General features: G+C 40.5%; 6 protein-coding genes across 10 annotated transcripts in view; 3 read left to right on the forward strand and 3 right to left on the reverse strand.

The window, feature by feature from the left end:
- Positions 1–812: 812 nt before the first annotated feature.
- cnih4 (cornichon family AMPA receptor auxiliary protein 4) lies at positions 813–6,611 on the reverse strand. The gene is made up of 5 exons (XM_044017758.1): positions 6,518–6,611; positions 5,269–5,337; positions 4,503–4,615; positions 4,277–4,417; positions 813–3,149 (listed from the first exon to the last, which is right to left on the reverse strand). Exons 1-5 carry the CDS (start codon positions 6,584–6,586, stop codon positions 3,122–3,124), a joined length of 420 nt encoding a protein of 139 aa, XP_043873693.1. The 5' UTR covers positions 6,587–6,611; the 3' UTR covers positions 813–3,121.
- A 2,815-nt stretch (positions 6,612–9,426) lies between these two features.
- On the forward strand, positions 9,427–17,456 carry gprc6a (G protein-coupled receptor, class C, group 6, member A). Its single transcript, XM_044017744.1, has 6 exons — positions 9,427–9,718; positions 11,544–11,838; positions 13,332–14,132; positions 15,096–15,311; positions 15,473–15,596; positions 15,747–17,456. The coding sequence occupies exons 1-6, from the start codon at positions 9,516–9,518 to the stop codon at positions 16,853–16,855; spliced, it is 2,748 nt and encodes a 915-aa protein (XP_043873679.1). The 5' UTR covers positions 9,427–9,515; the 3' UTR covers positions 16,856–17,456.
- A 5,832-nt stretch (positions 17,457–23,288) lies between these two features.
- Positions 23,289–34,304, reverse strand: kpna5 (karyopherin alpha 5 (importin alpha 6)). Its single transcript, XM_044017757.1, has 14 exons — positions 34,221–34,304; positions 32,974–33,107; positions 32,588–32,689; positions 32,329–32,428; positions 32,056–32,150; positions 30,167–30,298; positions 29,251–29,339; positions 29,063–29,162; positions 28,759–28,922; positions 28,178–28,256; positions 27,935–28,060; positions 27,724–27,851; positions 26,848–27,026; positions 23,289–25,536 (listed from the first exon to the last, which is right to left on the reverse strand). Exons 2-14 carry the CDS (start codon positions 33,100–33,102, stop codon positions 25,349–25,351), a joined length of 1,611 nt encoding a protein of 536 aa, XP_043873692.1. The 5' UTR covers positions 33,103–33,107; positions 34,221–34,304; the 3' UTR covers positions 23,289–25,348.
- LOC122762545 (zinc finger containing ubiquitin peptidase 1) lies at positions 33,871–50,722 on the forward strand. 5 transcript variants are annotated; one of them, XM_044017753.1, is made up of 11 exons: positions 33,871–34,226; positions 36,862–37,384; positions 37,537–37,638; positions 39,272–39,382; positions 39,466–39,575; positions 40,900–41,068; positions 43,066–43,254; positions 45,227–45,392; positions 47,620–47,780; positions 49,666–49,886; positions 50,558–50,722. In XM_044017753.1, exons 2-11 carry the CDS (start codon positions 36,871–36,873, stop codon positions 50,603–50,605), a joined length of 1,791 nt encoding a protein of 596 aa, XP_043873688.1. In that variant the 5' UTR covers positions 33,871–34,226; positions 36,862–36,870; the 3' UTR covers positions 50,606–50,722. The 5 variants fall into 5 exon arrangements, with proteins under 5 accessions (XP_043873688.1, XP_043873689.1, XP_043873691.1 ...); XM_044017754.1 differs by lacking the exon at positions 33,871–34,226 and adding an exon at positions 34,326–34,373; XM_044017756.1 differs by lacking the exon at positions 33,871–34,226 and adding an exon at positions 34,890–34,914.
- Positions 50,723–57,589: 6,867 nt separating this feature from the next.
- LOC122762549 (amine sulfotransferase-like) lies at positions 57,590–64,787 on the forward strand. Its single transcript, XM_044017759.1, has 7 exons — positions 57,590–57,808; positions 60,472–60,648; positions 61,661–61,875; positions 62,498–62,624; positions 62,741–62,835; positions 62,944–63,124; positions 63,971–64,787. Exons 2-7 carry the CDS (start codon positions 60,483–60,485, stop codon positions 64,093–64,095), a joined length of 909 nt encoding a protein of 302 aa, XP_043873694.1. The 5' UTR covers positions 57,590–57,808; positions 60,472–60,482; the 3' UTR covers positions 64,096–64,787.
- Positions 64,788–68,281: 3,494 nt separating this feature from the next.
- Positions 68,282–70,539, reverse strand: part of rwdd1 (RWD domain containing 1) — a 3,723-nt gene continuing 1,465 nt past the window's right edge. Inside the window, exons 4-7 of the mRNA XM_044017751.1 lie at positions 70,426–70,539; positions 69,821–69,953; positions 69,623–69,685; positions 68,282–68,814 (exon numbers count right to left, since the gene is read on the reverse strand). The exon at positions 70,426–70,539 is cut by the window's right edge and continues 30 nt beyond it. Of these exons, the coding sequence (XP_043873686.1) occupies positions 68,702–68,814; positions 69,623–69,685; positions 69,821–69,953; positions 70,426–70,539 (423 nt within the window). The 3' untranslated portion in view covers positions 68,282–68,701. The remainder of the gene's footprint in view (positions 68,815–69,622; positions 69,686–69,820; positions 69,954–70,425) is intronic.

The following is a 70,539-nucleotide window of genomic DNA, read 5'->3' on the forward strand; positions in this document are numbered from 1 at the left end:
ACTACATACTAACCTATGACATTTTTGACACATTTTGGATGACATACTAACCTATGACATTTTTGTCAAATTTTGGACGACATACTGAACTTTGTCTTTTTTGACTGATTTGGAACGTCATACTATACTATGACTTTTTTGACAGATTTTGGACGACATACTAACAAATTACGTTTTTGTCACATTTTGAACGACATTCTAAAGCATGACTTTTTTTGGTGATTTTGGACCACATACTAACCTATGACTTTTTTGTCACATTTTGAACGACATACTAAAGTATGACTTTTTTGTCACATTTTGGACGACATACTAACCTATGACTTTTTTGTCATGTTTTGGACGACGTACTAAAGAATGATTTTTTTGTCACAATTTGGACGACATACTTAAGTATGACTTTTTTGTCGAATTCTGGAGAAAAAACTGACCTATGACATTTTTGTCACATTTTGGACGACATACTAAAGTATGACATTTTTGTCACATTTTTTTCAGGTCTTCATAATAAATCTTGGAAATTCAGACCTGAAAAAAAAGTCGAAATGTTATTGCAAATGAAGAGCCAGAATTTAAGTGAATGCAATGCACATACCATACTTAACAGAGACACAAGAAACCCATTCCTTTTCTGACCATACTCATTCTTAATTTTCTTTACCTTTAATTTCATGATAGAAGTAAATACACTAATTCATAAAAATCTGATTTGTATTGAATCAGAATTTGATTGACACCTTTAGCCACTAGTTGTCGTCAACAGTGAAGGTCCAACCTTCAGCTGACTTCACAATAATAAAGTATGCACAGTATGCAGCCATAGTACACCACTTGCCTTTAATGTTTATTTATCAAACACATTTTTCCCTCCCAAAAAAAGACACAAACTCATTCACCAGCATTTTTTCACATGATGTGACTGACACTGCAGCCAAAGCAGCCATGATTCTAAAAGAGGAGTGCACACACACACCCGTCATCATCATCCCAGTGAGGAGCCCACCTGCTCACACTGTCTGCCAGTGGAAATACTACAGCGGTACATGACGGAGGTTCACTCCCAACTGTCACCAATACTGCGACGGCTGGTGCCTTAAGACTACATTTACATCACACACATACAGTTTCTTTTTGCAGAAGAATGGTAAAGGGGTAGTTCAGGATTCTTGAAGTGAGGATGTATAAGGTACTGTAGAGTCAGGGTTATACAGACAGCACAGTGACTGAAATGTTGCAGAACAGAACCAAATTTCTACTTTGTTTTGATATGAATGGGAACAGCACAGAAAATGTGATTATAGCCTTGTAAAGAAAGACCCAGATCAAGTACCTTATATCATCCCTACTTAAAATGAAAAAACTGAACTGTCCTCCTATATTGTAAATTTTGCCCCCCCACCATTCCTTGCATTAAACGTCTGCGTCCTTTTGTAGCACAAGAGCAACACACTCACGACTTCTCTATCTGAATGTAAAAAGAAAGTATATCGTCTTTACAATTTCCCATGCTTCACAAACACGGGATCACAAGGCACCAAAAATTCACACAGAGTATTAAGATCAGCTCCAGAGATTCCCACGCTAATCTCCAACGCGTGTGAAAACTTTTGATAGTTTGACCACGTTTCTTGTAAAGGTTTTAGGCGTCCTCCGTTACAGTCAAGAGTGCGGGGATATGAGGAAAATAAATGAGCGACAACAGTGTTGGGAGTAGAAATTTAAAAAATGGGATTTGCTGAAACTTGTCTTCACATCCAGATTAAAAATCAATAAAGTTGTCTGTGGGGGAAAACACAGCAGCGTTGTAGTTTGAGTCTGTATCTCGCTCTGTGCTGTCAAAACTCTCACTGTCTGGTACAGAAGAGGATTGGGGCCAATTGTGAGGTTTTTTTGGAAAACACAGAATTCTGAGATTAAATAATTCTGACTTTAATCTAAGAATTCAGGCTGTTTATTTACTTCAGCCCACTGAGTGGGAGTGAAGCATTGTTTTTGGTGGCTCTGTGTGTGTCGGCACTTGCTGTATGAGGCTCAAGAATTTTGACCCTGACGTGGATTTCAACATGCAACCTTTTGATCTGAAGTCAGGTGCTCAACTGTTGCGCCACAGAGTCTGTTACACATATAGGCCAACAGAGGCTTGTTGCATGAATGGGGTGAAATCTGTCATCCCCAATTGCCTTGTTTGGCCCTAATCCTCTTCCGTAGCATGAAGCCGAGTGGAACAGAGCACAATAGGATGACAACATGATGTTTGAATCACGAACCACGCAGATCAATAAGTGACAGGTTTATAAGCCAATAAATGTGGATTTTTCTCTTATCGTCCCTAAGTTTATTTATTTATTTATTTGTAACCAACGCAAATGCAATCTTAAGACGAAGCCTACCTACACAAGGCAAGAGCTGTGCTGAGTGCAATGGCAAAGAGGGTGTAGCGTAGGGACGAACTGATCTGACGCTCAGAGATCCATAAACCCTCATTGTCAAGTAAATGCTTTAGACCAAGTACCACCTGAGAAAATATTGCACTCTCAAAGTAACATAAAAATACAGTAGGGCTGCAAATATCAATTATTTTCATAATCAATTAATCCGTACATGTTTGGTCCATAAAATGTAGATCAGTGTGTGGAAATTATGACGTTCTTGAATGTCTTGTTTTTGCCAACAAGCCAAAATGATTCAGTTTTAATAGATTCTTATTCTTATATATGGAGCAAATAAACCAGAACATATTCACATTTAAGAAGCTGAAGAATGAGAAAACCTTCTCAATTATCAAAACAGTTGGCGATTAATTAAAAGTAATCAAATAATAATCGAGGAATGGAATAATCGTCACGGCCCTAGACTGCTGCAGGACGTCTTCTGCGAACACAGCAGTCTAACAGGTCTTTGCGCAGAGACGGGTGCCGTCACAACATGCGTTTGTCACGGGTATTAAATGCGTAAGTATCAACAGACGCGACCAAATGTGAGAGTGAACTTGTTCTCCCCGCTGTTCTGACAGAGTTGACGCATACACAGGAGAGGAGCAGTGAGTGAGGAGGAAACAGAAAACCCTGGAGATTGGAATTTGATGATTTTTGGAAGATGTTGGAGAGAGATGTCAGGCGCTTCAGTCGTTGATCAGAGCCAAGATCATGCTGGGAAAACAAGGTGGGAAAGAAATGTGTTAATATACACACCTGAGTGTGACAGAAGCACAATATTACTGTTTTCAGATATGAACAGTGCAGTGGAGAATGCGAAGAGAACTGGGTCCAATCATTATCTGAATGCAGCAGGGTCATTTTATTGTTCGCTAAATTCACACACAGCAATAAGAAGCAACGTGGAGTGGAGTGTCTTGCCAAATGATACATTGGCATGTAGACTAGGGGAGTCTGGAATCAAACCCACAACCTTGGAGTTAAAAGACGACTTGCTCTACCACCGAGCTAATGTCGCCCTGTGGAGCAACACAGGAAACGCACTGTGGATTATCTGAAGTGTACATGAACATAATCCAGAGATTACACTCAGGAACTGGCAGGAGAATCTCCAGAGAACATCTAAAATACTGGACATTTTCACAGACACAGCCTCTGGAGAATGTTCTGACCTGAGCAAGTAATATATGATGTAAAAGGAAGCAGGTGTGTTCTTCTACAGGTGTTTGTTTAATACTACCTAAGGGTGAAAAGTAGTGAAAAGCAGGGATTTCTTTTATTTGACTGCTTTTCAAACCTGTAATGAAGTCAGGACATTTTCTGTAGATTGTCCAGAGGGGCTGAATGTGAGGATGTACGTCTCTGCAAAGGTGTTCAAAACATTCTCTGGAGATTCACGTGTTGGCTCCCTAGTCAAATCTCCTGGCATTATAAATGTATTTGATACAGACAATTCGTCACTGGACCCAGTTTGCCAGACATTGTCCAGCGTTTGTGAAAATGGCGTCAGTGATTACAGGACTTTCTGCTCACAGCTAACAAGAGCAAATATGGAAATGAGAACAGCAGCATTTTCAAACTTCTTCATTTTATGTGCTCCAACTGGAAGGCATGCCTGTGGTAGCTCTGTCACATTTCCCAAAAATCATGCTGGAGCAAACATAATCTGACATGGTATCCCTTACAAGATATACGTAATTACATTAGACGGTGTGATGCACTTCTTGGCTTTATATTTTGAACTTGAACAGGCTTTGAAGGTTCAAACTAATTTCAGATTTAAAAAAAAAGTGATGAAACACAGTAGCATGGATGTTTGCATCAGATGTGGTTGCTCTCACCTGTACAGATAAATGAAAAAGCAGAGCAGGTGGTAACCCAGTTTGATCATAGCCTCCTTCATGTGGGACTTGAGCTGACCACGGTTGTGGATCTCAGTCGGGTCAAACACGCCCATGTTTCCCATCGGAACCTTCAAGTGCCTGCAGGGACAAGAACAGAGAGCGTGAACCCGGGAGCCTATAACGCAGTTTTAGACTTAAGTCTGTTTTGTTAGAGAAAACACACCTGTAAATGTTCCAGGCTGCTACAGGCAGGTTGAGGAGGAAGATGAACCAGTGCATGGAGACTAACATGAGCACAGTGGAGAGACACTGGCCTATCATCTCTGGGATTACCCACTGGGGAAAAAAAAAAATCACAATCAGAAATAATGTATCACAATATACGAATACACAAAACACAGCCTGATCAAACAATTAATATACTGTATATATATATATTTTTTGTCTTTGGTTGCTCCCTCTCTAGTGGCCACAGTGGATCATCTGCCGCCATCTTGTCCTTTCCCTTGTGTCCTTTTCTGTTACACCAACTGTCCTCTTCCTCAATGTCCTCTGTCCAATACTGTATAATTACTATCCCTCCTCTGCATGTGACCAAACCATCTCAACTGTGACTCTCTCCAAACTGTTTAACCTGACCAATCCATCATGCATGCTCATGTCTACGTAATCCTGTCCATCCTGGTCACTCCCAATGAAAATCTCAGCATCTTCAGCTCTGCCACCTCCAGCTCCGCCTCCTGTCCTTTGGACAGTACTACTGTCTCCAAGTCATACATCAAAGTAGGTCTCACTACTGTTAGGAAGACACTTTCACGTTTGCTACTTTTGATCTCTATCAAATAAATTAAAACACAGACATTGCATTGTATGTAAAGATAATAGATCAGTGATATCCTTTTTGAGCAAATGTAACTTCCTGAGAAGACTTTGCCTTTGTTCTGCCACAACATTTAAACTGATAGCTGACTGGTGAGTGTGTGACTTACTTTGTTCAGTTTGGAGCAGCACGCTCTGGCGTTGATGTAGTCACATTCTAGATCAGATAAGGTGATAATCTGAGCTTCAAGTCAAGGTAATAAACACAGACACATGATAACAGTGAGTGCACACACATTCGGTTCCTACACACTGGAGTGAGACAGGTGTGTGTGTGTATGCTTCCATACCTTTGACTAAAATGGTTGAGAAGGAACTCGATACGACAATTAAATTTAAACTAAGAGTAAACGATGTAAGTCTCACAATATTAACAATCAGAATTCAAGAGGCTGATGAGCAGCTGTAAAAGATAAATGCATGTGTTAGCTTACACACATGATATAAAACATTTACTGTCACAATTATCATACTAAAAATATATATATTATTGGAATTATTGTAAAAATTTGCAACACCTTCAGTCAGGGGCAGTCGGTATCAGTCCAATACTGGTCAAAATCACCAGGTTGGATATCATGAAGATGAAAATGTGAAATCCGTCACAATCCAAAAAATCCAAAAAAAAATTAAATAAAAATCTACAGCAGCATTTTAGCTGAGTCATGTTGTGGGCTATTTATTTCTTCTTTATGGGCAAAGAATATTTGTTTTTTAAATAGCTCAAAATGGTTAGCATGTTAAGTTAGTAATGTAACAAAAACATGTCAGAGAGCTAAAGACTAAGTCTTGCTTCCAAGTCAATCAAAAGATCTGACAAAACTGACAAAAGATCCTTGACTGACAGGAAAGGCAAGGCCCCCCCTTGTGGCACTTGAAACTGAATCCCCAAGACTGTATGTATGTCAGCGAGCATTTTCAAGTCACTTGTGTGAAATATTAACAATCTCCTCCGTTCACACTTATCACGATAATGTTATTGTGTGATAATATCGTATTATTAACTTTAACTGAACTTAAAAAAAACAACCACCAGCAGCAGCAGTGAGAGAGGAGCGGGTTCACCGTGAGCCTGTATCTTATGCCGCTTTACTACTAAATGTTCCCAGCGCGACCCAACTCGCCTCGGCACGGCATGGTTATTTTGCTGTTATAACCGTTTGCTTTTTAACCATGACCAACCTCTTAGTCGGACTGCAGGCTCACGGTTGTTATGAACGCCCCTCTTCACACCGGCCTCACTGACACTTGGAAGTCGGCGGACCACCGCTCAGGGAGCTCGCCTCACTACAACCCAAGACTCCATAGCGATGACGCCCTTCAACAACAGCCACAGTAACATACGGGTCGAAAGGATACGAAGTAAACGGAGAGAAAAATCAGTGCGCAGCAGTCCACCAGCGAGAGAATGAACACTGCCGCCTCCATTTTCTTCTTCCGTCACTGACATACAGTCATTTCCGGCCAAGGCTCAGCGCTTAGGAGGAGCGAGCGACTTCATGAGCGCGGTGCTGCACCCTGGCGGACGGGGAGAGAAACTTTTTTTTAAATAAACACACACACAGTTACGTCGAAACTGGGAATTACGTCACACTACATGTGCCAGTTTCCACAGAATACAAGCCAGATGTATTACATATTGAATAACAGGTGACTTACTAAAGGCTCCAAAGTATACTTTGTCTGACTTATTGTGATCATTTGGTATGAACTACAATCCATTAATTTTTTAACATCAAAGGAATAAAAAAAAATTGGGCACAGCATGGATGGTAAAAGAGATCACAGACGATTAAAGGATCACAATGTCTCCATCTATTTGTTCGAGGTCTGTCTGTTAATCACATACATGTCCCCACAAAGCCTTATGTCCCTCATCTGTACACACTGGACCTTTAACTTTCTGAGTCAGAAAACAAACATCAACTTCTTGGCAGAAGTATTGCAAATTAAACATTACAGTGCACCTCCCTCTTGTCCAATCATCAGATATAGGAGTGTGTTATCAAAGTAAATTCAGACTTTATTGGTTATTTCCTGCTGATTTAGAATGTAATCATCAAAAAGTGTGGTTACTATCAGTCACTCTTTTGCTTACTTTAATATGGAGTTCCCCCTTTTGCAGCTATAATTGCTTCCACACTTCTTGGAAGAAGTGTTTCTATGTGAATTTGTGTCCATTTATTCTGTGGAGCAGTGACAAGGTCAGGCACTGATGTTGGACGAGAAGACCTGGCTCACAATCTCTGTTCCTGTTCATTCCAAAGTTGCTCAATGGGGTTGAGGTTTTTCTTTGTTCCCTACGTACTCACGTGTATACAGTAGAATATTTTACAATATTTCAGATATTTCTGCAAGTACCACGAGTGCAAGGTTATAATAGTTTGGGTTTGGGTTTTAATACATTTTTAGAACAGGTTTGCTAGGTTTTATTAGGTTTTATTTTTTTGTAAACGCTTATGGCATGTTTCCACCGGCAAAGGACAGTGCAGCATGGCGCAGCACGGCATGAAACGGCACAGTTAAGTTGCTGAGGCGATACTTTGCATGACGTCACAGGAAGAGACGTCCGACACAAGAATTAAGCCGAACAATGCCGATCTGTAGATCAGTTAAAAAATACTTAACAAGCCTAATTTTTAACGTTTTGTTTTTTGTTTTTTTTATTATTGTTCTATTTATATTTTAAACTATATTCCTGGTGGTTAATTAATTGGTGGTCACTGTGCATATGGACAAAACTTTGGACAGTTTTGCAAGACAAATGTGAACAATTCAGGGGGAAAAAATTAATAAAAAGGCATTCATATACAATGCTCAACAAATGTATTAGACCACAACCCTGCCCAAAATGAACAGCATTTTTAATTATCAAAATCATTGTTTATGTTTCTGTAATTGGTTCATACACCAGTATGTAGGGGCCACATGGTGGTATAGTGGTTATAAGGGCCTTTCCTTGGAACGAGGGCCTTTCTGCATCGAGTTTGCATGTTCTCCCTGTGTGTGCGTGGGTTCTCTCCGGGTTCTCCGGCTTCCTCCCACAGTCCAAAAACATGTAATGTGGGGATTAGGTGAATTGGACACTCTAAATTGACCGTAGGAATGAGTGTGAGAGTGAATGGTTGTTTGTCTCTAGTTGTGTGTGGCCCTGCGATGGACTGGCGAACTGTCCAGGGTGTACCCCGCCTATCGCCCAATGTAGCTGAGATTGGCACAGCACCCCCGCGACCCTCTGGTGGAGGATAAAGCGGTAGATGATGACTGACTGACCAGTATGTAGAAGCTCTTTAACCGAAATCATATTTTTAATTCTAAAATGTAATTGTAATTGTTATCCATAAATTTTTAAATTTACTAAATTACTACTACTAAATTAAACTGAATAAATAGTCAGTCATCATCTAACCGCTTTATCCTCCACCAGAGGGTCGCGGGGGGTGCTGTGCCAATCTCAGCTACATCGGGCGATAGGCGGGGATAGGGGCCACACACAACTAGAGACAAACAACCATTCACTCTCACACTCACTCCTATGGTCAATTTAGAGTGTCCAATTCACCTAATCCCCACATTGCATGTTTTTGGACTGTGGGAGGAAGCCGGAGAACCCGGAGAGAACCCACGCACACACGGGGAGAACATGCAAACTCCATGCAGAAAGGCCCTTGTTCCAACCGGGGCTCGAACGCGGGTCTTCTCGCTGCAAGGCGAGAGTGCTAACCACTACACCACCGTGTGGCCCTGAATAAATAGTAAAGCATGTTATTATTTCTTGATTAAAATGTCAAATTATAGTTGTTTACCTGCATTCCTGAACAGAAAATTGGGTTTCTTATTAGTTAGCCCGGTGAGCTGGCTCAAATTTGGGTATAAAAAGGTGAGTTCAGTTTGCCAAATAAACAACAATAACAGGTTTTTGAAAGAGTTCTAAAATGTTGTTATTACAGGTGGTGTAATACATTTGTTAAGCACTGTATTTGTAAAAAGTCTTGATTCAGACCTTTTAAGTGTGAAGGGTATTTAATTGTTTGTTTGTTACCCCTGCTTTGTTTTATCTGATCATAACTGCATAAATGGGATGTTTGAAGATGACACTTAGCGTTGAAAACACAACACCATGTGATGACAGCTGCCTCTACAGAGCAGTGACTCACCTGCTGTCAGTCATGAAGAAGTGGGCAGGGCTGCAGGGGAGAATGTGAACGGAGTAAGGTGTGAATGAGGAAGGAGGAGATGATTTTTTTTCTTAGCCTTGGGAGGATGCTTAAAAGGGAGAGTATCACTGAGCAAGTGGAGAAACACCAATGAGAGGGGAAAGACAGCGGGGAGATTGAAACACAGTGAGGACAGTGATATGGCTGCATTTACTCCCATTCTTTATTTTCACATCATCGTTTTCCTAATTCTTGTGGAAATAGGACATGCCAGTGAAGAGGACGTCCAAGTCATGGAAATTACAGCCCCGGGAGATTTCATCATCAGTGGACTCATGCCCATTCATGAAGATGTGGAGAAAAGGGAGCACAGTTTTAAACCCCACCGCCGGGAATGTATCAGGTGAGAACATCATTATCAAATACTGAACAAGAAACATGTGTAAAAAACCTGGCACTCAGAATAATATTACAAATATTGTTAATTTATAAGAGGAGTAAAACCATCCCTGTGCTTTTTATATTATTGTACATATTACCAAAAAGAAAAAAAAAATTAATATCATGATATCGTCCATGATCAAAATACAGAAAATTAGGGAATTAAAATGAATGGAGTTTAGAACCATGATAAGAAGGAAGAGAATGAAATGAAATCAAATGAAATATTAATAAAGATGTCAAAGTCCTATGGTTATGGTCTTGTTTTCTAGGTGTTCACAAGAACTGTTAAGACAAAAACAAAAAGAGATGGGGAAAAACAAAACGCAAACACAGATCTTTCACCCAGAAGTTGAGGATAAAAATTTATGTGAGGTTATTCTCATCTTTAAGATATTAACTGGATATTACTTTGGAAACAGCATGGTATTACTTTTAACCACACTATTACTGTTTTACCCAAGCTATTACTTGGATATTACATTATAAATAAAATGGTATTGCTATGATATTAATAGTATCCTGTTATTAGGTTATTGTTATTTATTAACTATTATGTTATAGCCAGGGTTACTGGTTCTTAATGAGTCATTACATACAAATAACTGACATTACATTATGGTATATTTAGTCTTTATTACTGATGAATATTCATCATCAATAATCACACGCTCCACATTGTCCATAACAGAGAAGCCCTAGGTTGCATGTGCAGATGTATACTGTTTGAATAACAAAATGGGACATCATGTTTGATCAGACATATTTACAATAACTTAGATCATTTTCCTACAACAAGGAATATAGGATTTGATAAATGGAAGTTATTTTATAGCCCAGTCTGCAATGTCCAGGCCCCACCATTGGGTCACAGCCCAGTTTTTTGAAGCAGTTTGTTTAAGATTCTGCTGCTTTAACATTATTGTAAAAATGTACATTACAATGTTACATCAGCTTTCACCTCTTTCACAAGCCTTTAACGGCATCGTACGCCCTTTCATCAAGGGCTGGAATTTGCTCCGAGCAGAAAAAAAGAACGGGAAATGCAAGCTTTGGAGAATGCTGCAAAGTGGGGTACAATGTTAACAACCATAGGAGTCATTCACCAATATCTGTTTCTGTTTTTTGTTACATAAGTTGACACTTATTCAGCTGATAGGTCCAATTAACTAACTGCCAGTAAACTATAAGTTGTGCTTCAAGTGTTTCCAACTTTAGGCCTACACGAAACACAATTTTTTTAGTGTGTTTACATGCATGTTAAAAAGTCTGATTTCAGTCAGATTAGAATATAATTCAGTTTTCTTAATGTCATACCTGGATATTGCAATTCATAGTCCGATTACTCCTGCATGTATGCGCTTAGTCGGACAGGAGTCAGACTCGGTGTTCCTCCCCGGTCTTTGACCTGTAAGAAGAAGGAGGCGACATATAAACTGCAGTGCTGTTGCCGGAGATCATACACCGGCAGCATCTTTCTGCAGACAACAAAGCAACCACAAGAGCCATGCTCGATCAGTCAGGCCTTTGTAGTTCTCGCTCTCATGTCGGAATAGAAAAGGGCCTTCCTCAAACTGTTGCATAGCATTGTCCAAAATTGGTGTGCTGAAACAGTAAGTTTGCCATTCATTGGAGATAAGGGACCTAGCCCAAAGCCTAATTGAAACACCTGAGGTCAGTACTTAACAGGTGTGGCCAAATACTTTTGTCTATATAGTGTATCTTATGCTGTATGCCCTGAATCTATTATTTGAAAAACATGTGGTGATGCTGCATTGTTCCCACAGGTTTGAAGAAAGAGGCTTGGCAAAGTCTCTGATAATGATCAATGCTATTGAGGTGATGAACAGATCCCCAGTGCTCACTGCTGTGAACGTCACTCTGGGCTACAAGATCCTTGACTCCTGCTCTGATGTCAACACAGCTCTGAGAGCCACAGAATTGGTCATTTATGAGGACCATCACAATACAGACAATGTCTCCTCCGCCTTTATCCAGCCAGTCATGGCTGTTGTAGGTGCCACTTTCTCTGAAATATCCATCGCCATCGCCAGACTACTGACGCTCCAAATGATTCCCCAGGTAAGTTCCTGGGAAGAGCAAGGATAATGCCGCTAAAGCCCTGTGGCAGCACTGACGGACAAAGCTGTTACCTGCTGGCAACTGAAGCAACAGAACTGGCTTGTAGTGGTAGATGATAAACATCAGCAGCTGTCAGCTGAGGCATGTAGAACACCAAAGATGGCCAGGAGCATTACAGCTACAATAGGCACGATTGTTTGGCATAATTGTTCAATGATCTCATGCTAGCATTTACGCAACATGTTCATCAAATGATCCAAGAGAGAAGTAGACTTCTGCACCACTAGTAGTTAGTTAGTTTACTTAGTTTACAGTGACCAAGCACAAGACAGCTCAGAGAGAGAGGGTGCTTCTATTGAAGGTGAAAAAGTCAAACAGTAAACACAATAAAACTTGTGTCACTATCATCAGAGTTTCAGAGATGGAGAAATACCCTCATCATCTGCCACCAAGTAGTAACAAATAGTCATGTCACCCATTAGAATCTGAACAGCCACTTGGAAGTGGCAAAATTTGCAATTTGGCCAGTGTTATGTCAGAATACATGTCGGGTGTGGTGGGATTTCTTTTCCAGTATCCCACAACACTTGCCCCAGTCAGAAGCCAGAACTCCAGAAAGAGACAGTCCTGATCATGAGGTTAGGTCTTGTTGTCGGTGAATAATGACTACTGTCCGAGCGCGACTCGGTTCACCACTGCTCGACTCTACTCACTTTCTTTTGCTTTTCCATTAGGGATGGTACATGGTACTTTTTAGTACTTGCTCTGGTGAGGTTCCAAGCAAGCACAGCTGATACTAATGGCGTATTTCCACTGGCTCTACTCGCCTCGCCTCGGCATGACACGGCACGGTTAGGTTGCATCTCCACTACTATAAACTCCTGGTAGTTGTTGGAGATCAACCCACGTTTTTAGGATTGTTAAGTAGTTTTAACTTATCTATTGTTCAGCACTGTTCAGCTTGATTTCTGTCCACACATCTCCGGAGTACAGTACAGACTCCACAGACAACAGCAACAGGGTCTGTGATGCTGTTTGCGATCGACGGTGCTGTCCCTAAATACACAAGACTCCTCCACCTACTCAGCACACGCTACTTAAACCGTGCCGTGCTGTGGCGAGGTGAAGCGAAGCGAGTAGAGCCGGTGGAAATATGTCAGCACTAGAAGAGTCATGAGAGACTTAAAAATCCTGAACATACAGCAAGGACATTTAGCAACCGCGCTGCCAAAAGCCGGCAATTGCAAGCTGCATTACAAGCTATTCCACCGTATTTCAGTTAAGTGACTGTGTCTATGCTCAGGTCATGCAGGAAGTACTGAACTAATCTTTTTACTTGACTGATTCTAATGATTCAGTACACCCAAAATAAGTGGTCAGGCGCTTGCACCTGGCATTTTAAGGCCAAGTGTAAAGGCGACCAGACAGGAAGTACAACAAAAGATGATTGTTGATAGCAGCTTTAAATTTATCAATGGTTTTCTTCTCTCCAGATCAGTTATTCATCAAGTGCCGTCATTCTGAGTGATAAGAACCGCTTCCCTGCCTTCATGAGGACCATTCCTAATGATTTTTATCAGACAGCTGCCATGACCACACTGTTCAACATCAACAACTGGAACTGGGTGGGAATAGTGATCACAGATGGCGATTATGGCCGATCAGCTTCAGAACAATTTTTAATCCAGGCTCTTGGAAAGGGCATCTGTGTGGCCTTCTCATTAATTATACCTCAGTCTGTGATTGGTGAATATACCCACTATGCAATTGAGATTGCTGCCGCCATGATCCTCAACAATACCAAGGTACAGGTCATTGTGTCCTTTGCCAGGTCAACTCATGTTAAGCTTCTTTTCGAGGAGCTGAAGAATCAGGTGCTGAGAAGAGGACTTAACAGAGAGTCAATGAGAAGAGTGTGGGTGGCCAGTGATAGCTGGTCCTCTTCCCCCTCTGTGACAAGAAATGTATCTCTGAGGGACATAGGTCACATTGTGGGCTTCACCCACAAACATGGAGATTCATCATCATACAACCAATACTTAAGCAGGCTGGAGAAAGCTGGACATGAATATGCAAAGAATAACCCCTTCCTGCAAAAGTTATTCATGCTGCTTAGTGCTGCAGGACATAAAGACACGGAAGTGGTGTCTGAAGCTGTGAAAATCCTTAGAAAACACATTGGTGTTGACACCATCTTAAGTATTGAGATGGCGATTAGTGCCATTGCTCAGGCTGTGGCATCCATCTGCAAGAGCAAAGACTGCAAAGGACCAGGCGCAGTGCAACCCTGGGAGGTAATTATGCATGAGGAGTCTGTGTGTGTGGTACCCAGCCAGCATGTCAATGTGGGCCCCAAAACAATTATATTTGGACTGACAATATGGGTCCCAAGTGGGTTTTGCCCACTTCAAGCTCATGCCCACTCTTGGCTACTTGGGTAATAAGTGGGCAAATTATACAGGTCCCATATGGTCCACACGGACACACCCGCTGTGGACCCATATTGTCAGCTCGAATATAACCCTTATGGAGCCCATACATTATTATATACACATATAATACATTTCAATACTAACCACACTAACTATATATACAGGGTTGAGTGAATGTGATGTCTGTTTCTCACACGTGTAGAACTGTTGGTAAAGGTTGTTTTCCTTTCGGTTTTTCACATTTCCCACAAACCACTTCCTCACTGCCTGCTGGACTTGATAAATATAAACAATGAACAAAAGCTTCATCCAAATAATGTACAAAAAGCTGTATAATGTACAATGCATGAATTAAGTTTCCTAGATGTCTCTCAGTTCATCAGCCTAGCAAAACTAGGCAATGGGTAACATTTTTATCGCTGACAATACTGATACCAATACAATATTGATATTTTTATTGATACTTTAACGCAGAGTTGTGGTGGAGAGTGTACATCACTCACCACAGGCAACTTCACTGTGACAATATTTTACAATAAACATGCCGACATCCCTGTGGCAACATCTTTTTTCTCTTAGTCATGCTGTGTTGTTGCTAAGATTTTCAAATGTTTTATACATGCTATAAATAGTGGTACCTTTGTCCAGATCATATTGATATTCCTTGATGCTTATTCCTTATCCTTGAACCTTAACCTTAACCTTAACCTTTACCCTTAACCTTTTCAGTACCTATTTGTTTCTGCAACAGGCTGCCATGTAAACTGTGACTTATGTAAAGTCAAGATAAAGTGGTTTAAAAATGAAATCTGAAATGTCATGCAGTTGCTGGATGCTCTGTGGATGGAAGAGTTTCAGCTCAATGGAGAGACCTATCATTTTGACGACAATGGTGACATCAACCTGGGCTATGATTTGACAATGTGGTGGTCAGATGGCAACAAAGTACATGAGGACGATATTGTAGCCGAGTACCACCCACAAACCGACAGCTTCACCTACACCTCCAACAGCATGACTCAGCAGTTCATAGACCTGAAGGTAAGCTGTCATTTTACTGCAATTACACACACATACACAGAACAACTAAATGTATATATATATATATATATATATATATATATATATATATATATATGTATATACACACATGAGTAGTTAAGAAGAGTTTTATAGTCACAGTGTTTCGCTGCTTCCCTCAGCACATCATCTCAAAATGCACCAACAGCTGTGTTCCTGGAGAGTTCAAGAAAACGGCAGAGGGTCAGCACACCTGTTGTTATGAGTGCATCAACTGTACTGAGAACTACTACTCTAATATGACTGGTAAGATGTGTTACTTTATTTTAAGTTGAGTATATACTTCTGGGTAGTATAATCAGTTACTGACAATAAACCCTCCTAAACGTTACACAGCTGACCTTTAAACCAGGTTGGATTAAGTTAGCCCTAACCTGTGCTCCATCATATCTGCAGATATGGATCAGTGTCTGAGCTGCGACACAAGCAAAGAGTGGTCAGCCGTGGGCAGCTCCAACTGCACCCCCAAAGTCCTACTCTTCTTCTCCTGGGACGACAGCTTTGCCATTGCTCTTCTGTTCTTTTCTGCCCTGGGCATCCTCCTGGTTGTACTGGTTTCCGCTCTGTTCCTACATCAGCGCGACACTCCTGTGGTGAAGGCTGCCGGAGGGCCACTGAGCCAGGTCATCCTGTTCTCGCTGGTCGCTAGTTACGTTAGTGCCATACTTTTCGTAGGTAAGCCCAACAAACTCCAGTGTAAGGCTCGACAGGTGGTCTTTGGGATCAGCTTCACTCTGTGTGTCTCCTGCATCCTGGTCAAGACCCTGCAGATCCTGCTGGCCTTCCAGTTCAACCCTGCGGTGCAGCAGGCTCTGCGGAAGGTCTTTCAGCCTTACGTCATCGTCAGTCTCTGTGTGTCCATGCAGATATGTCTCTGCATCTCCTGGCTGGTCCTCAGAAGCCCGTATGCTCACTTCATCATGAATCCAACCACTCTGCTGGAGGAATGTCATGAGGGCTCCTACTTGGCCTTTGGGGTGATGTTAGGCTACATAGCTCTACTAGCTTTTGTGTGTTTCATCTGTGCCTACAAAGGACGAAAACTTCCACAGAACTACAATGAATCTAAGTTCATCACCTTCAGTATGCTGCTCTACCTCATCGCCTGGACGCTCTTTGTCCCCGTCTATGTCACCACTTCAGGGGTGTACCTGCCAGCTGTGGAGATGGGGATCATTCTCATGTCTAACTATGGCATTCTCTGTTGTCATTTCTTCCCAAAGTGCTATGTAATCCTTTTTAAGAAGGAACAAAACACTAGGTCTGCTTTCAGAAAAAATTTGTATGAATATTCCAGCAAAACCTCAATTTCTGCCTCAGAGTCTGAAAGTCCGGTGACGGACAAACAGTCCACTGATTTGTCTTTCATCAGTGTTTCATCACTCTCTGTATATGCAGTTAGCCCCGACAAAGCTGAAGACGGGAAAAAGTGCTGCGACATGACCAGCTGCACAAGTCTGTGCAGAGACTCGATGCGACGCCGTTCCAGAAGAAGCAGCATATAACTCTCATCATTTAAAAATGGGTTCTCTGAGGGATGTTTGGTGTGGTTGTATGTGGGACTGAAACTAAACATAGTTTCCACCAAGCAGCACAGTGCACTGAAGTTCAGCTTGACATGAAATGGTACGTCCTGATCTGGCTTGCATTTCCACTGCAGGGTGTGTGGGCCTCATGGTGATACACTATACGGACAAAAGGAGTCAGACATCTGACCATTATACCAACATGGACTTTAATGACATAATCAAATAGATATACAGGAGTTATAGCAACTACCCCTGGCATGTTTAGGGGTAGTTGCTGGTCATATGCTTGAGATGTGTAGATATCGTATATTAGGTAAGACTATTGTTAAGTGGCAAGTGGTTAACTGCCAGTGCAGAAACACACTACTACAACTGTTGTTTTGCTTAATTTATAATGTAACCTATAAATACATATCTACTGTATACATGTACTGAGATTGCCCCACAGTGGGAAATGAAGCTACACTCTTTTTGTGAAGAATTATTACCTTACTTTTTCTCAGGCTTTTAAATGTGTGGTGTGGTCAAAATTGACTGTATCAGCAGTGCCTATCCAGTATTAATAATATAATGTATTGTTTTATGTTATGTAAGATCAGGAACTACATTGTATTACGCATTTTGCCTGCAATGTTAGTGCTAGATTGAAGGAGTGATATGAAGTCAGATGTGTGATGAGGACTCACTTTTGTGGTCCTTAAGAGGACCAAGCTGCACTGATGTAACTGCCCCCTGTTGAAATACCATACAACTGTGCCTGAAAAGGGATGCACAATATTGGACTTTTTGCCTACATGCAATATGCCAATATATTGGTAGGGCTTGGGCTGATAACCAGTACCAACATATATATAGATTAGGTCTGCAGATTTTGGTGTGTTTGCTGATATTCGATAATACATTTAAAGCCAATACCTGCTGATACAGATATACTGCAGATAATATTGTGCATCCCTAGATTTTGGCCACATAGCAAAAGGCCTACCTAAGAAAATCTACACCACCTTAAATGTAAGCTATCTTTACAATGTTATCTTACTCCTCCTGCAACTAATTCTTTAGAGTTGTTCTCAAACTTTTTATACTGAGTACCACCCGAGAAAATATTGAGCTCTCGGAGAAACACCATTATCGTCAATGTTGAAAATACAGTTGTGTAAAGAGGTCGACCTTGTTACACAACTCAACAAAAGTCGGCTACAGACTTTTCACAAGAGGCAGATTGATTCCCAGTAAAATCATTTGCTCACATATACTTCAGACTCTGGTATAGTGAAATTAGATTAAGATGGAGCAAGCGACAAGGTGACTCTAATTATTATTATTTAATTTATTATAATTTCTTTTGTTATTTGTTTCATTTTCTACACACTCCAGTCAAAATTCCTCAGCGCCACCCCAATAAAATACCCTGGTATATACAGTACAGTAACGGTATATCTGATTTTAGTACCACCAGAGGAAGCTCGCCTGCCACTGGTTGTACACGTACCACAGTTTGAGAACCATGGCTCTAGACTAAAGTTAGCTCTCCGAACATAGAGCCATTTAACACAGATTTTAAAGGTGCCGTGTGACTTTGTTGGTTCTGACTATGATACTATATAAGTGTTTTTCAAATGACTTTGATACATGATATACTATATGTGAATTATATATATGTAAAGTCATGAATGTAAACAGTGTCTGAGGGTCTTTGTTTCTGAGGGACAGAAGGAGTCCCCCTCTGTAACAGTGTAAACGTTTTACCAGCACAAAATAAGCTGTGACATTGCATCTTCAGTCGCTTACACTTATGCTCAAACAATAAAAGAAACAAAACGAAGTGCAACAATAACAACATTTGCGTGTTTGTGAGTCAAAACGGTTGAACTGAACCTTCTTTTTGATTTTGCGTGACAAAGTTGTCTGAGGACGTTTTAGGAATGAGGAAGACAGAACAAAAGTGACACAGTAGACAATCGTTATTGGGCAAGACACTCCACTTCAACTAGCCCCTGATGGCTATGTTGTCAGTGTGTGAATAGATGATTGATAAAAGCGAGTGTGTGGGCGTGTGTGTGTGTGAAGTGAATGGGTGAAATGAGGTTTAAGTGACTCTTGGTTTAAAGTGCTTTATGTGGCCATTCAAACAAGAAAGTCTCCGTGGATGCAGCAGACGAAGGTGCTTGTCACTGTTACATCACTTTTCAAAGGATCGGTTCTGATCATTTACTAAAACGTTTCCTCAGCTTGTATATTCCTCCACCATGTAAGGCAGGGCAGTTTTGTTTGTAAAGCTTATAAAACACTAGATTTTACTTTTGTTACAGCATTTGACGAGGACTTTTGCTATTGTATATTATAGACACGCCTGAAAATCCTGAACATAAGACTGGAGGGACATTCTTTTCAGCCTTAACACCATAATTCTTTACTCCACAGTGGTAATTAATTTCACATGTTCTCAGCCACTTTTCTTAACATATAGAATGTGTGAAGACGGAAAAATGTATTTGCTTTACACAGACAAAACTAGGGAAGAGTAAAATGTAGGGTAAGTATAACTGCTTTCCTCATACGTTAGCTACTTTATTCAAAGTTATTTAATTTCAAAGGGACAATCGATGGCAACTGTCCAGCTCCTAACCAAGGACCAATTGTCTGCAGATGTAAAAACATTCCTATGAGCACCTGCAAAGAGAAACATGAAAGGAAGGAAGAGTAAATGAACCAAAAAAACTGGCAGAGAGCCAAATTGAATCAAGTTACATTCAAGTTAACTTCACCAGTTGCCAGCTAACTCGAACCAACATTGGGTCTGTTAGGAGATGAGCATCCGAGACAACGCCCTTCTTCAATAAAACAAAATATACAACAGTTAATCCCGAACAGTTGTGAGCAAGTACGTTGAAAGTACGTTGATTGGATGAGAGGCATTCCATGAGTGATGCCGATATTGACAAAACTACTACAAAAATAAAAGGTCTTCCCACACCCAACCTCATTGAACTTAATAACAAGGCCATTATACCTTAATTTCAATAGAACAGGACTTCAGGCACACACTCATCTAGCCCTACTGCCCTGGTGTGTAGGTACTGTACATGTAACTTTGAGGTTACATGAGGGCCCGCTTTGGACGAAGCCCAATTCCCTCAGTCATCACATTCCTCAACAACCCACCCCACTGAGTGTAATCAGAACTGCTTTATGTGTAAGGGTGGATGGGTGGTGGTAAAGTCTGTTACATTTATTATTTGAAGTATTGTTAGTCTTTTGCTGTTGTGTTTGTTAAACAAGTGCAGTACTGTGAAAAAGAACAATAAAGGACAATAAAGTCAAAGTCAAGTATGCTGAAGAGACATTTTTCCAGGATTAACACTGGAATATGCTCCCAATGTCCCACTGGAGATCATGATATGAGGGGGCAATTTTCATGTGCCGGGAACTCGTATTTGCCATTATTTCAATAGCAAGTGAAGGCACCTGCATAATTTGTCCACTTCAAGCCCATGCTGGCTTTGTACCCTTCCGGGCTATGTGGGTGCTAAGTTTCAGTTGCATGGACCTCACATTGGAATGCCATGTGGGCAAACCTGCTTGAGATCAGCATGGAAATCATGGACAAATGTGCTTGGGACCCATATTGTGAACCCGAATATAAACCGTTTGGACATGCTGTGAGTGTTTTTAAGGAAAATCAAATGAAAGAGAGTGCTGTTATTCTGAATATCATCATGGCTGTGATGTGCTCATGTTCCGAACAACAGTCTGTCTCATGTGATATTGCCGACATACACTCATTTGCCACTTTATTAGGTACATATGACACCTAATTTGGATGTAACAAGTGGTTATCTGAGCTTCTTTTGCCTTTCTATATTTTTCTAGAATCAACATGGCATTTTCAACCAAGGAACTGCTGCTCACTGGATATTTTCTCTTTTTTGGACCATACTCTTGACTCTGCAGAGATGATCATTTCTGCGTCTGGCACCAACAACCAAATCACCATATCTATCCCATACAGATGCTTAGTTTGAGCTTCAGCAGCTCATATTAACCATGTCTACATTATGCACTGAGCAACTGCCATGGCTGATTAGATATTTGCGTAAACCAGTGGAACAGGTGTACCTAATAAAGTGAGAGTATAGACACTAAAAAAACGGTTAAAAAAATGGTTTATTCATATTACAAACTTTCACCATCCTGAAGCCTAGAAACCTGCGAACGCAGCCTGAGGTGAATGTGACAGCAGTGCCAAACTGGTTCCTCCAGGTTGTGAATATGAGTAAGCCGAGTGTTTGGGATCTGCGCAAAAGATAAGCATAGTAAAATAACACTTAATGTTCCAGACGAATGACGAGGTACAATTTTAAACAAACAGACTGCGCCATGGGAAACTCTTCAATTTTTGCATTTACTGAGAATCTCATGTAGGAATTAAAGAAATAACTAAAATTAACAATCACTTGGTCAATTAAAGGTAAAAACCGTGGGCAATTTTTTGGTGTTAATTGAATAATGATAATCTCTTTCTGAGATCAACCTCTTTGTTCTCTTGTTTCATCTGTTCGAGTGCAGGCAGGGACACCACAAAGCTTTAACCATTAAAAAAACGTTAAAAATTAAAATGAAATTAAAGAAAAAGGATATATCGCCAGATTATGACGTGGTCAGTGAGCATGAAAAGGTAAACAGCCTGAGGGGCTGTATGTCATCGAGTTTCACCCTGAAAATCCCCAGCTCTGAACTTGTTTCTCAAGTTGCACAACGGGAAGAGGTTTAGGAAACATAACAACATCTATTCGATGGAACTGCGCTTAAATCCATCTCAGTGTGTCAATATCCGTGTTCTTTTAGTAGGCGTGCAAGAAAAACACAGGCGCTCAACAGAAACCTGACATGCTGTCACTACCGCGATGAATAGAATGAGTAAAGAATGTTACATTGTAAGGGGATATATGTGAGCTGACGTTTCAGTCTTGTCATATTCTCAAACATATAATCACAGCTAACAACCAGAGAAAGCACCCAGAGCACAAACCTTCCCCCAAGGCTGCTCACTTTCCCACAGTGTTTATGCACTCCCTGATCTCACAAAGTGAACAACTTTTGTTGTTTGTTTAAAAACTATATAAATAAATCCTCAAATAGCATCTGTCTCACCCTACAATCTAATCATTTCTACCTTGGGCCACAACCTACATCACCATATAATTTCATTCAAATCCGTCCTTTACTTTTTGAGATATGCCGCTCACAAACATGACAAAAACCCTGTTGAGACCTGGTTTTAACATCCGTTAAATACGATTGTTTACACCCGGCATTAACATGCATCCTGCGTGCAGTGAAACTTGAGTGAATCAAAGCTCTATTCACGCTGCTGTAATGTTAAATAGGATTTTCATTATTTAACATTCAATCATTAGGAAATCATGTGTTTCAGGGTTTATACTATGACTACAAATGCATTTTATTCATTCATTCCATTTTGAAGGCTTAATTTGCACTGTAACACTTCCGGTATTATACTAAAAGCATTGCTCATGAACAGACGACCTACCACAGTAATAGTGAGACAAATGTACAAGAGAGTAAAGGTGGGTCTTGAGGTACCTTTTAGAAAACTCAACAGGCTCAGTCTGTCTAAAGGGACTCTGCATATTCCTACAGTGTCTCTCTTCTACTTTAGATGTGTGTGATGAAGCTGAACTCCACATGTCATGCCTCCAATGAAAAAATGTGCCAATTTTCTGTCTAATTATGAAGCAGAGTCCAAGTTTCAGAGAACATGGTGTAGTACAGAGGGGTCAAACTGGCGGCCCACAGGCCACTTTCTCTAAACCGGCTCTGCATTGTCCAGACTAGACAATCACTAGCCCCCAAGGTCATTTGAGTGTTACACCACTGAAGGCCTCTCATCCAGTTTGACAGGATATTTTGTTGAGCTGAATTATGCTACGACTGTATACCAGAATAAACTAGCCCCATGCACACAATAGGCTTTCTCTGCTCTGCTTAAGAACAGAAAAGATAGTTCCAGTAGTTGTTTTTCTGGGTAACTGCTTGTAAGAGGCAAGTCAGTCTTTGGTGAGACAGAGATCTTGTAATTTACATACGCAGGCATCACACCGTCATTCGCTCTCTCTTGCTTAATGTTATTTGTACATTGTCCTACATGGAATCTCATGTCAACAGCGGAGAGAGACAGTGTTGTTACTAACAAACAAGGGCACATCAGTGGTGGGAGACATTTACTGAACTACTTCCTTGCACAAAATTCAAGTCCTTTCAATGACCCATGTCTATTTAGGATGATTTAGAAAAACTTTCAAGGGGCTTTAAATAAATTATTCAAATTCACAAACTTTTCCAGGACCTGTGGGCACCCTGATGAAAAAACAATGATATGCGTGTGTCAGGTTTGCAGCCAACAGATCAGTTTATTAATTCTTGTTACACAATGTTATGTGCAGAAAATGCAGGTTCATAACGACACCTGTCATCCAGTCAGTGTTAAGAAGCACAGACTGCAGCTGCGTCCAGTAATTCAGTACTTCACTGTTGTACACAGGCTGCTGGAGTTCAACACGCATTTCTACCGAGAGCCACAACAAGCCACAGAAAACAAAGACACTACTAAACCCTAAAAAACAAAAAGAGAGATATACAATCATACAAACCAGACATATTAGAAAACTATACACAAGTAAATGTTCTTGATGTAATTTCTGCATTACAAATATTTTCCATTTCACATAAATATAGATTAATTTCATGTTCGGCTCTCCACCAATTCATGTTGCTGTACTTGAATATGCATGTGGTTCAGGTCTGGAACTGAAACAAAACAAGAAAACACTGTGCTTCCATCTCAAAAGACAAACTGAGACCATGAGAAAATAAAAAAAAAACTGCTGCATAAAGGCTGAGAGGAGACAAACCTCAAAATCAAACCACGAGGGAGAAGCAGTGATGGACCGGAAACTGCATCATAAACTGTAATTGCATATCACACCTTCCTGCAGCCACTTAAATACATTAACAATGTCTTACATGTATATATAATATACAAAACCTACCAAGTCGGTTGACTAATCCCATCACATGCAGGCAGAAAAAAATATTTTACATATGTTGCGAGTTCAGAACAACAATCAGGAAACGGAACGAAGATCTTATTGAACTCAGGACTGTTGCACACACTGCACAACGTCACACAGACACCTCCCGTCCATGGTCTGTATATAAAAATGGAAAAAGCAAACTCTTTTGAAGGCTCAAGATTTGTGACTTTGTGACAGTTTTTGAACGCAGAACATCACAGATGTCACCTGCAGCCAGGCTCCTATTGGACAATACCAGCTGTCAATCACTCTCATTATGTGCCATGTTTTATCTTCTATTTTTCTCTAAATGGAAACAAAATTGACATTGTGTGCTATTGAAGACGACCTGAAACTAGCGATTGAGACCAGTAACTCCTGAGAAAAATGTTTACTGACATTATAGATGAAGTGAGACGACGTCCAATCAAATTCAATCGAGTTCTGCATGTGACCAGTGGAGTCAGCCCCTGGTGGTAGACTTCTATGAGCCTCACTTCTCAAACGAGAAGACCACATCCATTTTTACATACAGTCAGTGCTTCTGTCCTGTTCTCATAGAGTTCTCTGAGATAAAGACCCTTAAAAATAAGCAGCAAAAACACATGTGAAGAGCAAACACTGTTACCGAGTCCAGACTGCAGGGTGAATACATAATCCTGGAAGCAGTTACCTTTCAGAAGACAAATAAATAAAAGACCTCGTCAAGTTCTTTTTAGGACAAAGAACGCAGAGAGCTCATGCAGCTGCTACTGACTTAAAGTATGGCGACACCAGGACGTGCAGTCGTACTGTATTTACAACTGCGACCTGCCTCCAGTCTGCTGACAGGTCAGTCACTACGCATGATTAGATATTAGCCATGATGAAAGAAAATAGATCAGTCTGATGTGGTTTCTGTCCCTCTTTCTTTCAGAAGACTGAAGAGGTAGTTTCACATTCAAAAAAAGGGATAACGGTGCTGATTTGGAAACAGTGGATTCTAGTAGTAACGTAAGTGTTAACTTCACTTAGAATGGTAAAAAAAAAACAAAAAAAAACACGGGAAGTCAAAGCAACATCGTACTGTAGCACTGAAGAAAAAAATTATATGAATAGGCTTTCGATGGCATAGACTACTCATCAGTGGGATGAAACCAGCCTCCATTCAGGCTCCCACAGTCTCAAGGACATAAATGCGCTGTCTTTTACATCTCCATATCCCCAGAACTCTGTCCTTTGGAGAACGCGTTGTTGTGAAGGCATAGTAGAGGTGGAGGTGTGGGGAGGAACTGGTGAAGCTGGTCCAGCAGAGGCGAGGTGAGGGCCCAGGAGAGTTCGCAGGCCAATGCTCAGAGACCAGGAAAAAGGAGTGGTGGAAGGGGAGATGGAGTTAAAGCTGGAAACCCTCCATGGGCCCTTCCTGTTGCTGGAAGACAAACTGGCCTTGACTCTGGTCCACCTGTGGGGCCAGGCTGGCATCCTCCTCCTCCACACCAAAGTAGCGTTCAATCAGGTCAAAGGCCTTCTGGTAGATCTCCTGGTTCTCGTGGCTCTGCAGGAACTCGATCTTGTCCAGGCCTCCAAAGATAAAAGGCAAAATGCACACAGTTTGTTTCTTTACAACACTACTACAGGAGTCTTATGGCTTGTAGAGAGAAAGCCATTTTTAGTAGTCTTTGCTTGGATGGATCTAAACTTATACCTAATGATAACAAATACATTTGGAACAGTTCAAAACTGTATCTTAGTCTTCTTTGCCTGAGTTTACAACAAGCGAGATTCAAAGGCTACATTCACATTACTACATTTTCAAATTCAATTCTGTTGTGGTCACACTAATGATATGCATCTGACAATAATGATTATTATTAATGATTAAGTATTATCCCATTCCTAGTCTAAACACAGATTGGCTTTGTAGCTGTACTTTTTATGCAAAACATGAAGTGTAAGTGATTCATTTTTAAACTGGAATACGGGTTTGTGTGACATGGAATGTAAATGTAAAACAATATTCTAGTATTTCTGGTAAGAGATAAGGATGTTAATTGGTGTGTGATTGAATGGTAAAGCCGTCAAGGTTAAGACAGTTTTTTTTCTGTGAGGAATGTGGACTGGCAACAGTGGCTCATAAATTCTTTCAGACACCTCAAAGAGACATGTGTACTCACAGATGAGCAATTACTTCCTTAGACTGGAAGAGAGTGATCTCATCAGTCAAACCTCAGAATCCAGGCAGTTAGTTAATTACAGTGTTGAAGTTTTTTCCATATTTTTATACTTCCTGTTCTGGTTCTGTTTATGTCAATTAATACACGCTCCAGTATTGATTAATGGCAGTTTGGGCTGCAACTAACCATTATTTTCATAATCAATTATGATATAATTTAATCAAGTACTTGTTTGGTCCACAAAATGTCAAAAACTGTTGATTAATGTTGAGCGGTGTCTCCCAAAATGATGACGTCAAATGTTTTATTTTACTATAGTAGTGCTAAACTACAAAGACGTGGTTTGTCGAGTTGGGTGTGGAAGTACTCAGTCCACACAGAGCCCTGACCTTAACCCCATCGAGCACCTTTGGGATAAACTGGAACAGAGATTGTGAGCCAGGCCTTCTTGTCTAACATCAGTGCCTGACCTCATAAATGCTCTACAGAATGAATGGGCACAAATTCCCATAGAAACACTTCACAAAATCTTGAGGAAAGCCTTTCAAGAAGTGTGGAAGCCGCTATAGACGCAAACGGGGGACCAACTCCATATTTAAGTATTGTATTATGTATTTGAATATGTCATTACAGTCCCTGTTCCCGTAATGGTGAGGTGTCCAAAAACTTCTGTCCATATACTGTATGTTACAAGTGTGAAGAGTGAGGTCAAATGTACCATAAGCCTCCTCGATGAGAGCACAATACGGGTTGATGCCCGTTCCATTCTGCTTAGCCTCCTGTTCTCCAAGTCTGAGGATGTTCTCCAGGCCGTTCAGAGACACTTGCACAATCTTAGAGTCCATCACTGTCAGCAGGTCACACATGGGTTTGATGGCATTCTGAGACACCAGATACCTGTGACAAACGTTTTACCTTAAGTCCATTTCATTCCTAAAAATGCAATTTTATGACTTATTTCATCCAATCAACCCAATCCATATTATTTCAAATGCACTTTTAGAAACAGTGCAGTTGGGGCTGTACAGTAACATTAAAAAGTCCATTAAAGATAAATAAACATATAAAGATGTTTCATGTGTTAAAACACATGAAAGTCTATACATACACACATAAAAAAATGGATACACACACTTTCTTAACTTTATAACAATACACGTGAGCCATTACTTGACTCACGTGTATTGCCTGGAGCCATTTTCAGACATGAAGTCTAAAGAATGTCCAAAATATTGGGTTTGGACATCTCATTAATAAGGAATGCAGCAGGAGATTGTTTGAATTAGACATGTTCCCAAAAGCAGGAGAATGTCCAGACCATCCAGGCAAAGATTTGAGCTTGGCTCAAGCTTTCAGGAGGCAAGACACTCACTAGATGTGATGTGTGGTGTATTCTCAAATGAGCTCACTTGATCATTTTTTTCTGACAAGGGAACTCGAAGGAGAAGTTCCAGAAAATATTTGGAACAACATTTGGGAACATCTGTATTCTTTCATAAACCCTCTGGACAATTTCAGGAAAATGTCTGGACATAATTCAGGTCTGAAGCAACTTTTAAGAACCAGAGGCCCAGAGGAAGTCTGGTAAACACACCTGATCTGTGCAGGAGTGCCCCCAGAGGTTGCGTTGGTAATGGCCCACGCTGCCTCCTTCCTTGTGCGGAACTCCGCCTTCTGAAGGATCTCAATCAGGACTGGAAAGATGTTGGCATCAATGACATTCTGAAAGGAGAAGAAATGTTGTCAGCTGAGAAGCCGCCTCTCTTCACACATGAATCACTAAACCCAGGTGACTCTGCTTTTACCTGAATTTGAGCTCTGTTTCCTGCTGTGATGTTGGATACAGTCCAGCACGCTTCCTTCTTAATGGACTCCTTAGGGCTGCTGAGGAGGTGGAGTAAACATGGCAGCGCTGAACAGTTCAAGATTACCTGGGATGACAATCATACGTTGAAAATGAATACTGTGTTTGATCCGTGACAAAGAAAAAAAGAGTGAATCAATGACGTGAATGAGTCTGTGGCTGCTGTGAGGAGGTGACAGTCTACCTGAGTCTGGATGTCATCTCCTGTTACGATGTTGCCCACTGCACGTAAAGCAGGAGAGACCACCTTATAGTCACTGTGCCTGTGGAAACAGTGTTGAGTTGAGATAAGAGAAAGCTAAAGATGAAGTGACAGTGTGGTTGATCATTCTCAATTAACCCTTTTCTGTGCGCTGCTTTTACTGTTTGCTATATTTGCTGTTAATTGTAAAGCGACTACTGAATATTAACCTGTTAACAACTACTTGTAACGGAAAAACTGTAGTGTTTACATGTATTGTACTTCTGTCTGTCCTGCAACAGGGATCCCTCAGGCTCTTCAGCTCCTGCTCTTGGCCTTGATCCACATGGTGTACAGGTTAATCTACTCACACCAGTTTGTCTACAAGTGAAAGGCTGAGTTTTGCAAAATAACTTTCACTGTCCCTGGGGATTCCAGGTGTTGAGAAAATGTACAATTTTAAATAAACTGGAATTTCCCTCCAACTAAAGCGTCAGCTACTGACAATACAGCAGTGCCCATTTCCCTGCTAATACACCAGGAAATTAATAGTCTTTCATAATGGGCAACTGTCAGTTTCTTACATGAGCAGCTCCACCAGTCTGCGACACACTCCAGAGTCAATGACTGTCTGGATCTTCTCATTGGGGCCGTCAGAAAGGTAGGACAGAGCCCAGCAGGCATCCGCCAGCACATCTGGATCACTGCTGAAGAGAAGCCTGGACAGCACACTGAGACAAGGAGACACCTGAACACACCACAGACAAGGACAACAAAGACACATGCACAATTCAACACCGCAATATATGAGCAACCCAAACACTACTGCTGAAAGCAAAGTTATGGTTAAAATCAATATTCAGATTCAGTTGTAACCACTGGACTGACCTTGGCAAAGTCCGGTGGTGGGTTTTTCCCTCGGCACAGGTTGGACAGAGCCCATACTGCATTGCGTGTTGTTGTGAGACGATTGGATTTAGCAAGTAACCTAAACACAACAACACAGGCTCCAGTTTTAATAATCTTTAAATCTAGCAACTGACACATTCAGAAAGAGACAAAGAAAGGAGCCTTACTGCTGCAGAGATGGTAGGATGCCACAGTTGAGGACGTAGTCTCTGCACTCTGCATTATCTCCTGCTATATTCCCCAACGCCCACACGGCCTGAAACATTACAGAAGTGAACACAGAAGGCATGTCACCACTTGTCACCACTAACAGGGCTGAAGTTTTGGTGTTTTTTTAAAGAATTAAAACAAAATTCTCAGATTTTTCAGCTTCTTCCATAATCATTTTCTACACAGTGGTCTTTGGCTCATCTTTGTCTCCTCATGTAAAAACCTGAGTTTTTGACCTTAGCTGTTTTCAAACATGGTGTCTGGGTAATGTCCAGAGATTTAGGTCCAAAAATTCACCAGTGTGTTGTTTACATATAAAGAACGCAGCTGTGGATCCTATTGAGTTTCTCATGCTGCGTTCTAGCATAAGCATGTAACTGATACTATACCTTGGAGCTGATAGGAGAATCTCTTGTGAAACGTCTGTGAAAATGTGCATATACACATTCAGCCCCTTTGGGCAGTTTCTGGAGAGTCTCCAGAGTTTAGTGTGAAAGCAGCTCTTGTCATTTGTCAGATATGTGGTTTTTACACACATTTGTAATGTAACATCCTTCATCTTCCTCAGGTGGGATTAAATCTTTGATTTCACCAAGTTCCTTGATTCCCTATATGTCAGCAACAGTCACAGGAGGTGATACTAAATACAAGTGTAAATGGCACACATCTAAATTGTAAAATGGCAATAACAACAAATTACCAATTTCGGGGTGTGCTCAGAAAGTGTGCGGTTTTAATTTTTTCAAATTTTATATCAATTCAACTGTAAAAATGTATAGGTAAAAAAACGTTTAAAGTGCCTTAAAACCCCAACAATGGTCCTGCTGCTCATTTTGGATGTTTTATAATATAGAACATGTTGTGATCTCTCACCTGCTCCTGTACGTCCTCATGCTCAGAGTTGAGCAGCTCAATGAAAATAGGAACGGCTCCTGTTTCAATCACCACCTTGGTGTGCTGGAAGGTTCCGGAGGCGATGTTGGTCAGAGCCCAGGCTGCCTCAAACTGTTGAAAACATACACACACGCAGTACAATTATGAGGGATCTGTACTTATAATTTTTGGGGAGTACTCATGACTTTACTCAAGAACATTTGAGAGGCAAATATTGTACTCTTTACTCCGCTACATTTCTATCTATAACCTTGAGTACCCGATACTTCTAAAAAAATAAATAAAATAAAATATGTGATTGGATTGTGCACACGCCACTGATTAGGACAGCCTATCAGCAATCAACTTTAGCTTTCCGTCAAAGTGAACTCCATGGTCAGATAATATTAACATTAACATTTTTCATCACTCCATGTAGGACATTTCTGTACATAAATGTAATCACTGTGGCAGTAGTAATGCAATATTTAGAAAATGTACTCTTGATACTCAAGTACTTTTAAAAACAAGTACTTCGGTAGTTTTACTTAAGTAGACATCTGACTGTAGTATTTTTACTTGTACTTGAGTAAAATTTAGCAAGGGGTATCTGTACAGAACTGACGATTTCCTTCTCAGAAGTTAGTTAGGGTTATGCCAGGAAGTCACAAGATTGTTCCGTCTCCATTTCCATAATTGTATACATTGTAATATGTATAACGACATCAGCTCTGTTTTTGGTGTTGTGGTGCAACAGTGCCACTTACAGGCCTGTCATTTGTACTACAGTGTTTTGAGACATTTTGAGGGGGTTCATGTGGATAGAGATATTTCCTGAAATGATGCTGTGTTCACAGGAAACTTTTAAAACAACAAAGAAAACATTTGTTTACATTTCAATCTGTTTCTGTGTGACCTTGAACACCAAAAACACCAGGAACCTTATAACATTGATTCAGAGGATTAACCACAAATGACTCAAACAGAGAACCGATTACTGTAAGAGAACTTTTTGATGTATTTGACACTTTGATCGGTATAAATTACTGTGTGTAAGAATACTTATTAATACTTATAATATAGTGCCATATCTCATAGAAAAATCTAATATTGAACACTGCCCACATTGCTTTGTATCGCTAGAATAGCAGTAGTATTTTTTTTTTTAATTGTGCTTCCCTCCTTCAGTTTTCCACTGAGTTGTAAAAAAATCAGTTTTTCCCTTTCCAGCATTTGCCCTACAGAGCAGGACATGGCAAACGTCGGTTCAAGGTTTGAAACTACAACACCAGATCCACACTTTTTTAGACACACCCATAGGGGGGACGAGACTTCATTCACAGAATGTAAACATAATGTCCGCCATATTTGCTAACAGTTACGCTAACCGGCTCTTGCTCTGCAGAGTAAACTGAGAACGACAATGAGCGAATAGTTTTCAAACTGATATGGCTGCAAGGGAAAAGACCTCCATTACGTGGGTGGCGGCGAGTGCCTGCACCGGCCGCGGGTGGGGAGTATTTCCTTTTGTATTTTTATATATTTTATTTCTCACAGGAATGTGTGCGTTTACACAACTAGTGCCATCTGCTTCGAAGCTTGAGACAACGAGAATCACAGGGCATTCTGGGAGTTGTTGTTGTTCATCTACATGAGCCTAAATTACATTTTTCTGCCTTTCTCGGCCAAGGAGGCAATTGCTTATTATATATTATTTCACATTTCTACTACATAGGTGACCCAGTTTTAATAGACATTCATCTTTCCAACTGTGAAATATTCCTTTAATGTTTCCACTATCATGTAAAACACCACATGAGTCTGACATGTCTTGATGCTCACAGAGTGGCCTCTTTAAAACAGACTGTTTGGTGTATTGCAGCTCTCACCTGCAATGTGCAGTTTTCACTCCTCTTCAGGAATTCCACAAAACGATTCACGACACCAGGGGTGGAAATGACCTCGTCTATGGGCGGGTTCGGCTCTGGGCACAGGAACACACCAGATGTCACTTGCTTATGAAGACAAACCTTGCCGAATATATGATTGTCAAAAAACACATTTATTTATAGAGTTGCAACATTGAGACACTTCTTTTCAAAATCCAGGTCAAATTGTTCACTCTATGTAAATATTTGGATTTCACAGCATGTGGAACAAACCTTTGGAAAGTAATTTCCTGAATTTCTGTGTAGCAATTAGCTGCTGGTCTGGGTCTTCAGAGAAGATCATCTGAATCATATCAGGAGTTATAACTCCATCCTGGACAAAAATCAAAATATTTAATGTTATGTTCATATCAATTGGCAGCTAAGCAAAGTCAAAAGAAAAAAAAAACAGGTTAACACGGAGGTTAATAATAGGCCTTAAGTCAGGCCAGATCAATACATTTACAGAAAAAATACAACCATGTACACTTACACCTGCAACAGGTACTGTGGAGCTGATGTCTGGATCCTGGATTGGACAATCCAGCATTGATTCATCATTTGAAGGTGCACATACATTTCTCCTCTTGAACAGCTGTGGGCACAAAGTCAGAGGCTCATCATTTACCTGCTGATTGGGGTTAGGTAGTCTTTACATTTAATTTATGCCAATAATCCAAGAGTACTCTCTTGGTACTTTACCCTCCTAGTAAGTCTGCATTTCTTAAATTGTAACTAATAAACTGCATTGGCGATGGCACACAAACATACCACCTCATCTAAATTCAAGCTCACCACATACAAGCAATCACTACAACAGACATAATTGGAGGCAATTAAAATAAGGTCACTAACTGTGGAAAATGTTAAGTTGTTTACCTGTTCCTCTCTTTTCTGTTTACGCAGCTGGATTCCTTCTTCCTCTCTTCTTCGACGCATCTCCTGAGGATTCAGTGCTTTGTTCTTGTAGCTCTTCATCCTGTAGCTGTCTTTTCCTGGACTCGCCATTGTGTCTGAAAAGTCAAAATTGACATGCTTCAAGGTTCTAGGTGCACACAATCTAAACTAGCATTTAGGCAAGGTGAGTTGACTTGGTTGTGTAGTGAACACTTTTTGTTTATTGCAACTGTATTGCGGATGATGTATTGCAAAATGTATTTCTTCTATTTCTATTTAATCTTAATATTTAGATCATTCAATTAGAAAACAGAGTAAATGTTGTTTTGATTGTCATGTGGCAATGTTCTTTCATTGGAATGAAATGTTTTATGTTCTTGGCTTTTTGCTGTTTTGTCTCAAACACCTTGTTTTATCCACAAACAGAAATAATTCCATTTAAATGATGTATTTGTTATATGAAGCAAATAAACCACAACATATTCACATTTAAGACGCTGAAAAATCAGCACACGTGTTTTGATTCGTGACACACAGAACACTCAAACTGACTATTTGATCATCAAAAAAGTTGACTAAATATAGCTGATTAATCGAATAACCGTTGCCGTTCTTATTGTAAGCCGCTTTGGCTAAAAGCGTCTGATAAATGACATGTAATCTAATGCTAGTGATATTTATCATCTCTCAACACTACATAGATCTCTGTACACACTACATAACGACACAATAAAACTCGTTTAATTTTACAGTAATGCCCAATGTGATGCTGTATGTCTTTACAATGCCACTAAGGTTTTCTTGGTGAAATGTCATTGTGACAGGGGCGACATTATATAACACGTCACTTTCTGGTTGTGTGCTTTGGGCCATGTTATAGTAGCGGTAACCAGGCAGGGAGGCGGTCATATCCAAGTCCCCTAAGCCGCCAGTTAGCTGTCACATGCTAACAACCATTACTAGCATGAGCCGAGCATGTTCCAACCAAGTCTAAACACACGCGGCTGAACCTGAGCTAAGCAGCACCCGTGCCTGAACTTTAGTCACACTTCCCCGGCAAAGGGTTGGGACTGCTCTGGTCAGTTATCAAAATAGCTTCGCGGCTACCTCTGAAGCTAACGCTGTTGGGGAGTCGTCATTCAAGAGTGTTAAATCGCGCCGACAATCACATCGGATGCCACAGCAAGTGTCAACAGAAATGCATCTCACCAGTCGGGGAACTACAATACCTGAGAGTGAGTACAGGTGATTTATCACCACAACCTCTGCGGGTCTCCCTCCGTTTCCAGGAGCAAAATGGCGTCCTGCTAAAACTCTCCCAGCAAACCCCTCGCGTCAACAATACTGCGTCACTACCGCCAGCTGTGACTCTGACGTCCTCGGTATCCTTTCTTTCTTTTTCTTTCTTTTTTTAACCCTATTTTTTATTTTCATTTGTATGTATTTACAATGGCAAAGTTAATTAACATATTAATGTAAATATGCAAGATTATGGGCAAAGCTCATTTCTATCATCAGTCCCTTAGCAGGCCAATGCTAGCCACGCAGCACAACACAAAACAACAGCAGAAGGAAATTAAAGTGTAGAATTATCGGTAAGAGACGATTTGAAATATATATATATTGTTGATCGCCGATCACATAATTTAATAAAGTAATATTATGTAATTCAAATAATATATCAAATTTTAAGCCTATCTTTGTGCTTATAGTCTAGTTTACTCTACAGTACGCAAATTATCCTGTATTTGCTCTGCTATGATTATATATAGTACAATACACACATTAGTGCAATTAATCCTATAGTTGTTGGAATTGTCCAACGGTTGCTTCTCAGATTAATTATTTTTTTTAATCTAGAAGATAACCTCCGACTGGTGCATGATGTCACATCATGAGCCTTGGTCTACATAATTAGTTTGTGTGAGTATGTATTTAATTTATATATTTATAGTTATATTTTAGTCTTCTACTTTGTAATCTTGCCTTTAATGTTTTTTTTGTTTTTTGTTTTTTTGTTTTTTTAAATATAAAAAAAGTTCATAGATTGCTTTCTAAGTAAACGATTGGCCTTTTTAATCCCCTCCCATTATTATAAGGAAATGTATGGGGTGGGTTGAATTGAAGGGGATCCTCGTGAAAATTTTATTCTGAATGTTTGTACCGGAAGTGTCACACTTTTCTTTGTGCCGCCGTAAATGTGAAAGTACAGAAACTACGCTCTGTGTGTTTGGGCTGTTCGGTTTGGCTGATCTGACACACTCTTGTCTCCTGTGTGAGCTGAGTCCACTGCAGTCACTGTGAGTACATTCACATCCTGCTGACACAGGCAACGGCGACCTCACACGCCAAAATCCATTCAAATCTGCTGATTTGGGATGTTTTAAGGTTACCCACCATACAGTGTTTTCCGACCTCACGCTTATAGAGAATGAATGCTGTAGGAATGTATCAGTCAGCGAATGAGAGAAACATCAGTGTTACAGGTTTTCTCAAATGACTGCAAATGTCATACCAGTCACGACAGTTCTGAGAATAAAAGGTAAACATCACATTGATTCAATTAATAATCTATTAATTGTTTAAGGCCTAATGGGGACAGATGAGTAGTTTTGTCAGCTTCAGGTTGTTAAACTGTGATTGTATTAGGTATTGACACATAGTGCTGACTGCATTGTGTGCTCCCCTTGCACCAATAACCAGCCTGAGACATGATGGAGGCCCACCCTCACTGAATACATGGCAGCCAGCAGTGACATAAGAAAAAAAACAAAGGGCTAATAAAATCTCTGAATGCTTTAGTCACTATATTAAAATATGTTGGCAAATGGTAGCTTTATTTTTCAGGTAGACAACCTTTTCTGGCTGGAAACCACACAGTGCAGCCATATGTCTGGACAATCCCCATGGTGCATGTATAAAAGTTTTGGAGCAGTTCCTGTGGGAGTTTGTTCCTTCTGAGGGTTTTCAGGTCTTTGCTGTGGCTTCTTAACCAGTTCTCTGGTGTTCGCTCCCCAGGACAGGTCTTTTGCCAGATGCACATAAATTCTGTGTATCACAAGCCTGTTGTAATCTTTATTCTTGTGTTTTCTTAATCCAGCAATTAAGTCTGTGGAAGGGTAGAGTGAGGTGAGGGATATTCAGCTGCATGTGACGTCACTGATAAATTATGCAAAATTTACACACTGTACCTTCAGCTTAAATATTTCACACACATCAGAAATGTTACTTCCCTCAGCTTCTCAGTCCAGCCTGTTTATGTCAGGTTGTACCACTGCAAGCCCATAGAACAGCCAGTAGGAGTCGCTGTTGATGAAGACAACAAACATCCTCAACTACCTGCATTCTGTTGTAGTGCAATGATTCCTGCCTGTGAAGGTTCAAACAGCTGGAGTTAATGCTCACCAAACTGTTGGTGAGGGTCACATTGGTTCATGTTCTTGGTAATGCAAATATCAAATCAACAAGTGCATTTAGTCATATAGCCATGGTCAGGAGAAGCTGCTGGAGTTCAAACATAGCAACATAAAGGAGAAGAAAGGTGTTTTTAAGTGACTTTGAACCCAGCATAGTTGCTGGTACCAGATTAGCTTTCCTGAGTTAGTCAGGAATCTCCTAAAATTTTCACAAAAAACATTTCAATGTTGGGAGAATGGTTCACAAATAGAAAATGTCTCATGATTAGCAGTAGGGCTGCAACGGCATTTAATCGATCAATCAATTATTAATTAATCATCAACTATTTTGATAATCGATTATTCGGTTTTAAAGTTTTTCTTAGTAATTAAAACAAACGTGAATATTTTTGGTATGAAAATAGTAATTAGTTGCCCGCTGTGAGGTGTGAAAATGGCTTGTTTGTGTCTGCAGGCTGCAGCCATGCTGACCTGTGAAATCTGTGGTGAGGACATACTGCTGGAGGAGGACATGAAGACACATCTCCTTCTCGACCATATGGAAAACAACATGCACTGTCCACTTTGTTCCTTGTCTGGAGTGTCATATGACGAACTCTGTTTCCACATCAGCTCTGCACATCCAGAGAAGCAGCAAGCGACGCAGTTTGCGGCTCAAGCCGCGTCCACAAACACTGGTTTAACCCCTCAGTCCTGTGATACAGTCTGTGAAGTGACACGCGCTGGTGCCTCTGGTGTTACCACTGACTCAGTCCAACTTAAACACAACAGTGTACCTGAAGGTGGGCGTTTGTCCCTTGAGGACACTGGACCCCTCATTTCAACAACTGAAACCAGACAGGAGTCATTCTGTGAACGTTCTCAATCATCCAGGTCATTGGACAGAAGTGAGTCTGTCAGTCACTGTAATGGATCAGAGTATGATGAACCCGGGCACAGCAAAGCCAAACAGAAGTGTCTGTCTTCATCAAGAAAAGGTGATTCAAATTTAGTTTTTTATTAGATTTGATTAGTTTTTTGGGGGTTTTAAACTATATAATATACACACCACACAACAACAAAACAAGGACCCACAAAAACATAAACAGATGGACAAACAAACCCTCAAACCCACAAACATTTGTTACAGAGAGGCTGTTCTCCTGCCCCATGTGTGCCCTGGTCTTCTGCAGCAGTGTTCTCCTGCAGGAGCATGTTGAGTTGCACCTGGAGGAGAGGAGCCCAGCTGAAGGTAACTTCTCCGTCTATGAGATTTGCATCTTTGCCACCATGTACAGAATGTGCACTTATAACTATTTCACTTGTTGTAATCAGCACCCTGCTAATCTGCAGGATCTCTTCAAATTCCCAAGCAACACAAACACGTTCCACAAATACCAGGACAGTTAGCCGAGGTCTGAAGAGACACAAGATTTCATTGTCTTAAGGTTAAGATGCCCCCTGGGCTACAAATGTACTTCCTGTGACTTTATTTGTTTATTGTCTGCACTGGAGGCATTTTCAGCAGTTAACTGAAGTCACTTGGTTTTGTGTCTGTCAGAGGCGCAGAGGAATGTCATATAGGACTGGTAAATTAACAGTAAATATAATAATCATTGCAGTATGAAATAACAGAAATGTTTTATGAATCAGAGGTAGAGCTGTCACGTTTTTACATACAACACTTGAGTAGGATGGACAGGGTTCACATTTAGCTAAATGTCTCCCTCCGCTGATGTGCCCTTGTTTCTTACGACACCACTTACTGTTTCATGCGCCCTGCATTGCTTGATGTACATAGATTAGGCCGACGCAGAACAAATGTCAAGACGAACCAGGTCCCCTAACCCAAACCCCTGTCTATGCACACACCAAAAGAATAAAGTGAATAATTACAAACATTTATATGCAATAATGAACCGCAGTTGTAGGTTTGTGTTCCTACATTCACAGCGTATATGGATAAAAACCTGTCCCGTGCTTCCATGGAATCAAAGCCAATGTAATTCTTCTCAAGTTGTTGGTACTTTTACGTTTCTCAGATGTGATATTTTGTTGTACAGATGCTGACAATAGGAATCCAGTCAGGTATAGCCGCTAACTGACCTGATGAGATTTGCTTACATAGTAATGATCATAGAAGTTCAAAGATCAGAGGTGATGATAATAAATAGCTAAAGATGGACTAAAAAATAATTGGTTTTAATACTGATTTCTGATTATCCAAATGAGTGTGCGATTGGAAGTTTCTAAATATAATATGCACACATAATTTCAATAACCTCACAACCTCAGAGCAGACAAATCTGGGATCTCTGGTGCCCCCATGATGGGGGCTTGGACCCCCTGTTGCGAACCATGGGTCTAACTGTTAATATGGAGATATAAAATAGGAAGCCTCACCGACATGACAAAACCTGATGCAAAACTGAAGCTATCGGGTGTCTATCTCTGATCAGCTGTTCTGGCTGCATGACATAGCTGTGGCACAGGGAGACAGAAAACAAATATCACTGAAATCTGAGAACACTTAAATCATGAAGTTAAGAATCATAGCAGCTACAATGCAGAGAAACATCAGACATCACAGCTTCAGCAGCTGATGTCATAGCTGACTGCATTACGTACATGCGGTGCCAAAAGTGAACCAACCTGAAGCAACAGCTGACAGGGATAATGTATCTACAATTATTCATCAGCATGGAAAATGCTGGAAGGCTTCCATTATTTTTCTTCAGAGCACAGATTGTAAGTTTTTTTTAGTGACACAATGGTGTGTTTGACTGCGGTGGGTGTGCAAACACGGCATAACTGCGTTTTTGCAGCACCATTCTCCAACCAGTTACATGACATACGTAAGTTTTTGTTACTAATCTGCTTTGTAGGGGAGACGAGACCCGAATGCCCCATGTGCTCTGTTGTCTGCAGTGATGACATCTCTCTGCAGGAACATGTGGAGCTGCATTTAGACCACGACGCAGCTGGGAACAGTGCAGGTGGACACACTGTATTTTCATTTTCATGTTTACGAAACAGGTCTTAAAGCCTTCTAAGTTTTGGTTTCCTTGTGTTGCTGCAGGAAGTCCGGGTTCTGACCTGAAGCTGGCCAGGCAGCTGCAGCAGCAAGAGGAAGAGATCAGAAGGAGGCAGGAGGAGGCCCAGGAGGAGAAGGAATTCAAGAAGCTGCAGGTCTGGATTCTACATCGTTTAAACACACATCGTTAAACACCAGCCATTTAACCATGTAGTAAAACCAATGTTTTATTCACATTTGGAATCTCCGTGGGGTGAAGTAATAAGTAGTATCTGCCACTGTTGAGGGTTAAAGAGGACGAGGAGGATGCACAATATCCGGGCCTATAATTTGAATATCTGCTCTGAGAGCCTTGGGTGGAGCTGGAGCCAATCAACTTGTGTATCAAGTCAGCCAGACTGTAGTATGTGGGGTGGGACCCCTTAATTACAGCACCACACCCTGGCTTGTTGGTGTTGTATTCCTAATTAAAGCTGCAGTGTGCAACTTTCAGACATAAACAAGTGTCAGCTGTATTCGATCCATTGTCAATTGCGTTCCCACAATGCTGATTAAGCCTATTACAGGGTTCCCACAGGTCCTTCTAAAAAAAATAATAAAATATCAAGGTCCTTAAAGGTTAGACATGGGTCATTGAGAGCGTTTGAATGTTGTGCAAGAAAGGATATAAGTTGATATTTAGGTTATTAAGACGCCACCTACTGTTTCATGTCCTGCATTGTATGATAGGCCTATGCACAACAAACATAGAGTCATAATTACCAGCGGTGCTGTGGACACTGTCCACTGTCTCTCTCTCCGCTGTTGACGTGAGATTCCATGCAGACCAATGAGTGAGTAACATTAAGCAAGAAAGAGCAAATGACGACGTGATGCCTGGGAAATGCAAAATTCCGAGATCTCTGGCTCACCAGTGAAAATTACAAAGACTCATTTTGACCAAGTTCCCAAGGACAATCACTTGGCCAGATGCAGAGCGTGCTGCAAATCAATAAAAGTGGAGGAGCTGGAAAGTGTCAGTGGTGAATTCTACTGCTCAAAACACCCAGTTGCTCAGTTTTGTTGGGATAAATGCTTCTTGCTCCTGCCTACACACAAACGCTCTCTCAGTCAGGTCTGATAGTAGAAGTTAGTAAATTAATCATCAACTATTTTGCTAAAAACCAAATGGAGAAAGAATAATAACAACAAAAAAATCCCCACAAGTCACCTACCTCCTCAATTGACTGACAAAAACATTTAGAGTTCTTTTTAAGCCTAACATTCAATATGCTGGAGCAGGTGTATTTCATAATAAAAGCTGATGTTTTAATCACTATCTTTTGCACTTGACTTATGTTTGATCTGAACAGCCATGCTGTACTTTCTCTCGATTGCTCCACTGTCATGTGTGTACTTTCTGGAGCACAGTTTTCAATCCTGCTCTTTTATCAGACTGCAGTCTGTTAACCTGGCCTGTTTGATATGTGGTCTGTGCAGAGGCAGTTTGGTGTGGACGGCAGCGGGGGCTACCGTAGACAGATGGAGAGGACCATGGAGAGAGCGGTGGCTAGTGGCCTCATGGCGCCTTCGGAGTTTCACTGCAAGAGGGCTGAGATGATGGAATCTCTAGCCTCAGGTGTCGATGACGGCAGAACCAGAACTCGGGGTGCGTTTGTGCATGTCCTACAACCTTTAAAGCAGTGATTCCCAAAGGGTGCACCACGGTGTGACCCGTGAAGGTACTGCAGGTGGGCCATGAAAGGTTATTAAATATGAATAAATAAATCCTTTTTTTAATTGTAGGTTGTGTAATCAAGTTTTAAATTGCTGTACAATATGCACAATAGATTTAAAGAAAATCTTACAAAGCCATAGTATTTAAATTATCTGACATTTTCTGCCAGGTACTGAGTTTTTATATCCCCATGTTTACATAGTATATACATAGTATATATGGGAATTATTGATCCTAGTTTGGGAATTGCTGCTTTAAAGGAATAAAATGTGTTTTTCTGTAGATCTATTCCACTTTTACAGATGCCAGCCTCTAATTTTCTGATTACCTCAATAGCCCTGTTCTGAAAGACATTCTAGAATGAGTAGGGAGTTTTTAACGCATGATTCTTTTGCTCAAATGAAGCCAAAGAGAAGACTACAGGGTAGTATTAATATCTTTGTGGTTTCTATTGTCATTGTTGGTTGTCAGAGGTGTATATTTGTACCCGGCCATAAGAGAGCTGTCATGGCCCAATTAAACGGTTATCAACACTACTGAGTTTATGTTCCTGCCCGTCTCTCAGATTCCCAGAATTTGTCAACTCCCTGTTACAGTCCACAGCTTTATCCTGAACCAGTTCTTCAGCATTCCCTCACCTTTAACAAAATGTTCCTTTCATTGATCTCTGTCACTGAAATACATGCGCGCCTGTGTGTGTGTGTGTGTGTGTGTTAGTTAATCCACCTAATGTTTTATTCAGGTGCTTTTCAAAATACTCTGTGTTCTGCACACCATATTATATAATAGGAGAATGACTGACGCACACAGAAGGATAAATGGTTCAGTGTGGGCAAAATGTCAATCCGTGCTGTCTTTGTTATGGTAAGAGTCGGCAGGTAAAGGCAGGTTGACTTAGTGTGCGTGACGCTTTCATGCCTATTTCCATTTTTCCCAAGCATAGATTTTCTAATAATGACAATGGTATCTTTACATGGCTGACAAATTACTCATGAAAGGCTGCCCAAACTTTATTGTGTATTGCTGGATAAACACTTCAACAGGCAGTTGAAAAGTTTTTGTGTTTTAGGTGGGAGTGTTGCTACATGTCCTGAGCTGAAGCACTTGGTTTACCAACTAATAATGGTCTTTGTGTCTAGTAATTATGGATTAATGTCACATTTTTATGAGAGCTGTGGTAAAGAACAGATAAAATAGAGCAATTAAAATGTAATACAAGTAAATAAACTATTGGAGACACAGTGATGTATGCCACTCTAGAGCTGGGGCTTATTATTTAAGCAGCATTATCATCACAGACTCTGCATAGAGAATTAGATTAAACACATCATGCTACTATAATTTAATGTTGCTGCTTCACTGAGACACACCTTGCACATCTCTTCACTTTCATGACTAATCAACAAAATAAATCTGTGTGATGTAACATCATGTAATCAATTTATCTCCACTTCTTTGTTACATTAGTTTGTAGCTGTGAATGACAGGTCAGTATTACTTAAAAAGAGAGCAGCCCCCAACACTCCGAGCAAATGAGCAAATACCAAGAGAAAAGTGCTGAAAAGAAGTGTGTGGCAGCTGTTTATGTTAGTGTTCTTTTCTATGCAGATGATGCACTCCACTTCACAGTCACTCCAATCATTCTAGAGTAATAACCCTCTTTTTTAGACTTACTTTAATTGTCTGCTAAAGATTGCTGGGTTTTTTCCCATATCATAATATTCTGTGTACCGTGCAACTATATCCCAGAAAGACGCAATATTGCAACGTCGATTTAATCAAATGGATCAACCAATTTTAGCAGTGATGGACTGATGTCTGTGTGCTGATCACATTCTTATCTGATGGTTTCCACTCACGATGATCTGCTGCTGGAATGTACTAAGCTGAACTTGTCTAACGTGCCCTCTCGTCTCCTCTGTGTCAAGGTGTGGTCAGAGCATTATATGAATACTACCAGACTGAATGCAGAGACTGTGCTCATGTGTGGCTGAGTGCAGACACGGACCACTACTGCTCCTCAGAGGGGGATAAAGGCTGGGGCTGTGGATACAGAAACATCCAGATGCTCCTCTCTTCTCTACACAACATAGACACATTTTCTCCTGTCCTTCAAGGTGTGCAACCACACTACACAACATCTGACCTGAAATTCTGGCCAGCACATTAGTCTGGAGTAGAACAAAGATGTCATTTCCAGGATTGAAAACACTGATCAACATTTTCTGACATTTTATGGACCAAACTGATAATTGAGATTTTGAAAGTAATTGTTAGTTGCAGCCCTACACACGTCACATAGGGTACTTCCATGTTGGTGGTCAAAGGTTAGGAAGACCTCACTCCTGTGAATGGAATAAACCAGTCAACAGAAGAAAACAATGACTGGTTCATCAGAATTTAGTGGACTGAGGTATAATTTTCTTCTTTACATAAGGCAGCTTACACAAACCATTGGTCTGGTGTGGAACAATGTAAATGGACCGTTCTGGTCTCTAGTTCGATTCTGGTTTCTTCTTCATATCTCTGCTTAACGATAGCCAACATTTGTATTCAAATAAAAAAGAAAGGTAATGATCTAATATGCCGAATATATGTAGATCTCAGTGTACAGCCTATGAGAAATTATCATTATTAGAAGAAGAAGAAGACCTCGGTGTCACCTTGTCAAACACTTTTTTTTGCCAGGAATGCCTGTAGGGGAAACCTTTACGCAGTTTTCTCAGATGTTACCTCAGATTCAGGGATGAATTGATTAGATTTTTGTGGCTGTACAGATCAAAGGTCACTGTGACTACACAAACATGTTTTTAACCATTCTGCTGAGATGACTGGCAGAGGCTTACGAGCAGTAATTCGAGTTGTTTTCAGGAGCAGGGCAGCATTGATGTTCTGTCACACACAAAAGCGTGATGATCCTCACTTAGCTGTCCTCGTCTACACTATAATGGACTAAGCTTCACCAACTGTCCTACTGTCAGAGCCAGTTACAGCTGCTATATAACAGCTATGTTGTTGTCTTTACTCTGTGAACTGAACTGTAGTTATAGGTCTGACAACAGAGCAGACAAAGTCTATGACTTTGTTTTTGGTAAAACTAGGGCATACACACGGTTGTGTGCCTTGGTCTAATGACACTATTGTTGTCGTGATCAGTGTCTCATCTGGTCTTCGGTGATTTGGTGTTGGCTACAAAATAACCACACTATTAGGGCTGTGTGATCATGTTATGAGTTGACTCATACACTGTTTGAAGAACAAAGTTGGTATTCAACTTGGTCAGTAGCATTAGAACTACCTTCCTGCTTGGTTAGAATTGTGTCCATGAACGGTTTTATGTCCTATCCAAATCAATTATTAAGCACAGTTGACCACAGTGCTGTACAGTCGCATTAAAATACATGGAAGGTGGTAACACGTATAAGACAATAAAACAAGTGGGTGTTTGAGGTGTTAACGCTCTCTGCCACCTTTCTGTAGCAAATGCGACAAAGCTCATATACGTTGCTTAAAACTAGTTTTAACAGTTTGCAGTTTAAGCCAATAACAAATTACAACAAATCAATGGCTGCAATTTAATCGTTATATATGCTTTTTGTTCTGGGTCAATTAAAAAAAATGCTATAAATAATTATCACCATTTTCCTACCTTGTTGATGTAGTGTTGGGCTTTGCGGCTAACTCATCCATGATGCTCATACCTGTCATATACATAGGTGAAGCACCTCAGGAATGATCTAACCTTTGATAGATGGTGTCGCTAAAACTCTCCGCTTAGGTGCTATTAAACCACAGCTGGAGTGTGGGGCAGATGATTGGGATAGTCCGAGTGATTGCCGTTAGGGTCGTACGTTTTCACTGTAGCTGAATGTTACTGTCTCTGCAACATACACACACACACACCTCTTTCACTGAAGCCTCTCAGCCATATAAAGTAACTGAAATGTTGTAATAGAAATAGTAGAAATTAACTATGTCTGACAGCCTGATTACCAGCTTAAGAACCTTGAGAATGTGTATTGCAGTAATGTAACTTTCCTAACCCGTCCACATTGTAGTTACATTTTAGTTACTCTCCTTCCTTTGCAGATAGAGCTGTGCCAAGTATCCCTCGGGTGCAAAGTATGATTGAGGAGGCTTGGAAAGAAGGTTTGGATCCACAAGGTGCGTCCCACTTCAACCAGCAGCTGCAGGGAACACGAGCCTGGATCGGAGCCACAGAAATCTATTGTCTCCTCACCTCATTGGGGATCAGGTGAGCAGCATGAGACTCTTAATGGTTCACCTTAACGTGAAGAGTCAGGCTTTTACAGTGACTTACACCAGATATGTGAAGCCTCACATCATTTTTTTCTGCTGTTAACAGAGTTTCTCCCTCTACTTCACTCTGACATGTCTGCATTTCCTCCACCAGTCATGGATCAGTTATGGGCTGTTCCTGATGGGCGTGTCAGTGAAATACATAGCGTGACGTCATACCGATACAACAACATACCTCCAAGCGATATTTTACCGGTCGCAAGGGAGTGAAGTTTTTCTGTTGTCCAATCAGCTAACTGTCATGGGTGGAGCTGGTCTAGATTTTCCCTGACAGTACTGTACCATTTTACTCTGGTATCCTAAGGGAGGGGTGCAAAAATTGCCAAAAAAGTTATTTTAGTACTATTCCTAAATAAAAATATGTACCATAATGTACCATACTGTACCAAACCCTTCCACTTGCTGGAAACACAGCATATAGGAAAATAAACTTCTCACTTGATCTACAACATCAAATAGAGGCCTGGTGCCAGGCAAATCGCAAACCTGAAGGCTTCAGAGCGCAAGCTGCGATTCTTATGGGTGACATGACAACCAGTTGCCACTTTATTCATGTATTATATTTCTGTTATTCCCTGTTGACCATTGTGTTCCCTGTTAGATGGTGGAGATGAGGCTTAAAGTCATGTGTGAGAAAAGCAAATCGAAGTAGATGATGTTGGCAGGACATTTTGCACATTTGCCTGTGGCATATTCTTGGAACAGCCAATAAGTCAACCACACTGCAAGGTGTCTGTAATGCCAACAGCAGAAGTTTGTTTTGGCATTATTTATTGTGGTGATCCATTCAGGAGAACAAATGATCACGATGATCGTGCCAGTTGTCACACCACCATGACTCTATGCTTGAATTGAGTAGTAATAATATACACAGTCCTTATTACAAAACAAGGCCCAACAATCATCAAAAAAACATGATGATGTCCAGGTGATGACCCTGAAACCATTATTGTGGTTGATAAAGTAGGGTTTGTCCTTTTTAATGATGCTGTACAGAGGTCATGTGTCTCGCGGCATAGATCCTGTATGTGTGTCAAACAAACTGGTCTGTTAAACATGGAGATTGGCAGTTTGACTGGAGCCATGTTGAGGTTGTGCAACCAAAGTGGATAATACCGTCTGTCAGTCACACCACAGTGTACTCATACAGTACTGTGCAAACATCTCAAGGTACCACAAGCTTTGTTGTTTTTATAGCAGTCAAAGTCTGCGATCTTTGGCATTTAGACTGGAATGATGTCACTGTATGTTGGTCTTGTATATTAGCAGGCCGTCAATGAGTTTAACTTATACAATGTGTATGTAATTCTCAAGCATGTCTTGAATAAACCTGGTGTAATAGACCTTTTTTCACATCAGACATGAGACAAACCCAGGTTTTTAATGTGAATTAGGGTTTCTCTCCAGTTTTAAGGGTTTAAGGGTTTTAATATACTTGACACTTTAACATGTAAAGCAGTGATTATAAAACTGCATACATGTTTCCCACATTCTCTGGATGATTTGAAATAAAGTGATTGAGAAATAATTATACTCTATGGTCATTATAGCATTGCTAAAACAACACATTTAATGGTGTCCTAAGACTCTTTCACAGCACAGAAATTATTTACTATTTACTCCAATTGGGAAGATAATTTGAAGAAAGGAGCATATAAGGACCATTACCTCCAGAGGAAAATGTTTATTGGATGATTTTAAATCTCTCAAAGGTCTTTTTATTGTTTATGGCCAGCTATTTAAAAAACAAAACAAAGGAGCAATGTTTTTACAGGTAAAGTTTTTTTTTTTTTTTACAGGTTTTTACAATTTAACCTTCAACAAAACATAAAACAACCACAGCTGACAGCCAGGCATATCGGATTAAAAAATAATAAGAGAAATTAAAGACAAAAAAACTGTGTTGTGCAGGATCCCTCCACTTAAGATAGTTTGCAGAGCCAGCAAAGAAGAAAATGCCAAAGCATAGTTAGCCTTGTCTGGGTTCACACCAAAACATTCATGAACATTTTAAATTGAATTGAATACAGGTCAAAAAGTATCATATTTTGTATTTATTTAAGTTTTAGTGTTCCAACTTTTTCTGTTGTGTAAAGAAAACAGGTGACAGTTTGTACTAGCTATCAGTGTAATACTTAGTCAGACTTGTTTTGTGTTTTCAGTGCCCACATCATCGACTTTCACCAGCCAACGGGCCCGGGTGACACTCACCCCCGGCTGTTTGAGTGGATCAAACAGTACTACTGTCAGGCCAGCAGGGGCAGCAGACTGCCTCCCAGACTGGTGCAGACCTCACTGCCTCCGCTTTACCTGCAGCACCAAGGTATCACACACTGGTTGACATGTTCTGTGTTCCGTTAAAGTGATAGTTTGGGTTTTTTGAATGGCAGTTACACATTGTCACTGTCTGACATACATCTGACTGAAAGGATGGAAAAGAGAGGAGGACATCAGAAAAAAACAGATTTTAATCACTTAACACAAGGCTCACCCAACGTGAGTACTCGGTTAGAGGTTGCCCTCCCATCTTAAGCTGTGTCAGCGCACTTAGTTCTTGAATTTGAAGGAATTGGTCCTGAAAAGTCCTTGAATTGGATGTCAACCAAGGTGTTGGAACCCTGAGGACATTGTTCAATCAGTTTTAACAACATGATAACAAGTTTAATTCAGAACAGGGGATTTAATAATTCCACCCATAAATCATTAAACACAGTACATATTCAACTGAAGCCCTACTAAAAAATTGGCTTCAAAATGACAAGTTTTCCTCAAGTTGTTCAGCCCTCGTATGAATGTGTGACTGAATAATTATGGACACGATGATGCAAAACTACCAATTAGCTTTTATTCTCTCCCTCCACACAACTACTGCTCTCTCTGCCCTGGCTCTTTTGCAAACAGTTGTGAAAAAGGTTTTGGAAACACAGTGCAGCATTGTCACAACCAGGTAATCAGGTTTGTGTTCTTCAAACTTCTCTAATCTGTCCACCTGATATCAGGGTTCAGGTTTCCTGCTCACTCTGTTTTAAACTGAAAATGCAGTCGATGCAGGAGTCTGGTTACTGGAGAGTATGTAAACGTTGAGTGCTCAGGAGTCGGGCTTACTGTACATTTTCCACACTCATGTTTGTTCGTGCTGATGTTGTGAAAAACGCTCACAACTCTAGTTCTTTAATATGTCGCTTCTTTATTTCATCTCCTGGCAGATTTTAAGTTTAAAAGTGGTGTGGGCCAGGGTTTCTGCAGGATGGGGACAGAAACAGAAACTATGGTGCAAGCTCTGTAGTCCCTGTTGAGAGGGAGAGAAAACTGTATCAACCATAATTTCTGTCTGAAAACACCTAGATTTTGCACAAATGGTGATAGAGAATTAAAGTGCCCACCAAAAGTTTCAGAGGGTGGATACCAAGACATTCAGTAGGACAATCTTCTCAATCTTATTTTTAATTCCGATCACAATTTTGGCTTCTCACAAATGTGATTGAGTGATATGTGTGCTCCACCAGCAGAAAACTAAGCATACCAACAGCCACCTGAATAGCTCACCTTACAATGTGCCCGCATGTGCCAATGACAGCTGCAGCTCTTTTTTTCACCATGAGGCTCCAAGTTTCCTCTATAAGGTGGGTGAGACAAATCTAGGTCACAGAGAGCACACTGTGTTTGTAATTACTCAGACGTCCACAGGGGGCGATAGAGGTTCCGCACTGGAACTTTAAATAGGATTATGTATGAAATTAAGTACATCAACATACAACAACCGTGAGCTTCCTCTGGTGGTTCCATTGTATCTACCGGGGTATGTGGTCAGAGTGGAGCTGTGTGTAGTGTATAGAAAATGAAACAAATAACAAAAAAAGAACAATAAATTAAATAATAATAATTAGAGTCACCGTATCTCTTGCTCCATCTTAATCCAATTTTGTGACAAATATATGTGACGAAGGCAAATTATCTTATTGTTAATAAATCTGTCTCCTGTGAAAAGTCGGTACAACAAATACAGATATTTTAATTAGCAAATTAAGGCCAGCAACTCCTAGCTGAAGAAGAGGGAGTTTACAGTGGAGAAAGCTATGCTAAGTTCAGTACATGGACTTTATTTCTCTCTATGCTGTGAATAAATCGAGAAATCCTGCAACTTTTCACAGATGTTATGGATTAATCTAACCATGTTGTGAATTGAGCATTGCGATGTCCTTCTGCAGGTCACAGCCGCTCTGTAGTGGGCTTGGAGCAGAGGAAGAATGGTAGCCTGTGCCTCCTGGTTCTGGATCCTGGCTCGTCGGTGTCTGACACCAGGAAGCTTCTGAGTGGGGACACCATCGCCGCAGCCGTGCGCCATGTCAGGAAGTTCCCCAGCAGCCTGAAGCACAAGCAGTACCAGGTGGTGGCAGTGCAGGGGGTGATGTCTGCTGAGGAGAAACGGGTAAGTGTGTGTGAACATGTATTAAGATCTTTGTGAAGTCCAACAAAAGACATTTTGAACTTTAAAGGGCCTTTTCAGGGTTAAGACCTGGTATAGGGTTAGGGTAACAAGTTTAGTGTGTGTGTATATTGTATGGGTATCTTTGTGAGGACCAGAAAACAGAAGACATTTTGACTGGCCCTCATGTACTGTCTTCCTTAAAGGGGTTTTTAAAGGGTTTTAGGTTAGGTTAAGGGTTAAAGTTAAGCTTTTAGTTGTGATGGTTAAGGCTAGAGTAAAGGGTGTGTGTGCATGTGTGTACACATGCATTACTATCTTTGTGAGGGACATTTTTTCTCTGGTCCTCACCACTTTAAAAGGCATTTTCATGCTTAAGACCTGGTTTTAGGGTTAGGCACGTAGGGTAAGAGGCTAGGGAATGCATTGTATCTTTGATGTGTAGATATTAGATATTAAAAACAAGTTTGTTTGTGACAGTGAGTGACAGCCCTGCTGAGGCAGAGAATACAGTGTAGTGATGAAATCACATACTCTTGCAGAGTCTTGCAATGTTCTTCCCTCACCCTCACTCACCCAATCCTCGAATACAAATCAGCAGAAGAGACTATGAATAAGTTCTAAGTAAAACTTGTTATCTTTGTATCAGCACACTTTGTTGTTTGTTTTCACAGATTAGCATCTTGAACTCCAGGACATTGTGTGCTGAAAGGATCCCATGAACAGTAACGCACTTCTTTATCTCTTGTCTGTTTTTACTGTGAACGTTGTATTTTGTCACACCAGGAGCTGCTTAATGTAGATGTTTTACGCTAATAAAGTTTAGTATTTTTCAATATTTAAAAGGTTTGCTGTCCAGTCATTGACAGTTTTCAGCTCACGGTGTAATGTGCAACTTTCTGCACCGCGAGATCACACTGTTACACCGATAATGAAAACAGGACGTCACTCGGCGTTAATGACTGAGCTAAAATAAACATAAATGGAACAATGAGTGATCTTACGTTGGATGTAGCAGCTCAGATTTTTTGTGGTGTGTTCTATGGTGCGCACCAAACTTCCTCCACCAACATCACAAAGTTTTTTTTTACTATAATTAAACATTAACCTCGAGGGGGGAGAATCAGTGGCTCTTTCACACAGTAAATGTCACATGTGTCTTCAGTGTGTCTGCCGTCGTTAACTTGGCCTGAGCATGTGCTTCCACGAGATCATGTGTGTGGTGATTTGGTGTGTTTCAAAAATCAATTTACAGTCGGATGTTTTTGTGTGTGAGCGTGAGCGTGTCGGAGGCTAACTGACTCAAGATAAGCAGTTTCCTGCGTGTGATGCTGTAGTCATTAACTTAGAACAGTGGTTCTCAAACGTTTCATACCAAGTGCCACCTGAGATAAGGAAGTACATCAATTTTATTTAGTATATAGCACCTTTCGCATATATATAAAATCACAAAGTGCTTCACAATAAAAACATAATAAAGTAATAAAAACAACCAAAGTACAGAACACAATACACAGACAACTAAAAGTTTGTTTAAAAAGTGTGGACACAACGTAATAACAAGGACTTTAAAATGTCTTCTAGTAACCAGTGAAGGGATGCTAAAGTATGGGAGATATATGTGCTCTTTTGCCCGTGTGAGTTAAAAGTCTAGCTGCAGAGTTCTGGACAGTTTGTAGACAAGTAGGAAGACAATTGCAATAGTCGAAGCGAGATGATTTGTATTTCAGCCTTTGATACGAGAGATCCGAGTTTGGAAATGTGTTTCTGATTCACTCAGGACATTTCTGAATCAAACACAGCACCACGATTTCTGAGGTTCAGCTCGACAGACAAGCCTAAGGAATCGATATGCCGCTCGATCAGCGGGAATTTACCATCAGGGCAAAATGGTCGAGCAAAGTCAGCTACAGACTTTTTACAGGAGGCAGATAACTGGCTCTCTCATCCTCCTCCTCCTCCTCTTCCTCTCATATACGTCACACACTGGTATAGTGAAATTAGATTAAGATGGAGCGACACATAAGGTGACTGTAATTATTATTATTGATTATTCTTTGTTATTTCACATACCCTGGTGTATACAGTAGATTTCTGATTTTCGAAGCTATTAATTAATGCCTGTACTTGTGTGTTCTTAATTCATCACCCCCATTACCATAGTTATTTGCTGTTGTATAATGTTACTGATGAAACTAGTTAATGGTCTTTGTCACTGTTTTTTTTCCCAATTAGTTCATTTATCATGGAAGAAGAGGAAAATATGTCCAGTTTTGATCTAAACAGTGTGGTTTTTTTGTGTCAAGCAGAGGAACATGGTCACGGTGGAGGAAGTGAAACAGCAGCGGTTTGTGGAGTTTTTGCTTGAATAATGACTCAAAAGACTTCTTGTCATATTTATTCAGTTATCTTTCCTGATAATTGAAGCTGTCGTGGGCAGGAATTGCATGAAAAAGTGTTGATTGTTTTGAGTTTATTTGGAAGGAAGTTAAAAATAAGCTTATTTCCCACAGGTCCTTAGAATCCTTCAAACATTTTGATCATCACCATAAATAGACATGGGTCATTGAAAATGCTCAAGTGTTGTGCAAGAAAGAAGTTAAGTTGATATTTAGTTAAATGTCTCCCTTGTTTGTTACGACGCCACCTACTGTTCATACCCTGCGTTGCTTGATGTACGTAGACTTGAGTCGTAATTACTAGCGGTGTTGTGGATACTGCCACTGACTCTCTCTTCACTGTTGACATTAGATTCCGTGCAGAACAATGAGCGAGTAACGCTATGCAAGCAAGAGCAAATTATGTGATGCAAAGGAAATGCAAATTCCAAGATCTCTGTCTCACCAAAGAAAATGACAAAGACTGACTTTGCAAATCAGTAAAAGTGGACGCCTTCATCGGTGACGTGGCTCTTACAAGTTGCCCTCCCGTCTTAAGATGTGTCAGCACATTCGGTCTTTGAATTTAAAGGAAGTGGTCCTAGAAAGTCATTGAAAAGTCCTTGAATTTGATGTCACCCAAGGTGTGGGAATATTTTATCATTCTGGCATATATCGCGTTGGCATATACTTGTGTTTTTGTAGTTTTTCTGCACATGGTCAGCTGCACTGCTCATCCACAGCTTGTTCTTGTCTGTGAGTGTGTGTCTGTGTGGTCACAGTGTTTCTCTCTCTGTGTCCACAGTCAGACTGACTCTCCGCTCGCAGTAAATATGGCTAGATGAAGTTGACTCGTGCGGCAGAACTGGCCATTTCCTTCTCGGAATGTAGTTGGGGTTATTTAATTTTTTGAAAAAGAAGTCATCCACGGTCTGAAAAGTCGCTAAGTTGACAACGCTGTTGTTGGTCTGTTTGCCTTTTGGGTAACGTATATTTATATTTCAGTGTGGATGAAGACATTTCCTGAAACGATGCTGGAAATGTTTTAAAACGACAAAGAAAAAGCTTGTTCACGTTTCTACTTCCGTGTGGAAATGATTGGCTTATTTTACAGATACACAATAGTTTTAAATGTAACAACATTACAACGGTATTTATGGGTAATGTATTCAGTTTCTGCCAATCAGCGCTCCAAAGTGTTACACAGTCGACCTTCAAGTACTTTCAGTACTATTAAGAAAGTACAAGACTATATTAAATAAAAAAAAAAACTATAAATGTTCCTCTGTGAGGTCAGTCGAAGACATGTTGTCCAAATTGCAGCGTGGGAGGTTTGTGGACATACAGTCCACTGCAGGATGATTGACTGTTGCTCCCTCAGAGTCCCAGTGCAGCTGAAGACGAAGAAGAAGAATGTGGAAAAAGTCGATGTCCAGATGTGCACAGTTGACGCTGCTGCCAGATGAGCCTCTGCTGATTTAAGTCAGGTGGATTCAACATCCCCTGTTTACGTCCCCCACAAATACAGGGAACAATTTTACACTAGACTGAAGCTTGGGTCTGAGAGAACGAGTCTGAGAGACATTTGACCAAACCCGACAGGCGCCCCATTTTTATTATCTGAGCCCAACCAGAATTGGACATGCATCGTGTATTTTCTGTTGGAGCCAGACTCAGTCAGAGGAAGCTGAAGTGTACCGTACTGACTGTCACACAGGTGGTTTTTACGTTTATTTAAGGTGACGGGAAAGGAATACGTGTGGTTTGTTGCTGTGTTGCTGTGTGAGCTCTAACTGTTGAACTATTTACATAATCCATCATTAACGGTTTATTTTTGTGGCGTCTCACATCGTGGCTTCTGTGTTAAGTTCACTGTCCTGTCGTCCTGTCAGAAATGGCGACCACAACAAACAGGCTCAGCAAATTCCCAGTTTACTTGGAGGCCCAAGTTGATTAGATTAGTCCTCAGCAACAAGACCATGGTCAGAAACTCATATGACACAAGCTTACTTAGCAAAGCTTTATAAACCACAAAGGAAAGTGAATGTAAGAGGAGTGGTGTTTTCTTACCTTTTTAAAGAAGGTCCAACATTTTAAAGACTGAAAAAGTTAAAATCCAAAACCAACCCCACATGTGGTTTGAACCAGCTTTGGAAAAATCGGATCTCATGTGGGGTTTTTTTAGCCATTCAGACTGACCAAAAATAATCAATAAGCTAGACACAATCTGTATATGCTGGACACTTTTGTTTAAAACTCTTCACTTTTTAAATACTTTTACTTCTTAAACTTAAGTACATGTTAAATCAGATAATTACTTTTGATATTTACAGTACAGTTAATGTCACATACTTAAGAATTTCACTCAAGTAATATTGTAAACCATACACACACATATACATATATACACATATCATTTTCTGGTGAGATACTTGTACTTTTACTCAACTATCCTGTCAGTCAATGAATATTACTTATGTAAATACATAGTAGTGTCCTAATGCGAACTCACGTTCCTCTGTGTGTTGTTATTCAGCATCTGTTTTTGTAGTCGGTCCGCCTGTTGCGTTGAAGTACCACTGAACCAGCTGGATCCTGGATATACAGTAAATACGCTGCGTCTAAGCACAGTTCCTTCAATACTTCCTCGCCGAAATCATCACCTGTTTACACTCAAAGCTCTCAGCTCAGTGCACGGCACAATGGCAACATGTGAAATAATAAATAAGTAAATAAGTAAATAATTAAAGAATAAGACATAAGACATATGGCCAAATTGGCCAAATGAGGTTAAAGGGTAAGTCTTTCTGTAGGCATTTGTGATATAAATGAATTAATTTAGATAATTCATTATTTAGTAGTTTACGGACGGTTTGCATTTTTACACAAACGTCTAAAAAGGCAACCTTAATTCCAACTTTTCCTCTAAATTACTCATTTATACAGCAGACAACTACAATAGCCCTAGAGCCACGGTTCTCAAACTGTGGTACGTGTACCACCGGTGGTACGTAAGCTTCCTTTTGGTGGTACTTTTGAAATACTAAAGATATTTAGTTTTAACCCTTAGAACGCAGAGTATTTTGGCTGCTTTTTACCATGTTTAAGCATACAGTACACACAGAGGCTATAAGAATGTGCAACATAGAGTGTCTTATATCCTTTTTTTCAGCACAACCTAGACAATCTGATTAAAAAAAAATTCATTTTCACCAACTATATAAAGACACCTGAGCAAAAAGTACTAAAATGTTTAAAATTGGATTAAATACGTGGAATTTGGAAATACGTCACAGTATAATGTTCACTTGGCTTGTTTTTATTGAGAAAAATAAACTACTAAAAATGTGATATAAAATGAATCATAACTTTGACTCAACAACACATGTGACTTATACACACACACACACTCACAGGATGTCCATACAAGGAGTTGTGTATTATTACCATGGAAAAATACCATGAGTAAAACTAAGGGTGGAACACAATGCGCATAAAAATGAGTTGAGGTTTGTTTTAACTCAGAAACCATGACAATTTTTGTCATGAACAGCACATTTTCTTGTGCCATAGTTGTTTTGTAGTATGTCCAGCACTTCTCCATTGTGTCGTTTTAAGAGTGATGCAGAGCAGAAAGAAATTTAAAACCCAATTTGAGCAGCCAGAGCGTTCACACAGAGTTGTAGAAATCTGATTTACACCACATAAAATAAAATAATAGAAAGAAAATCAGATTTTTTGTCCTGCAGTCCCATAAACCAACGTGAATAAAATCTGTATTTACACATATACATTTTCTGGAAGTCTTAACAATTAGGCCTAAATCAGTGGGAGCTGAACCAGCAGAGAGTGTGAGTGGAATGAGGAGAGAGTGAGAGGCAGGTTCATGTGAGGTGACTCAGTGAGGAGTCCTCGCCTGAGTCGTGTGTGATTGTGTGTTCTTGTAATTGTTAACTCTTTAGGACCTTTCCTAGCATAAATCCTCGCCTTATTAGGACCGGCAAAAAAACACCCTGGTTTTAATGAGGCAGAACCCAATGATAATCTGAGAAGCTGGTTGAGTTTAAGATCTTATTAGGTAAGGTTAAGATTCAAGATTCAAGATTCAAGAATTTTTATTGTCATTATGAGGACATAATGAAATTTTTGCAGAGACTCCCGGTTTAAGGTACACAATAAAATAGCAAAAATAACAAAAGACTTAACACTTAAATAAGACATAACGAAAGGCTTAACCCTTAAATAAGACACAACAAAAGACTTGACATTTAAATAAGACACAACAACAGACTTGACACTTAAATAAGACACAATGAAATGTAAACCCAACAAAATATAAAACTACAGTTCAGTGCAGTTTAGTTAAGGATAGGGTTAGGCATTAACTGGTAAGGGATAAAGCTTTGTGGGTTTATGTTTAAATCAGTGGTTTACAAACCTTTTATGCCAAGCACCACCTGAGAAAGTATTAAATGAGATTAAGATGCAGCAATCCAGATGAAGGTGAGTCTAATGGTGCTTTTCTATGACCTAGTTCCAGCACAGTGCGATGCGGCACAGTTTCTTTGCTTTTCCATTAGCAATTGTACCTGGTACTCTGCCGAGGTTCCAAGCAAACTGAGCCGATACTAAAATGTGACGTCGACAGACTGCTGGCCATAGATTGGTCAGAGAGTGTCGTCACCGGAAGACTCATGAGTGCGACATCCGACACAAGAATCGCGTATAAGTGTCCTGCAGTCATGCTATGATGACTCTGCCCACGTTGAGGAGGTACTATAGTAGTGGAAAACCAACCAAACCCTGTAGAGTGGTGCCGTGCCGTGTTGTGCCGGGACAGTATAGTGGAAAAGCGCCACAATTATTATTTTGTTTTGTTGTTGTTGTTTCATTTTCTAAGCATTCCATTGGTATATACAGTTAGAACAGTATTTCTGATTTCCCTCCAAGTACCACCAGAGGAAGCACACGTACCACTGGTGTTACACATACCACACTTTGAGAACCATGGGTGTCTGTCTGTCTGAATGAATGAATCCTAATGCAGTGTTCTAAGAAGAATAGCTGCGCAAACCTGTATGTGTGTGTGTATGTTTGGAAAATATGCAGCAACTAAGAGTGCTGCATATGCAAGCGGTCACACTTGTTTGTGATGTTGCACAAACCTCGCGAGGTTTGTCCTGAGTTTGTCTCCAGTGGCGGCTCTTGTTCATCACCTGACACACTGCACCCCTGACCTCCTGGGACTCATCTCCTCTCCTTCCACCCTTGCTTAATTCGTCCTCCCTCCCTCCCTCCATCCGTCATCATCTCTCTACCACAGGAACAGAGGTGTGGTGAGAACTGGAAGCACTGATTGTGCTGATCTGCGCGCGTGTGCACGGCGCGCATCTCCACTCTCCGTGCGAGAAGAGGTGGGACCTTCGGAAGCGTATTTAATGCCCTAACCTGACATCGTGTTTCCTGGTGGAAGAAGAACAAGTGTGGACGCGGTTGGAGCAGCGTCGGACACGCACACACACACACAGACGGAGGAGCGAACAGCAGGTAGGCTGCGCAACACGTTGGAGATGATCACAACTTTGTCTGCGCGTTTCACAGCGCGAACTCACCATGAAGAGCCAAAAGTCGTGAGATTACCATGTGATTTTAAAGGGATAGTCCAGTAGGGGATTATTCTATAGAGTTAGTGTGTTACACAGAATAGATTACGCTGCCGGTGTAAAGTGGGAGATGAAAACACAATTTTTACGCAGTTTCGTGTGAATGTACATTTAAATATATATATAAATATTGATATATATATATATCAATATTTAGTTTTCATGATTTCTTTGTGATATGAAGCAAATAAACCAGGACATATTCACATTTAAAAAGCTGCAAACTTCTTTTAATTGTATATCAAAAAAGTTGGTGATTCATTTAAAAATATGCCTTCATATTTATTTTGTCATCCACTGATGGTGTGTGAATATTTGAAGTTAGTTTCCTGAGAAGGGCCCCACAGCGGGTTAGTGGCTAGCACTGCTGCCTCACAGCAAGAATGTCACCAGTTTGAATCCAGGTTCAACTGAGGGCCTTTCTGTGTGAAGTTTGTATGTTTTTTTTCCATGTGTGTGTGGGTTTTCGCTGTGTGCCTCCCATAGGAAACATGATGAAAACATGCAGAGGTTGATTGGACAGTGTGAGAATGAATGGTTGTGTGTCGGCCCCTCCAACCCCACCATGACCCTCATGTGGAGGATAAAGTGGTAGACAGTGAGAGTTATAGTGGTAGTTTACAGAGATGGCACAAAGTTTAGAGTTCTGGTCACCACAGAAGAAGAAAAAGAAAGCCCAGTTTCATGGCGGAAACAAATGAAGAGCCCTATTATCTGCTGATAGACACAGCAACCATCCATTTGCATTAATATTTCATGTCCTGAATGTTATGGTTCCCTCATCAGTCCAAACAAACTGGCTCCCGTCTGCGGTTTCCACCATTGATTTGTAAACATCATCCTTTATTTGCTGTTGTGCATTTTTCCTTTCACACACCAACTTTTCCCATTTCCCTCTTGTGGCATAAAGACCTTATAGTATAGATTATCTTTTTCACTTGACTGTGTTTGTGTTATGTGCAAATCCTAAACTCACATGAAAACAGGCTGATGGAAACCCTCATGACTTGTTTTGCTGTCAAAACCAAGCGTTTAATCTGTTTCTTATTGCCACTCATCAAGTTTAAATGATTTGACTGATGCACTTGAATTGGTTTGTTTATGAAATGCTTCTTCACTTCACAAAGGTTTTTGTGCATGGCCTGACAGACTTCACTTAATATTTACAATGTGAAAGTGCTTTTGTCGTTGACTAGTAAACCAGTAAACACAATAACTGGCAGGTACTTCTGAAATAATTCACTGTCTACCTTGATTAATAATCAGTAACTATTTTGACAATCTAATCAGTTTGAGGGTTTTTTCAGCTTCTTAAATGAGAATGTTTGCTGGTTTCTTTGCTCCATATAACAAACTAATCATAAAAACAAGACATTTTTTTCAAAATTTTCTGACATTTTATGGACCAAACAAGTACTTGATTAATCAAGAAAATCATTATGCATTAAACCGAACATTGTACTGCAAGTATAATAAATAATATATATACATATATATGTATATATGTATATATTAAATAATTGTAAACTAAATGTTGTGTATTGTCACAGGTTTACCAGCCCTTTTTTTAGGCACAATATTTTATCATTTCATGTCCACACACACACACACGCACAGCAGTGCAGAAGCTGTGTTAAGATGTAGCACAGCATCTATTTATGTTCTACCTTGCAAGGGTCTACCTGACAGTATGGTAAACCACTTAAATGATCCAACTACAGCCTACGGCACACATGAGGAACATAAGACCCCCAGGGCCAGATCCGATACATGGAGCAGCAGCTTTTTCTGGCCCTCAATGGAAAAGAAATCAGCTCCCAGCATTTATGAACTCTGCCAATCAAATGCAGCAGTTTCATCAGCTACAGATTTTTATTATCGATGCTCAGGATCTGTGAAGCACTATGTGTTAGTTGTTCATACTGGACCACAAACTATCCACTAGGACAGCAAAATAACCATTATTACAGAAAACTTTGAAAAATCTAGACCAGTGTTTTTTAAACCTGGAAATGATGATGTTCTCATGTGTCATGTTTTTGTCCACAAACCAGAACGATTGAGTTTGAGTGATTTCTTTGTTATATGGAGCAAAGAAACCAGAACATATTCACATTTAAGTGATGAGTAACTGAGTAATCGATTATGGAAATAGTTGATGATTAATTTAGTAACTGATTTATAGTAGATAGATGTCTCACATGTGAAGGTTTTGTTAAAGATGGTTCTTTTTGGTGTCGTACGTTGAATTACGGTTGAATTACGTAGAATACGTAGTTTTGAAAGAGAAAAATGTTGCCCACCACTGGCCTACAGCAAGAACATTCTGTTTCTCCATTCACATTGAAACTATGCGTAAATAATGTTCCACTTCTCTCGTCTCCCTTAAACAGGCAGTGCTCAGCACCATTTATTGTGTGCTAAACCTTAAGTCATTGAATCTGTGTTCAGTTGTTTGTTTTCGTAAACCATATATTTGCAGAGTAAGTAAGTGAGCGCTGAGTAAAGAAAGCTGTCATTATTCTCGTCTGCTTTTTTGTTTTTCAGCTTCAGCGATCATGGAAAGTGATAATTCAAAGACACAGAACCACCAGAACCACGAGCTGGTTCCGCACAAGGGCTTCAAGCTCATCAGCGGCACTCATGACCCGGATGATGTGGACCAGATTTACAACCTGGAGATCAGAGACTCTGACGTGTTTGTCGTCACATACCCTAAGTCAGGTGAGAGCTGATGGAAGAGACGAAAAGATGGAAGCCCGCGCACACACACACACACACACAGGAGACAGCGGCTCCTCCATCACATCCTCAGTTGTGTCCCGTATCCTGCAGTGTTAGGACAGAGTGCATTCCAGGTCAGTGTGATTCCTGAAGCTCTCAGCGCACAGGAAGGAGCAGGGGCTGATTAGTATGTGCAGCCTTTCCAGATGAATGTCCCGCTCCTTTGTGAACTGCAAATTGATTTCAGCAAAGAGAGCAGGGAATTGAACTATCAGTGAAACGAGCGTATTTTGTGGAAACACTCAATGAGGAATGAGGACAAAGGTTCACAGAAAGACGAGAGGTGAGAGTGAGTAGACGAGACGAGAGGGGGGGCTAGAGGGGAGGAGTGTAAGCAGAGGACAGGAGGACTAGAGGAAAGGAGATTAGGGCAAGAGGAGTGATGAGTAGAGGAGGTCAGAGAAGACACAAGAGGTGAGCAGACTAGATGACACAAGAAGAAAGGAGACAAGGAAGAGAGAAGGTACTAGAGAAGAAGAGTGTGAGTGGATGAGACGAGGAAGGACAGGTGACGAGGAAAGTCAAGAGATGAGAGTAGAGGAGACGAGCAGCGGAGAGGGGAGGAGACTACATGAGAATGGACACTAGAGGGCGGGAAGGAGACTAGGAATTCAGAGGAGAGGAGATAGGTGAGGAAATGTGCAGGGAGTGAGTTGAGGAGAGAAAAGGAGTGACCAGTAGAGGAGACCAGAGAAAAGACAAGAGGAAATGACACTAGTAGGACAGAGGAGAGGAGATAGGTGAGGAAATGTATGGAGAGGAAGGACAGATGATGAGGAAAATCGAGAGATGAGGTGACGAGCAGAGGAGAGGAGACTAAATGAGAATGGACGCTAGAGGAAAAGAGACTATAAGAAAGCCAATTTCAGGTCTGGACATTGTTCATAGTTTACTGTTCACATCATTTTCAGCTCTGTCGGTCAGTCTGTCTGTCTCTCTGTCTGTTTGACAGGGACCATCTGGATGCAGCAGATTCTGCTGCTCCTTGAGTCAAAGGGAGACGTGTCAGCCATCAGGCAAGTCAACAACTACTCCAACGGCGATCTCATCCCCTGGATCGAGTTGAACGGCAACAGACAGGCGTTCATCACAGCCCCTTCACCCAGACTGAGAGTCACTCATCTGCAGTACCAGTTCATGCCTTCTGCTCTGAGCCACAAGGGCAAGGTCAGCTCTTCCTCAATGCCTGCGCTAACCGATTGTAATCTAATCACAGAAAACACATTTAAATGCCAGGTGTTGGGGGGGACGACGACAGCTAACAGCAATTAAGAACTCCTTCAACAGCCGCCTGACTATGTGCCTTCGCGTGCCAGTTTCCTTCACCAAAACAGCTCCAAGTTTCCTTGACGCAGTGTGGACAAGCAGTAATTAACACTGTGTTAAAAGACAGATTTACATCAGATAACATACACTACTGTAGAAACAACACCAGAAAACTACAGCGCTTCTATCTCTTCACTCTCTCTCTGTGTATGTGTGTGCCCGTGTGTGAGAGCGGTGAGGGAGCAGTGTTTACCAAACCTGGGTATGAGGATATACTCAAACGTCTTGTTTTGTCAACAAACCAAAAATGATTCCGTTTTAATGATTTCTTTTTCAAATGGAGCAGATAAACCAGAAAATATTCACATTCAAGAAGCTAAAGAGCTCGTTTTATTTATTGAAAATAAAAACTCTCAAACTGATTATTAATTATCAAAATAGATGACAATTCATTCAGTAATCAATTAATAATCTAAATTCCATCAATCAATCATTGTTGATTCCTTGGCTTTTCTTCTTTTAGGTGATCTATGTGGCAAGAAATCCCAAAGATGTCCTTGTGTCTTACTTCTACTTCCATAAGGTTGCAAACATGTTGGAGACTCCAAAGGATTTCAATGACTTCTTTGAGAAATTCTTGCAAGGAGATGGTGAGGGGGAAGGGGTTCGCGCTGTCACGTGCACACACAGAATGTTGCTAATCAGTCGTGCAGTGTATGGTGAATGTCTACAATGTGTATGTGACGTTGTGCATCATTCATTTCAGTGTTTGGGTGCAGCTGGTTTGATCACGTTAAGACTTGGCACGCACACAAGGATGATATGAACATGCTGTTCATCACATATGAAGAAATGATTCAAGTAGGAGCTGAAATCATTTCAGACACGTTTGCCATGTCACTTGTTATCGTGACGGTTTGTGGGGACATCTTTAAAAACAGATTCTGATGCTTCTGTGTCATTGCTAAGGACCTGCAGTCTGCGGTGGAGAGGATCGCCCTGTTCCTGGGCAAAGAGCTGACTGATGAGCAACTGGCCAATGTGGTGAAATACAGCACCTTCAATAACATGAGGAAAATCCCTCAGGCTAACTATGAGCAGGTGCCTGGCGACCTGCTCAGCCACCAACAGGGAAAATTCATGAGGAAAGGTAAGTGTGTTTACTAAGGACTAAGGAGATGATAATATGTACCAAGGCGGTGGTGAAAATGTGTACAGTTTCACTTGATGGCCAACTTGTAGCAGCTGTAGAACCCATGTTTGCCCACTTTAAGATCACGCCCACTTAGGCAAATTATGTAGGTCCCATACGGTTTCAGTAACATGGGCCCCAGATTGGAAGTCCATGAGGGCAAACACTGGAGGGGCCACCATGGACAAACCCACTTGGGACCCATAGTGTCAGCCAGAATATAATCCTTATAGGGCCCACATTGACATGATTGCTGGATTGGTCCATGAAATGTCACATGTCATGCTCTGAGTTTTCCACAACTTGAAATGATGATGTTGTCAAATGTCTTGTTTTGTTACACGGAGCAAAGGAACCAGTATCACATTTAAGAATCTGAAAAAAATCTGAGAACTTGATCTAATCAACTATTCTCAAAATAGTTTGGTAGTTGCAGCTAAAATAAGTTAGTACTTATACTGAGTAGTTACTCAATATGGAGTAATTTGACTAAGATAAAATCTGTGACAAATTGCTATTATGTTAAATTTCGCAATGCCGCTGGAATTTTCTTGAGAAAATTTAGTGGACAGATAACAGAAAATATAATTTTATCATGATTTTTAATATATTTGTCTCATTTAAATGATAGTAATGATACAAAAATGACCAGTTGTACCTGTTATGAATCATATCGCAAACCCAGAAATAATCGCAATATGATTTTTAAATTGTTCTTATTATTATATCGTGCAGCTCTTGCTCACACACTTAACTGAGCTTTAAAAAACTTCTCCTTCTCGTTTCATGTGCTGGTAACATCAGGCACCGTCGGTGACTGGAAGAATCACTTCACTGTGGCACAGAATGAGAGGTTTGACGAGGTCTTCAACAAGGAGATGGAGGACTTTCCTCTGTCTTTTCTATGGGACGTCAGTGACGTTGTCTGACCACTCATGACCTTTCATGGCAACATTATAAGAAGAAGATAGTCACGGTTGCAGCTTCATGAACTCTGTGTAGGACAGAAACAACATCTGCTTCTCTGTTCCATCTGTCATAATAGCATCTTTGTATATGTTGACCTTTTTTTCCCAAAGCATAGAAGAGATTTTTTTTTTCCATTGGTTTCCATGTGTTTTAGTGTAAAAAAAACCCAACAACTATGCAAATCAGTACCTGGGTCACAACATGTTGTAACATCGAATCAATTATTATCTTGAGGTCATGCAAAAGCTTTGTTGTGATCTCGTCTGTCAAGCCTTGTCTCATGGTGACGTAAAAAACACGGTCCCCCCTGTCGAAATCCATCTGCAAAGAATATGGTTTAATCTGTTACAGCAGGGATCGTGTCTGTTTTGCTGTTGTCACGGTTACATTATTGCTGCTCGCTAATGCGGTTAATACGCTCAGAATCAACCCACGCTGACAGCAATGTCATAGTGGAACATTCACTTTGACAATAATGAAAGCAAGCCTTCGTCCTCAGTATAGTTGATATTGGATCAAGGACGGACAGTTGTACTTGATGCGATTAGTAGTGAGCGAGTGAAAACATGTGATTATGTGTGGCTGCTAAATATGCATAAATATGTGAGTCTTGGTCGATGGTCCTCATGATCAGACTCAGTGACAACAGTGATTTGTCTCAGTTTGTGTGAAGGACCACACTCACTGTCTGTGTTCACTTCCATAGAAATGTGAGCTAAAGTGCAGACGAACATGTGACTTGGGAGTCAGGAATCTGATGAACTCAGACCTGCAACTGGACCTCAACGTCAACAACTCACTTGACGAGGTTGATGATGTCGTCACTGTTTCCCCCGACACCAGAGGCTTGCACCGCGATATCTGTGAGTTTACAGGTTGAACCTAACTAATCAGCTGTGCTGGGCAACCTTTTACATGTCAATATGGGTCATTATCAGCAAGCTCAGATAAAGGGATAGTTCAGGTTTTTTATTAAGTAGGGATATATGAGATTCTTGTGCTAGTATGATTACAGTTCTAGCACTTCTCGGCTCAACTCCACTCGCTTTTTTTGGTCTTTTCTATAAAGGTAACTAGTATCTGGTACCTGGTGCTTTTTTTTGGTACCTGCTCTTGCGAGGTTCCAATCGAGCTGAGCCAATACTAAAATGTGACATCAACAGAGTGCTGGCCAGAGAGTGTCATCATGAGCGCGACACAAGAATCAAACCCGCCATTTATGTCATATTTGAAAGGTTGAAACTTTGACTGGTTGACACTGGATACTTCCACATAAAATGTCACAACATTTAACCCAACACCAACATGAAGGAGCCTTTAACCCGCAGAAAATATCACTTGAACTTGAATCACTTGCATGTCCTTCTGTTGAATTAATTCGGTGCATCATCAAATACGGCCACGCTAAACAACACATAATTGAAATGCTGTGGCTTTGTTTTAGTGTTTCTTAAAATCACTCGCACACATTTGTAGGGCTGCAACAAGGAAATATTTTCTCACTTAATCAAGTACTTGTTCTGGTCCATAAAATGGAAATGTGGTTAACATGACCAGTGAAATTGAGCTAAGCCAGTTTTTCCTCCTACTTTTTATACCAAGTTCCACCAGAGAAAATATTGAGCTCTCGAAGTAACACCATTAATCACCAACGTGACAACTCAGTAGTGTAAATAGGCCGAGCTACAGACTTTATTCCCAATAAGATCATTTGCTCCCTCCTCTTCCTCACATATACTTTACACACTGGTATAGTGACATTAGATTAAGATGGAGTGAGGGATAAGTTGACTCTAATTATTATTATTTCATTTATTATTTGTTTAATTTTCTATGCACTCTATTTACAAATTCCTCAGTACCACTAGAGGAAACAAACGTACCATTGGTGGTACATGTACCACAGTTTGAGAACCATGGAGCCAGACTTCACTGATTAATTGAACGACTGTTCTTGTCTCAGTATACAAACACGAGTGGGAAATTGATTTATTGAATGAAGTACGACCTTTGTGACATTAGGCTGTGATGTGCCCTCGTTCAGCTTGTTAGCTGGCAGTTAGTTGTTGCATTCTCAGTCTTCCTACCATACACGAGCTGGCAGAGCATAAACTCGGTCTCCTTGTCTCGTTGCCAAGATATTTCACAGTTGTTTTCGTCTTCTGTGAACTGGCCTTCTCTGTTATTACCGGGTCAAAGCCCGGGTGTGGGAACTATGGAGTATGCACAAAGCATATTGGCCAAACTGAGTCCTGCTGAACATATACAGTACATGCAAAAGTAATTTGACTCCTAATCCCATTATCTGGGTGTGTTTGTCCAACTTTGAGAACTTCAATTCAGTACAACGTCAGTGGGACTAACGTGTTAACGTGTATTTTAAAAGTCTTAATTTTAGTCAGACTTAAACAACTAGTACTTTTTTCTAGCATGTAAATGTGCCGAGTGATGCAACAGATTCAGTTGTGTGGCTGTAAACAGAGCCAAGGGGAGGAGGTGTTGTTCTCTCTCAGGTCACATGCTTTACATTATGCTGGAAGGCTATTGTGGAAGTGTACTGATCATTAATGTAGAGCCAGAACTAACGATTATTTGTGTGGTCCATAAAATGTCATAGAATGTTTCCCAAGCCTTGACATGATGATGTTCGGATACGTCTTGTTTTGTCCACAAACCACAGTTAATCAGTTTTAACGATTTCTTTGTCAAATGGAACAAAGACACCAGAAAATCAGAAAACCTGTTTTCATTTGTAAAAAAAAAACCATTCAAGATGAAATAATAATCGTAGCAGCCTTAACAAAATCTCGCCTGCTGAACGTTTAAACCTGACTTTGTGCTCACTTAAAAACAAATCCTGAAACATGAATGACAAGTCAAAGTTTTGTCATTTACTGACTTCATACGTCACAGCCATGACCTGACAAGGACTTTGACCCAGTTTTATTCACATTGTATATTCCTGCACAGCAAACAATATTCAAGAGGAGTCAAGTGTGTACGTCCTGATCAGGTGATCACATATTTTCAGATGCAAATTATGTATTTTTAATATTATACTGTGTCTTGTTTACTTCCTACGACTGTTTGTGTTCAGAAAATAAAGGCTGATAAACTGAGAACGGCATGTCTTTAATCCCCGTTTGTTATGAAACTATACACAACAGAACAACCATCCACTCTCACGGTCAATTGTCCAATTAATCTCCACATGTTTTTGGACTGTGGGTGGAAACTGGAGAACCTGGAGAAAACCCACTCTCACAAAGAGAACATGCAAACTCCACACAGAAAGGCCTTCGATTGAGCCAGGATTTGAACCAGTGACTGTGCTGTGAAGCAGCAACACCAGCCACTACTTCATCATGTGGACCCCTCAGAAGCTGCTGGCTTGTTCAATTATAAGTGAAGATGATGGATAGCTGTTGAGACCAACAAGCAACCAGAATATTTTTACCAGATAGACACCAGAAATGGATCACGAGCATGGGACCCCACAGGCTTGTCTAGTGATCACTTCATATCGGGTACAGAATCCAAGAATGACTCATTTCAATATCTTGTTTATTTTACACGCTTTTATTGTGACGTGTAAGCAGAGTAGGATGAGAAATATCGGGTTACTGCAGATCTGGATTAATGTTTGCTCTGCCTGTTCCCTCTGGGGAATCGTAATAAATTTTTGTCAAATTCTGTGATACACTGCTAGAGCCCAGCAGTGGTGCCATTCATTTCTTCAAAAACTTCCTGCCAACATGGCAGTATAAACAAACTAAGTCAAGTGATGTCCAGAGCTCCATAAAAATACAAGCTGATAAAGAAGATAATTTCAAAGACATGTTTTTTTTTCCCAGCTTGTGCTATACTTTGGTAGAGATGGAGTGGGTGTGATGCCCGTCTGTTCCAGGCCACATGCCAAAATGTTGAACCCCAAATCACCCGTGACAGACACAGTGAATGCTGTTTGTTACTGTAGGAAATGTGCTGCGTGAATGGGTCTGGGAAAAAGTTGTAGGTTGGCCCCCATCCAACCGTTGTCCCCTTGTCGTCAAAAAGGTTGGTAACTTGCCATGACAAGAAAGTTCTTATATTTTACTATTTACTTATAGATGATATCACATGTTAATTAAAACTCAGAAAAATAAATCAGTCTCTGTGAGAGCTTTTAATATTGAAAGTTGAGGATGAATTTTGATGTCAACACTTCTTTACGTCTAAATAAGAGATTGGATTTAATCGTATGGTGGTTTTACAATATGAATATATGAGGGTATTGAGAATTTCCCTTTCATTCCATGATCATGCTCAGTACTTTACTGCCCTCTTCTGGCCACATAAGGAGCCGGTTGCCAGGGTGTCCTGCACATCAGACGGTTATCATTCAGGCATAGAAATGAACACTCAAAAGGTGTAAATGTGTGGGTGTTTTTTTTTTTTTGCACAATGAAGATTTCTTCAACTGCTGTAAGAGTCTTTAATAAAAAATAAATGCAGCTGTTGGATCTTCTTCATGTGTCCAGAGAAGAGCAACACGGTTTTGTCAGTCCTCAGGTCCACACACCTGCTTTAGTCCTCATCACTGCCCATCTCCAACGGGTCAAAGTCTGGGTCATCTTCATCCAAGTCCAAGTCCTCGATGTCCTGGAACAACGACTCATCCACTTCCACGTTGTTTCCAGCTGCAGAAGGAAAAAAGCAACAGAGTGAGTAGTTTGCATCATATGATTATGAAAATGTTCATAAGCTGCTTTTTTTCCAGTTATATAAAATCACAATATTATATTATACAATGATAATAATTAGTAAAGCACAGAGTCCATAATTAGTCTTCTTCAATTGAACATGATGTAAATTGTGTCAATTATGTTCCCATTCAGGGGAAACAGAAGATAAAGTACAGCACATATGAGTGGACATCAGTGATATTAACAGCTGGTATCGTCCAACAGGCGTCTGATTGCAGGTGACAACTCTGAACTTCCTTTGGCAAACTGTCAACATGGCCATGTTCAGATTCTTATGGGTGACATCACAACTATTTGACACTAGAGCTTTACACTGAGAGTGCTGTGAGGACAGCTTTGTTGAAAACCAAGTATTCATGTGAAGAAATGTGAACAGCAGTGTTTCAGAAATAAATTGCAGACTATAGCTTTCATGGTAACAAATTACTATCAAAGACATACCAGCGAACATATCAAACCACCTGACATTTGTCATAGAAAAATTTGGTCTTGGTGAAAGGACAGCAGCTGCTCAGGCGGCTAAATACGTATTTGCCTGTCACAGTCCAATTTTTTTGGGTATCCATTAGGAATAGTACCAAAATATCCAGCCCAATACTGTTCCATTTTATGGTACCCTTCCTTTGGTGTACTAGAGTAAAATGGTTTAGTATGAGTCAGCTGATTTTTTATAAAAAAATGTAACAATTTCCCTCTTTTTGAATCTTAAAACAAAACAATAATATTGTAATATAACACTTACTGTCTTCAAGGAACTGAATGTCTGACGTGTCCAGGTTGTGGTCTGTTTCAAACAGCTGTTTACCTGGTGAGGAAACATAACATCTTCATTATCTTACACATACACAAATATTTATGTATTGAACTTTGTTATGTATTTATGTGGCCAGGTTTCCATGCGGTGTGTTGCTGGTGTGAGACCGTCAACACGGATGTTTACCGGTGAGTTTGGTTTTTCCTGCCTGTTCCTCCTCCTTTTGTTTTTTCTTCCTCAGTTCTGACATCTCCATTTCAAATGTGGCCTTCCATGCCAAGAAGTTTTCAATGGTTACCACTGTGCCCTGGAACGCAACCTGCAAACACATATCACGGCATTACAATACAATGCTGATGAGAGCCCTCACTGACCACATCCATTCCTTAACGTGCCTGTAAAGTGATAGAAAATATCACTTCTCAGAGGACATGTGTTAGCAACCACCTAATTTGAGTGATTGGAAACGATTAACAGAGAGAAGGTCATCATTCCAAATTCCATCACAGGAAAGCCCCAATTCCAGAAACCGTGTAAAAAAAATTGAAAAAATAAAGACACTTCAACACAGTCACTTTTTGAATGACATACATGTCTGACACTAAGATAAGATTAGGAAATATTAGTTTATTCCTAATAAATCATTTTTATGGCAGCAAAGCTTGCAGAGATTGTCTACTGATTGAGCAACTGTGTTTGTGTTTGTGTGAGTGCAGACGCTTGCACTCACACAAATACCCCCCCGGACAAACTCTGGAGAATGCTCGTGAAATATAAAATGCTGTTCCTACCTTCTCTGCCTCCTCTGCTTCCCTCTCTTTCTGCCGCTTCTCCTCTTCTTGTCTATTTTTCATCAAATCCACAATTTCGTTGAGTTTTTCCTGAACAGCTGTCACCAAGGTGAA

This window comes from Solea senegalensis, unplaced genomic scaffold (genome assembly GCF_019176455.1).
Source record: "Solea senegalensis isolate Sse05_10M unplaced genomic scaffold, IFAPA_SoseM_1 scf7180000015790, whole genome shotgun sequence".
NCBI classification, from domain to species: domain Eukaryota; kingdom Metazoa; phylum Chordata; class Actinopteri; order Pleuronectiformes; family Soleidae; genus Solea; species Solea senegalensis.

What these genes read in the sequence shown, in the direction of transcription:
- LOC122762545 (XM_044017753.1), top strand. Translation starts at nt 36,871, where the DNA reads ATGCTGACCTGTGAAATCTGTGGTGAGGACATACTGCTGGAGGAGGAC. An exon ending in TCTGTCTTCATCAAGAAAAG is followed by an intron (nt 37,385 to 37,536) that starts GTGATTCAAATT and finishes CATTTGTTACAG; the next exon opens with AGAGGCTGTTCTCCTGCCCC. An exon ending in GCTTTACCTGCAGCACCAAG is followed by an intron (nt 47,781 to 49,665) that starts GTATCACACACT and finishes GTCCTTCTGCAG; the next exon opens with GTCACAGCCGCTCTGTAGTG.
- cnih4 (XM_044017758.1), bottom strand. Translation starts at nt 6,586, where the DNA reads ATGGAGGCGGCAGTGTTCATTCTCTCGCTGGTGGACTGCTGCGCACTG. An exon ending in TTTTTCTCTCCGTTTACTTC is followed by an intron (nt 5,338 to 6,517) that starts GTATCCTTTCGA and finishes CTTGAAGCTCAG; the next exon opens with ATTATCACCTTATCTGATCT. An exon ending in GCTGCTCCAAACTGAACAAA is followed by an intron (nt 4,616 to 5,268) that starts GTAAGTCACACA and finishes TTTTTTCCCCAG; the next exon opens with TGGGTAATCCCAGAGATGAT.
- gprc6a (XM_044017744.1), top strand. Translation starts at nt 9,516, where the DNA reads ATGGCTGCATTTACTCCCATTCTTTATTTTCACATCATCGTTTTCCTA. An exon ending in CGCTCCAAATGATTCCCCAG is followed by an intron (nt 11,839 to 13,331) that starts GTAAGTTCCTGG and finishes TCTTCTCTCCAG; the next exon opens with ATCAGTTATTCATCAAGTGC. An exon ending in GCGCAGTGCAACCCTGGGAG is followed by an intron (nt 14,133 to 15,095) that starts GTAATTATGCAT and finishes AATGTCATGCAG; the next exon opens with TTGCTGGATGCTCTGTGGAT.
- LOC122762549 (XM_044017759.1), top strand. Translation starts at nt 60,483, where the DNA reads ATGGAAAGTGATAATTCAAAGACACAGAACCACCAGAACCACGAGCTG. An exon ending in CGTCACATACCCTAAGTCAG is followed by an intron (nt 60,649 to 61,660) that starts GTGAGAGCTGAT and finishes TCTGTTTGACAG; the next exon opens with GGACCATCTGGATGCAGCAG. An exon ending in GGGAAAATTCATGAGGAAAG is followed by an intron (nt 63,125 to 63,970) that starts GTAAGTGTGTTT and finishes TGGTAACATCAG; the next exon opens with GCACCGTCGGTGACTGGAAG.
- kpna5 (XM_044017757.1), bottom strand. Translation starts at nt 33,102, where the DNA reads ATGGCGAGTCCAGGAAAAGACAGCTACAGGATGAAGAGCTACAAGAAC. An exon ending in CAGGAAATTACTTTCCAAAG is followed by an intron (nt 32,151 to 32,328) that starts GTTTGTTCCACA and finishes TCCTGTGCCCAG; the next exon opens with AGCCGAACCCGCCCATAGAC. An exon ending in GAAACAGAGCTCAAATTCAG is followed by an intron (nt 27,852 to 27,934) that starts GTAAAAGCAGAG and finishes TTCTCCTTTCAG; the next exon opens with AATGTCATTGATGCCAACAT.